Source organism: Corvus moneduloides, chromosome 21 (assembly GCF_009650955.1).
Source record: "Corvus moneduloides isolate bCorMon1 chromosome 21, bCorMon1.pri, whole genome shotgun sequence".
Lineage (NCBI taxonomy): Eukaryota > Metazoa > Chordata > Aves > Passeriformes > Corvidae > Corvus > Corvus moneduloides.
The window spans coordinates 7,290,182-7,361,989 of NC_045496.1; the positions used below are offsets into that span (position 1 = coordinate 7,290,182).

Consider the following 71,808-nt stretch of genomic DNA (forward strand, 5'->3'; position numbering starts at 1 on the left):
AACGGAGCTAGATGGGACAGACAAACCTGTGGGACTCGGGTCACTGCAGAGCTGCTAAAATCCAGAGGTTATTCCCACAGCCTGGAACACAAGTCACGCCCTGCATCAGATGCAACAGCTTCTCCTTGGCATGTTCCAGTCAACAGAGAGCAGCTCCAGGAGTTATGTCCTCATGAATTTGAGCTGTGGCTCTAAAGTGACTCCTCTGGTTTTTTGACAAATTGTGTGGCTTCTGCTGTGCCTCAGTTTCCCTGTTGTGTTCACTTCTACTCTCTTGGTCCACTGCAAAGTAGATGACCACAAATATTGCCCTTCTTCTGGAAAGCATTGCTCCTATTATGTCTGTTTTAAAATTTAACAGTGGAATACTTTAATTAGTTTTTCAAAGGAATATTTGAATGTTCAAAATGCTGTTGTTCCACCTTTAACAAAAAAATAAAGATTTTAAAGTAAAAGTTTTAAAATTAAATTCTTTAACAAAAGTACTGAGTTTCTTGATTTTGTCAAGTGGACATGGACATTTTGCAGTTTCATCTTTGGTAGAAGTGAAAATATTTCTTCTCAGTTCTGGACACAGAAGAGGAAACAAGTCCAAACTCCTTTGCTGAGGGAGGAATGGAAGAATCTTGGGGAGAACATTGTAAAGAAGCTTCAGATATCTTTGGACAGCTGCTTTCCATGTCTCAGGCCTGTCTTAACTCCTGGTTTTCCCTTGTCCTATTCCTTTCCTAAGCCACCTGGACACTGCAAGGCTTGTCACTAGAGCTGCTGTAGAGGACGGACTTTGTACCAGTGTCACACAGGAACTGTGCAAACAGTAAATGGGATGTCCTGGTAAGGAGGGAGGGGGAATGCCAGAACTATCAGCAGCCTAGCTACATCCATTCTGAACTCTGGCTCCTGATCCTTTTCCAGTTATGCCATCGCCAGTGGGGGCTCAGATTCAGCATCCAGAGCTGAGCAGCCAGGCCCAGCTCAGCTTCCAGAGCTGCCCCAAGCAGATATCGGCTCAAAATAGCAAAAAGCTGCAACTCAGCCTCACTGAAAAACTGCCCAGCCTCTGCTCACTCCTTCTCCTCACTTCTTTTTCTGCTGTGTTTCACTTTGGAGGAAGAGAATTGTTTTGACTGTATCTTCCTTGTAGACATCAAATACCTTTCAAAGCAAGGTCATAGTCCCTGGAGCTCTGACAGCACATGAAGATAACAGTTCAGGCTGGGTTTGCTGCCCTTGGTGCAGGCAGGGAGCTGCTACTTCCTGGCACAGGGAGTCTCTCAGCTCAGCATTCTCAGCTTCCACAGCAAGAACAGAGCTTGGAGCCCCCTTTCCCTTCCATGTGCACACCTGTGGTGCTGGATGGGCCAGATCTCACATGAGCTGGACATCTGCATGGCTCTTTGGGTTTCAAATGCACCCACAGGTTATTGTTTCTAAGCAGAAATAAGGCATCCATAGCATGGAGAGGCACAGCCTGGGAACAGGAACAGCCAAGGATCTGTGGCAGACAGGCATGGCACGGACAAACCACTGCAGAGCACCTCACGTAGCAAGAGGGTTCCTGGCAGCTGGTTCATCTTCCCACATCACACTGGATGTTGGAAAAGAGGAAGAATAACGCAGTTCTGTGCTCGAGGCACGAGCTCTGGCGTGCCCTCGGTCAGAGAGAGTCCAGCTGCGTTACTTCTGTGCATCGCAGAAGTGACTTCGGCATCAGGAAAGGTGCTGCTGGCTGGGCTCGCTGGCTTCTTTGCAGAGGGAAACACGGCAGGAGCCGATGGTATCGGCTCACGTTAGCTCAGAGATAAAGGAAGAGAGAGGCTGTTCGGGTCTGGCTCCTAACAGGTTTATTGTCAGAAGTTCAGCAACCAGAACATGGCAATGATCTTAATCTGGGATCCCACCAAGAGGCTTTTCCCTCAGTTTTATGGGGGTTTGAAAACCGCGGGGAAAGGGGGAAACAACCAATGAGTTACAAGCCAGGGGAGGATACAATTCAACAAGAACCACCGGGGAAACCGAGAGGTGGGCATTATAACAGAGAACCAGCGAACAACCGAGTAACCGGGAATTTTCCCGAACAGGGGGAGGAAGCTTGGACCCGGGCACCGCCCAGGGGGTGCAGCTTAGGCTTCTGAGCCGCCCCTCGACCCACCCTCCGATTTTGTCTCTTCGGGAAACTCAATCCAGGGGATTGGCTGGGATTGATTGGCATCGCGCTGCCCCAGCCCTGCAGTGGGCTGGGTCATAGCAACAGAAGAGCGCTTGAGTTTATTTCTAGCGCCTCTCCCTGTTAGACGGGTGACCTTTTCCGAGCTCTGGAACTCCAGGGAGAGGCAGCCTGGGAAGTGTTCAGGTGGTGCCTGACAAATGAAGGTGGTAAATGAGGGGAGGGATTGCAGTTCTGGAGAGCCAGGAATGCTCCAGCCATGGGAAGTCTGTCTCACTAGCAAGGTTTGCTTTGGCTCCCATGCTGAGGAGTGGTAGGGGGGCTAATAGTGGGGCTGGCTGGTGCAGGGGTTCAGATGGAGCACTGGGAATGGTTTATCCCAGCTGGGAAAGGAGGCCAGGCTGGCAGCTCTCCCTGTCACTGCTCATAGCTCTGTTTACAAAGCACTCAGGAGAGCACAGAGGGATTTATGTTGCTTCATGCCTCCCCTCTGCCAAGTGGGGAACAGATTTCCCCCACCAGCACCATCCTGCACACTGCAAATTCCAACCTCTGATCACCCACAGGCGACACCCACTGCAGGAACACGTGAGAGCCAGGTGCCAGAGCTAGCTCACACTGACATCGGGTGTGGAGCTCAAACAGAGACTGTGGTGATCACCAGAGCCTGCTTTGGAGTCTTCTGTCCCTTTCAGTCACTTAGAAAAGGCCACTAGCCCTGGAAGGGTGGAACAGTTCCCCTTCTGTTAATAAACCTCAGTTTTGTGCCAGAGCACACAACTCACATGTGCACCTTAAGCCATCTCCACCTCTCTCTGCACCTCCCTTGCCCAGGGCCAGCAGGAGATCCCAGCTGGCCCTTCCAGACCTTCCCCATTGGCTTCTCCCAGGCCCCAGCCCTGGCAGCCAGCTCCTGCATTGTCCCCAGTGCACCTTGTGTCTGCTGATATGGGAATCTGGGCTAGGAAAGGGCTTCCTGGAGCCATGGATAACTGTGTAACCCCTGACTAACTCCACAGGGGAACCATCTAGCTCCAGAGTCCGTCTCACCTGATCTGTCAGAAAGAGTTTGCAACCTGACTGATGCGGACTCTGCCCCCTCAGCAAGGCCTGAATGTGGTGGATGCAAACATGGCTTTCCGCTGGGTGAGCTGAAAGGGCTGGGAGCGATGCCTGCTTGGATTACACCCCACAACAGCTCTGTGATTTGTACACAATGACAAAATTGGACTGGCTTTGGATTTGCAGCTCTAGGTGGCTCAGCTCCTTCTGCATCACTCGCTTCTGGGAATGGTCAAACAAAATGAGTTTTGGTCGAGCAGCTCATGTTTTCGAAAAGTCCTCACAATGGAAAATGCGATTCATGGGTTGTGGATTTTCTGATGAGATAAAAAGTTTGCAAACAGATCTGTTCGGCTCAAAATCTCTTCCTGGATTGCAGTTGTTCTAAAATAAAATCAGTCTATAAAATGTTCAACTCAAACTTCAAGGCACTTTTTCAGCAGAACCCCCTCTGCCCCCTCCCCTCAAGAGTTCTTGATGACATATCTGGGAATTTTTTTTTCTTTAAACTAGAAAAAGCCACCACCAGTTTTTATGTTGCTTTTCCATTGAAGATGGGAAACCAACGAGTTTTTCTCGCTGGCTCTAAATAAGATTCCCCCCAGTTTCCACAAGTGACCAAGGTGTGTAGGTATCATCCCTTTCCCACATGCCCCATACTGGATCCCAGCTTGAGGGCCCACAGATCCTTTTCTGAGCACTGAGAAGATGCAGCTGATTCCTTCCTCCTTTCCCTTTCATTGTCTCTGCCTTTTGGGGTGTAGCCAGCACCAGAAGGAGAATGAAATAGAGTGAAAAAAGCTATTTTGTCCCTTGCCAGCTCAGTTGGAATCAGGAAGCACTGGAAGTCTCCCAACTAAGCCCAGCTTTGGAAGCCCTCCAGGCCACTTTGTTGGGGCCTGAGGCTCCAGAGGTTCTACAGAGTGGCTGAACTTCTGGGAAATGCCACATACAACTCAAAGACTTCAGCTGTGTGAGCAAAGCAGAGTTGATGGGAACTGGAGGAGTGTACACCTGACTGGAAAAATAAAAAAGTCCAGAAGGTCTGAATTTATATATTCTTGTAGGTTCATGCTCAAGTTCATTTATCTGAATGCTGATAAACTCGATTATAAATGATTTTAGGAAAGTCTGAATTTGCTGGTGAAGCTGTGGAGAACAGAGAGCAGGAGCACTGACAGACTGACCTCCACACCAGCACAGTGTACTGGACATTTATGCACCCTCAATCTGGATACCCACAAATCTTCAGACACAGATTTCCAACTAGATCAAGACATGAGACCGTGAAGGCTCTAATGGACCCCAGGCTCCAAGTGTACTCCTGCCATTCCAAATAGCAAAGTCCTTTGTGTCCCAAAGCTCTCAGGAGCCATGGAGGCTGTGCTGGTGCCAAGTACAGACACAGAGCACACACAGACCCCCGAGAGGGACTGAAGAGCTGCAGAGAGTTTTTACTCTCCCAGCAGCCAGTTTTTATTCCCTGGCACTATTGCTACATTGGGGAGTTAATAGGAGTTTGGGGTTTTGGCATTTTTAACTGCTGACAGCTCCCACTGTCTTTCTAATCATGGTTTGAATCCTTGCCCAGCCCAGCCCAGCCCAGCCAGGAAGGCTCTGGAGCTGCCTCCAGTGAGCAGTCAGACAGGACTTGAGCACACAAGGGCCTGGAGGTGACAAGGAATGGACAACATGGGCACCTGACGGGAGTTTTCCATCCTGTTTTGCCTGGCTTTCCTGCCCCCAGGAAGACAGGTCACACTCCCACCTCCAGCCCCCGCAGCTGAATTGTCCTTTATTGCCAGGATAACTTGCAGGTAGCACTGATTGCACCTGGAATTGCCTCCACATGGCAGAGACAGGCCACGTGTGCAGGTCCCTGCTGCCCTGGGAGCAGTTACTGTGTTGGTGCAACGAGGATAAGCCTGGGCCAAGGTTGCCTCAGCAGAAACGTGTGGATCCAAGTTCCTGCCCTCCACACCCGTTGGAGACTTGCTCCCAGTCCCTTCCTGTGGCCATGGTAACAAACAAAAGTCCTGCTCACCAGGCACTCTCCATCCTATTGATTCCTTGGGAGATTTATGGCAGAGACCTGATCTCAGTGAAGGAGCTAAATCCAATTCACTAAGGAATTACAAGCCTGTCCGATCAATAATCTATTTATCTCCTTCACTTTGCCATCTTTAAACACTCCAGCCCTGTCAAAAGAAATTGAAAGCTTTTTAAAAATAAAATTATTAGACTCTGGAATGGCTCTGCTAAGGCTTCTGGAAAGCATCTTAAATCCAGGATGGATCCAGTTCAGATCCAGCACTTAGGAGAGATTTGTCATAGCTCCAGTGACTCGACAGCAATCCAGCAAAGCAGGCAGAGATGGCAGGGGATCCTGGCACTCAACAGAGGAAGAATCCAGCCCAGGAGACGACAGGTAACACGGACACACAGTGTGCAGGAGACACTGCTGTGACATCAGTTCCAGGAAGGAATGTGGCGGTCACACAGCAAGGTGACTTCCACTTCATTTCCTCTGGCCAGGCTGAAGCACAAGAAAAGATCACACAGACTCTGCTGCACTGGAAGAGCCTAGAAGAGGCTCCTATACAGATGTGAGCAGCTCAGAGTAAAGTATGAAGTATCAGCCCCACCTGGAAATGCCTTACAGAGACCCCTGGAGCTGCAGACTGCATTTGTTAATGACCTGAACGCACCATGAAGTTGAATTTAATCAGCACATGGCTTCAGAAGCAGCCATTGAGTCTCCCAAGGGCAGAGGTGGGCTCCATCCCACAAATAATGTTGGTTTTCAGCTAGCTCCCATGCAGCACTTCTAATTAATAGATCATAAAGCAGTTTGCATGGAAGCAAACCCAGGCAGAGAGGAGATGGGATGAGCTGGGAGCCAGTGTCAGAAGCAGGAGCAGGACCAGAGCCTCTTTGAAGAAGAGGAGTTTCCATGCATTTCTAATCTTCCCAGCTAATTTATCTGACAGATGCAGGCCCTTACAGACACAGGGGGAACTGCAGGATCAGCTCATACACATGAACTGCCTTCACAGCATGGGTCCCTTGCCAAAGCAATATTTGTGCACATAATTAAGCCTTTCTTCAGACCAACTCTTAAACAGAATATGATTTGCAGTCCCAGTGGGACTGATCCATATATTCTGCTGGCCAAAAGATGGGATTTTCTTTTTGGTAGAGTACAACTGGGGAATCACAAGCACAGTTGCTGGAGAGCAAGCCTGATGTTCACACCTGGAGTCAGAAGTGTTTGGGGAAGGCAGAAGTTCTGCTGACATTAATAGTGTTGCATTGGTGCCTGTGGGGGATTTCAGCCCTGTGTGTGCTCTTGCCTGTGGGATATTTGCTCCCCAGATTGCCCCATTTTTAACAGGTTCATGTACCTATATTTCTGAAATGGGACTCCAGTGCTGAAGCTGGGAGGGGCTAAAATTCTCCGGAGTGGGAGACCAGTTCCTCTCACTTCAGAGGTTAATGAATGGAGTCATTAGGATAATTAATGTTTTACTGGTGAATTAGTCCCTCTCTGAAGCAGTTCTGCCTTTCCCTGTGCAGGGAGGCAGGACCCTCTGGAGCTGTGACACATCCCTTGCTAAGGTGGCTGCCTTGTCCTGACAGCGCCTGCTCTTGGAACAGGTTCCTGCGCATCTGCCTCTGCAGCAGGGGACTTGTGTTCCTGCGGGAGGGAGCCTCAAAGCCAAGAGCTGTGCTGGAGTTTGAGACACTCCAGGCTGCCAGCTGCTAGGATTAAGCTTTCCTCCAAACAGAATTAACACTTCCAGTTCTGACTTGGAGCACTTTGGCTGTCCCCGTCCTGAGCCTTTTTCATCACCACCCACCTACCAGCTCTGCCAAAAGGCCTCACTTTTCTTCTGAAGAACCATCTGTCCTTGTCCTTGAATCTCTTCTCCTTGAGATTCTCCTGCCTTCTCCATCCCCCAGTTTTACTCCAGCCCTGACCCTAAGTCTGTTTATTGATCCTAAGCCTGACTTGAATCACACTCCTTTTTTCAGGCCCTCTTTCTAAAGAGTATGACTGCAGCACTTCACTAAAGAGCGAATGCCCTTGTTGTTCTCTTGTTATTGGAAGTGTGAGAAAGTGTGTGGTGACCATGCCAAAAAAATCAGTAACCTTTCAGTGGCAGTTTGTAGAGCACAGTGAAACATTGCAAAAAGCTGCCGTCACACAAGGACTTTCTCCCTTGGCTGCAGGCACATTTGAACTGTGATATCTAGGGGGTGGAAAGCTGAGAGTGATTTCTCAACATTGTTCCTGAAATAATCCTGCTAAAGTCAAGAGGGCTCCTTGAACAGAGCCCCTGGAGTCCTACAGTGCTCAGAGTCACGGCAACATCTCTGTGCCCCACACAGAGGCTGAGGTGAAGAAAAGGCCCCTCTCCCCTTTGAGGTGAATTTGGCACCTCTCAAGATCACAGACTGTCATCCTGGTTTGGCACAAGGTATGAACCTCATCACTGAGAGTTTGTGGCAGAGTATTTTAGAGAAAGAATTTTGTATCAACACCTCAGATAGGATGAAGATATCCTGTAAAAGTATGTAAGCCTTGGGTTTTTCTGGTCAGCTCTTGTCAGAAGGAGAAAGCAGAATCGAAAATTTGACCTTTTTAGTGAAAAATGAATACTACAACATCTTGCTGTTTCACAGGTGGGAAAAACATAGAGGTAATTTAGAAATCTTGAAGTGTGGCAAAACAGGACTTCCATCTCTCAGCCTGTACTTCTGAAAAGCCATGGGACTGGGGGTCAGCTTCTCCCCTGCCTCACCCTGCCAGCATTCACCTCTGCCCTCAGCGCTCAGCCTTCAGTCCTCAAATCCCCTTTCCCCCTCCTGCCCCGGCTGCCTCGTCTCCTGACGTGTTTACGGCTGCCCCTCGGCCAGTCCCCTCCTCGGACACCCATCCATCTCCATGTGGCCTTTCCTCCTGTCTGTTTAAATGCCGCCTGTGATTTATGGCCCAGCAGCTCCCAAACACATCCCGGGTGTGTTATATGGCACTGGCGTAATGCAGACTCCCCTCAGCCATGGAGGAAGCAAATTTATTTATTTGCTAATTTATGCCTGGCTTTTGGTTTTTTTTTTTTTTATTCCTCGGCATAATTCTGATTTTAATGTTCCATCTACACCACATCAATATCCTTTCACCGCCAGCAAGAGAAAAGAAAAAGTAAATATTTCATTTCCCATTCCCTCCCCTCCTAAAAGGTTTAGCCAGAGCCGGCTCACCCGGCATGGCCCGGGGTGAGACAAATGGGAAGCGACTGTGGGCTGCCAGAGGGGTGCTTTATGGGGAGGGCAGTGCCCACAAGTGTCAGGTTTCCAGCATAGTTGCTATCTATTGGTGCATGAGCAGAACAAATGCAAACATCTCCTGTATCAGGTTAAATTACTGGCCTGAGCTAATCTGAGGCTCCAATCCATTGCTAATTTATCAGTCTGCTGATGCCATTTGCTGCATGGAGCTCTATTCAGAGAGCACATCAAGGTGCTCCAGGAAAAGAGAATAAAAAAAAGAGAAAGGAGACAGAGAGAGGAAGAAGGGGAACGAAACGTTATGCAGAAAGTATTAAAAGGCTGAAAGAAATCTTTGGCCAGGGGCATTGACAAAATCTCTTGGCAGCTGGAGGGATTTATGTCCTGCTGGATCCAGGACATCTGCCACGAGTCTTTGCCTGACTGAGGAGCATCGAGATTCTCACAGAGCCTCATCGTGCTCCCCATGCTGAGATACAAACCCTGTAGTCCTGGGTGCTCTTTGCATATCCCTAAAACTGTGGGTCAGGGACAACTCAGTTCACTATCCCTGCATTTTTTGGAGAGAGGATAGAAAAACAGTGATTTTGCTAAAATCCCAGTGGAGTCGAGGTCTCCCAGAGTGCTGGAAACACAGAATAATGTTCCACTGATCCAACTGCCCCAGCACCTTTTCTTAGTCTGGAAAGAGATTTCTGGTCACTGGGCAGACCCTCAGCAGAGGAGACCTCTATGCACACACAGCCTGTGGATTATAAAACTCCAGCGACTCAAAAATGTCACTGCACTGGGATTATACCTTGGCCAGAGGCTTCCTGCACCCCTGTGTGTGCCACTGTGGTGCTGAGCAGTGCTGAAGCGGGGATCACAAACCATAACCCTTGATTCCTCCCTTCCCTGCTGAACACAGAGCAAAAGCCAGAGTCTCCTCTGGAAACCAGGTTCCTGCTCTGGAGCTACTCAAGATCATAGTTTGTTTTCCTCCAAAAAGAACTGTTGCAAGACAAATACCTCTCTGCAGACCATTGAAGTAGGTCACATTAGGCAGGGCTCTGGAGAGTCTGACACTTCCCCATCAGCAGCAAGCACTGCTCTGCTCACTTCTTTCCCTTTTCTCCCTCTCTCCCCCATCCCTCCTCTCCTTCCATTGCTCTAACTCTGCAAAAAGGGGACTCTGTGAAAGGGAAACATCTCAAGGAAAGCCCGTGCTCTGCTTTGGCAGCTGGAAGAATCAATGCTAACACGGCCCCTGACTGCAGACAGCGACTTGCACTGGCACAGCATCATCAGCCGGGCAAAATCCTGATGGGCTTGAGCAGAGCAAGTCAGAGCTGGACAGGGATGGAGCCCTGTGGGCCCCAGGGAGCAGGACTGGGGTATAAGGACTGTAGTATAAGGTCAAACATTATTTAAGAGACAGTCATCGGGCACTGGAGCATCCCAAGGGATTCTATTCACTGTTCTCCAGAGCTGCTGGACAGACACAAAGAGTCCTGCTGCCCGTGCCAAGGGGGGTGACCAGGGACATCCCAGCTGGGCTGCTGCCTTTCCTCAGACTTAAAGGATGATCCCATCTCCTCCATGAGGGCACTCCCAGCTCCAGCATCACCTCCAGCACTGCTGTCTGCCCCTTCTCCCTCCCAGTGCCATCTAATGGGATGTCTGAGCCAGGACTCCCAGTTTGTTTTCCAGTTGGGAGTGATCAGCACAGTGGCACCCTCAGGCAGCTGAAGGCTATAATGCTGCAGGGATGTTACACCCCCCCAGCTGCCCCAGACAGACACAATGAGCATTAGTTAAACACAGGTACTTGTTTCAGTTCATAGATTAGCACCAGCCTCCCCTCAGCCCACAGGACGGGCAGATAAAGCAAAGTTTGTGTGATTAAATGATAAAATCTGAACATCACAGACTAAGCTGGCCCAGGCATGGAGTTATAACTGACCAGAAAAAGGCAACGGGAGATTTTTTTTTTTTTTTTCTTCCTTGGGCACTCTGCAGAGTTCAGGCAATAAACCCACTCTCCTCTCCCTATAAGGGCTGTAACACAGTGGAGCCCCACTGCCTCCCTGCACTCAGCACTCCCATGGCATTCCTGATAAACAGAGAGTAATAGCAGGAATATCTAAGGGCTTTGAGCAATAGGAGAGAGTGATCCCAGAGCCAGCAGCTCTCAGGCTCTCCGGGGGGACAGAGACAAAAACCTCAGGACCTCCTGCCTGCAGGAGGGACCACAGCCCCAGCACTGTGTCCCGCTCCCAGCAATCATCCAAAATCTATTTTGGGGCTGTCTGGTCCTGAGCAGGGCTCTGCAGCTCCAGCCCTCGAGGAAATGCAACCAGGATTATACTAACAAAGAGCAAAATTAATTCACTGGCTTGATGCTGTCTGAATTTTGAAAGAATTTCATTCTGGATGTTTAGGAAGCTTCTGTCTCTTGCAGATGAGCTGCATGGATTGCCAAATGTATGTCCTCTCAGAGGGAAAAATGAGGTTTATTTCTGTTACAAACCTACAGGACTTATTTCAGTTTTACATACTTCCTTTCTAAATGGAAGCGTTTTAGAGGAAAAGAAAATACTTCAAAAATCCTTCCCAAAAAAGTGATTCTGAAAATGTTTTGATCTGATTGATCTATCAAGCAGTGGCTGAGGGAAAGGAAAAGATGACAGCTGCTCCTTTTGTTGCATGCTGTTCTGATTAGCCTCAAATAAGATGCTCCCTGTCACCCCTGGCCCTCCACGCAGGGAATGCACAGAGCTCTGTAGGCTCCACTGAGGACAGCCCATGTGGGAGCAGTTCTCTCTCCTTCTGCTGGAGGGAAGAGATTTCTTTTTGCCCAGGACTGTTTGGAAAACCATGGTTGGATTTAAATTCAGAATAAAAATAATAAAAGTTTAGAGAAGGTTTAAGGGGTGTGGATATAAATATGCTGCTAGCAATAACTTTTCTTGCTTCTTTCCAGTGCTGTGAGATGCTTTTCTCTCTCACGAAGATTGTAGCAGAGTTCTATAAACTATGAACACCTGCAACCTTGTAGAACTATGTTTATGGTACAGTAGGAAAATATTTTGACAATGGATGTTTTAGGATTTTAGCCAATAACCCCAAGGGGTGCCTGATCCTTTGACCAATTAGACTATGAAGAAAAAAAGTTTATGAAAGTTGGAAAATAATTAAATAGATCAATCTTGCTGCACAATTCCTGCCTGCTGGGTCTCTCTTCTCCTCCCTACCACTGCAGGATACAGCAACAAAGGGGTCTTTCCAAGGGCTCAAAGGTAGCTTTAATTGTAATCAGCATTGTCTGTCTGGGAGCAGAATCAGGAGCATTCACACGGGGAAGAACTGTGGAGTTTCACAGAATCCCAGAATGGTTTGGGTTGGAAGGAACCTTAAAGTTCATCCCATTCCATCCCCTGCCACAGGCAGGGACACCTTCCGCTATCCCAGGCTGCTCCAAGCCCCATCCAACCTGGCCTTGGGCACTTCCAGGGATCCAGGGGCAGCCACAGCTGCTCTGGGCACCCTGTGCCAGGGCCTCCCCACCCTCACAGGGAAGGATTTTTTTCCTAATATCCGACCTAATTCTGCCCTCCTTCAGTTTGAAGTCATTCCCTCTTGTCCCATCTCTCCAGGCTCTTGTAAAGAGTCTCTCTCCATCCTTCCCGTCAGCTCCCTTCCCAGCACCCATCTGCCTCTGGCCCTGTGTCTGCTTTGACATCTCTGACTAACCTGCCATTGGTTCCAAGGACATTATTGATATTCCTTTCTCATATGAAAAAGCTGTGCCACAGCAGAGAGCCAAACCACCAAAGCCAGCAGGGTCCTCACCTGACTTAATGATGCAGAGCAGGCTCTCTGTGAGAGGCAAGAAGGATTTCTCCAAGGCTGTGGCTAAGCATAAGCCTGCACACACCTTTGATGGTGCTGCCTGATAGGGACTTCACATTCCCCTGCATCTTTGGGATCCTTACTATGTGTTTGAAAGAATTTTTCTGTCACTGGGAGAACACAAAATCCTCTCTTAGATATTTCCAGGCAGTGAAGACTTCCTTTCCAAGCTCTCTTTTCTAGGCAGATGATCCAAGTGCTGAGAGTTACAGATTATTTTTTGGTGCCAGAGGAGCTGAACAAAGGCCAGAATGGAAGAATTCAGCCACATTCCCCAGTGAGAAACAAGTTTGGCTCCAGCTCAAAACTCTGCTGCTCAGGTCCATCCATGGCGCTGAGGATAATCAGACAAGGAACTTGTTGGAATCTTAATTCAGAAAAAACCTGAGAGCCAGAGCTAATGGCTAAGTAATCCCCACATTAGATCTTTGACAAAGCTGAATGAGAGAACTGAGCTGCCAAACATTTCCAATTAAATGCAACAGTCAGGTCAGCACCTGGAGTGAGGGCAGGGATGGGACAGAGGGCTGGGGGTCTCTGAGGGCAGCTGGGACAAGCAGCACTTCCAAGGCTGTGTTAAACACGGCCACAGCACAGTGAAATACGGTCCTTAGTGCTTCATCTTCACCTCTGTGCATCTCTTTTCCTGAGGACGGGGGTAGCTATTCCATATCAACCCTGGTTGCATGGAAAGGACTTTTCTTTGCTTCTTTTCCTTCTTTGTGCCTCCTCTATCCCCAGCCCCTCTGCTCCCACCCAGGAGCAGAGGGTGATTTGTTTGTTGGCTGGAATGAAACCCACTTAATGATGAAGTCCATGGCTAAAGCCTGTGGACATCAGGGCAGCCTTAATGAAATTTCTGTGCCTGAAACACATTAGTAGGCACGAGCTGAGACTGGAAAAAAGATTAGACTGCTGAAGAGCTGGCAGAGCTGGAGCTTTCAGAGTGAAAATCAGCAGAGAGAGCAAGGCAGAAAAAGGAGCCAGACACACAAGGGGCTGCTCTGGCTGTGCTAATGTCTTGTCTGCCTGAGCCACCAACCTTCCCCCATGCTCATGCCTGTCCTTTTCCCAAATCCCTTCTGATCTCTGGCTCTCCCTGTGGGCCTGCACAGCCCTTACACGCTCCAATGGGTCCCCTCCATCCTCACTGGCCTGCACCAGAGCTGGCAGAGGGGATGAGATCCTGTGATGATAAAGGCAATAACCTGCTGGTTGTTTTGTCAGACAGAGGAGCCAAGGCTCTGGGAGCTCTGTAGAGATGCCCTTGAAGGGAAGGCTTGCGTGCTTTTGCTTGATTTCCATTCCAATTCTGTCCTGGATTTTAGTCCATTTTACACTTGGGCAGCAGAGATGCCCAAGGGCCATGTTTCTGTGCAGAGAGGAGAAGGGAGGTCAGATACAGGGAAGCCCTCAGGCTGTGTTAATGTCTCCCTGAAGACAGGGAGCTGAGCAGATGGCATCTCAGAGCCCAGCAATGTGCTCACACCAGCAGCTTTTATGACCCTTCAGCTGATGACATCATGCAAGTCACCTCCCAAATTTACACCGGGCAGCCTGGGGACAGGGGAAGAGAACATGGCTGGGAAGTCCCTGCAGTGCAAGAACAACTTCACTGCTTCGAGAGGAGCTGGCAGCTCCTCTCAGTCACTCAAAGCTTCAGAGCCAAGGCTGTGCACACTGGAACCAGGAAGCCAGCTGGGATTAGGAATGGGGCACCTTCCCTCCTGGACACCTCTGTCCAAGTGGCTCCAGAAATGCTTGGTGCAGTCAGACGTGGATCTGGGGGGTGATTTGCTGGGAACTGGGTGGGAGAGGACTTCTCTGTCTGGTGCCGCACACGGGGGTGCCCCCTTCAGGGCATCAAGGCCTGCTGGCACAGCTGGCTTTGCCCAAATCACCCAGGGACCCTGAACTCCTGGGATTTGACACAGCCACAGGCTTCACTCTGGTAGCAACATTAACCCTGAGTATGGAGTGACAGGACAAGGGGGAATGGCATCTGACAGAGAACAGGTTTAGATTGGATATTAGGAAGAAATTCTTCCCTGTGAGGGTGGGCAGGCCCTGGCACAGGGGGCCCAGAGAAGCTGTAACTGCTCCTGGGTCTCTGGAAATGTCCAAGGCAAGGTTGGACGGGGCTTGGAGCAGCCTGGGATAGCGGAAGGTGTCCCTCATTATGGCAGGGGATGGAATGGGATGAGTTTTCCAACCCAAACCATTCTGAGATTCTGATTTGCACACTTTCTCTGTGCCTTGAAATGTGGCCATCAATCATAGCATTGAAAAACCCTTTAAGTTCTGTTGCCTTTCTTTAAAAAGCAATGAATAATTATCAAACCATTGCAGCATTGGTCCTTCAGTTGCTCTATTTTTCTTTAATTCCTGGCTCTGACTGTCTCCCAGAAGACAAACGTTTGACTTTTCTGCTGTACCCTTTCAGATGCGTTACAGACCTGTGATCTTGTCTGTGCTCTTAATGGCTTTGTCAAGAGATCATTTCTGCTCAAGCCTGGTTAGTCTTAATAAAGATTAAATAAAGGCATAAATACATTTGTGGTTTCCTTTTTGCTGGGCTGTAATTTGACTAACAAGTTAAATTAATTTGCAAGCTAATAATTATTTGGTTAGAAGTCGATGGAAGGAAGTTTAAGTTGAAAATGGACTTTTCATGGAAATAAAAGAGGAACCAGTTTTTAGAAATATAAACTGAATGTGGGAAACAGGATGAGTGACATTTCAAAAATCCTTTCTCATTAACTGGCTTTAGCTTTCAGTATATGTCATTTTTATCCCCATTTGTAAAGCTAATATTTCTTTCTGTCACAACTGTTGGGCAGACAAATCCACAAAGCCAGAAAATGTTGGTGATGGAGTTACAAAAGCAGGGAGATCATCAGGAAGATAACAGTCCATTTTCAAAGCTTGAATCCCAGAATGAGTTACTTTCCCCTGTGATCTCCAAATTCACATCCAGGAAAACAATGTTCATGCTGTGCTGCTACAGAGCATTTTGTGGTCTAAATGGAGAGAGTGTTTTGGCACTCTGTTTTCATTTGTTAATTGACTCCTCTCTTACTTAAGATAGGAATTGGAATGGTTGGTGATAAATGGATTACACAGCGCTCTTTGTTTCAGCGCAAAGCCTGTGAAATAAATGCAAATTCCTCCCCACACCACCAGCAGCACTGCAGCAGGTAAATGTGTGCAGGGATCTGGGTGTTCCAGGGACCTGAGAGTCCTTTCATCTCTATCACTGGTGTTTAACTCAATAATTACCAAAAAATGTGAATAAATAACTCATGGAGCACAGTCCAGAATCCACCACTGATTTTCCTGCATGATTTACGTTAATTCAGTCTCTGTGAGGGCTCACTGAAGTCCCTCACTCTCACATATTTTGCTCATCAGGTCTGGCTTCAGCAGGAAGGATGGAGAGTCTCCAGTTTCTGCCCAGTGCCCAGGATCCTGCCTGCAAGGGAGATTTAACTGGTGGGACATGTATCCATACCCAGTCTGGTGAGTGGGATTGAAGGTCTTCCTTTTCCCAGGGGAGCATTTCCACCAGGGGAGGCCTCAATAGCTTTTTCAAACAAAAAGAGGGAGCCTTGCACAACACGCTGGCCTGCACTCCCAAAGATTGCCAAAGAGGCCTTTGCACTCTCTAAACTTGACCAGAAATTCCCATTCTTTGGTCCTGCTCACAGGTTTCCTGTTTTAGCACTGGTATTTTAGATCCAAGTTCCAAAACACATAGTTCAGTTCACTTCAGGTGCTTAAAAAAACACAGATCTGTGCCTAACTCTGTCCTTTATACTGGTTCTGACCCTCAGAAGCCAGAAGGTGCTGGCAAGCTCTGCTGCAGCTCCATATGATTGCTTTGTGGCTCCCTCTGCTCTTTAGAGGGGAAGGAAGACATGTTCTTGCTCCCATCCAGGCTCCATTGCCAGGCTCTGATCTTCCAAATTATCACCCTACAGAGAGACCTTTAACAAGGGCTGGCTTGTCCCCTCTGCTGGGTCTCCAGCAAGCATTTCTTCAGTGTCAGAGCTGCAACTCTGCATTTTTCTGCCTCCTCACATAGGATCTTTCTGCTTCTTACTCACTCCTTCCCCTCACTCCCCATCCCTCTCCTCTCTTTCAACTCATTCCATCATTTTCACTGAGGAGGATCTCTCCCGTGGTTTTTATTGCCAGCCCATGTTGTCCTGACATGAAAAGCTAATTCAAAAGGAGACAACTTCTTCAGAGGGAATTGAAGACTGCAGCCATATTCTCAGCTTTATGTGGGATCAGAAATTGACAGAAAAACATAAATCATAAGAACTAGAGCTGATTTGCAACAGGCAGAGCTTACAGTTCCTGGCACAACAGCAACAAATTGGAATTTGGCTTGTACTGAGTGAGAGCCCTTCTCACTGATCCCTCTAGACACTGATCACACTGGGTAGCGAGAACCAGGCTTGGAGATGGACTGACAGATGTGAGTGGCAAGAAAAGGGCTGAGGTTGTGCCCCACTTCACCTTACAGCCTCTGCTCAGAGAAACTGTATGCTAAAGATTCAAACACATTCTGCTTTTCCATCTTACTACTCATTGTTTTAACTCCACCAAAGGCTGAGTTCATGGGAAATGAAGTTCCCCCCTTGCAGTGCGTATTTCCAACTCCAATTTACTTTCCTCAATAAGTCTTTATAAAAACCAACAACAACAAATCCATCTCCAAATAAACTTTGCAGAACAAATAAACAAGGAAAGTCCTTGTTGCTTCCACCAGCGACTGCACAGGACTGATGGAGAGATGAGACAATGCTGTAACTCCGTGAGGGATGGCTGATGTGACAGCAGAAGCCAGGCAGAAGGAAGCAGAAGTGGTGTTGAGAAAAAAGAGAGAGGTTTCTGCAGACAGGAGGGGGCCTCATGTCGATGCTCAGACTTGCCCTTGCCAACACAAAAGGAGATGCAAGAGCCCTGGAGCTCTCAGCTCACACCAGAGCAAAACTGCAGGCAGGGCTGTGAAATCCCTGAGGACAGGAGGAAGAGACACTCGCCTGCAAAGAGCTTCACTGCACCCCTTGGAGCCTGGGTGAAGGTGGAAGAGCTTCTGAAGGTGCCATCTGGCTGACAACTGCTCTGGCACTTGAGTTGGCATTTAAATTCAGGGGAAACTTAGGCAAAGTCTCAGGCACCACGTTCTCCCTCCTCCCACATTTCATGACACCCCACAGCTGAGCCTGGGGAACGAGCCCTGCTGACCCCATCCCCTCCCTGTAGCTGATCCCAGACGCACCCAGGAAGAGGTTTGGCCCCTAAATGAATTCTGCCTGTGGTAGGCAAAGTCCTGAGAAGCTGTAATTTGTCATTCACCACAGCTGCTGCTGCAGACACAAAGCCTGGCCCACAGGCTCAGCTGAACCTTCTCCCCTTCTCCTGGGATCTCACCATCCCTTTCCTTTCTCTAGCACCTGAAGTTAAATAAAAATGGTAGGAACAAACACTGGGAAAAAATACCTCTAGTCAGATCAATGGATTTCATTTTTACAGCAGTCTTAAAAGTTTCCTTTCTCTTTAACAGCATTTGTTTTGATTTTCTTTTGGTTTTCATCATAATAAAGTTACAACCTGAAAGAAGGGGATAAAAAACCAACTTTCAAGCAGGGTTTTTCTTGGTTTCTTTTCTCACTTAAAGCTGCCGCAATATTTAGAGTTGCTAAAATGAGGAAAAATTGCCCTTTTATTCTCACAGAAAGCCTGTTTCAAAGAATCAGCATTTTTCAATGAAAAATGGTTTGTTGAAATTTCCCAACAAGTGCTTTTCCTGAGAGCACTGAGCATAGTCCTGCTAATGCTTGCTTTCTGTGTGGAGGGTGTGGATCCCCCTCAGCCCTCACAGGAGGTGTTTGTGGGTATCAGGTCAGATAAAGGCTACTTGAGATTTGGAGCAGGATTTCTGTCTTGGACATCCCATTTTCCAGACACTTCTGCAGATGTAACCTATTATTATAATCTTTTTCACTTTTTCCCCTTTCCCAAACATTGTTTTTTACCTGCAGCAGGGGAGGTAGCCCTGTGTCCCAAATCCCAGCAGGGAAGCTGTGCTCCTGCAGTGCATTTCTCCTGGAGATGCGAGCTATCCTCCTGGGTGTAGAATGGAACAGACACCCCCCCTCTTTCTTCCAGCTCTGGCAAGAGCCTCTGCATGGTCAGACTTTTCCAAAACAAAGTGCAGACCTGTCCTTGAGGCTGTGAGGGTCACTCGACCTGGTAGCTGCTGTGGGAGCTCCTAACTCAAGCTAAAATCCTCCTTTTTGGGGTTTGGATAACCATGCAAGGTTGGAGTGGCCAGGGCACATCTTCCCTGCAGGATGATCCATACCACTGTCCATTTTAAAGTGCTGGAGTGTTGAAAAGAACGGGATTGAATCCTTGGAACAGCCTGGCTCCCTGGCCCCGGCCCTGCCTCCTGCCTCCACGAGCGGGTGCTGGCAGAAGATGGAGCCGGTCTGCAAAATGAGCATCTCCATGGAGATAAGCTGGGAGCACAAGAAGGTCAGAGCCAAAGCATCAGGAGCAGCAGAGGAGTTCTTCAAACTTCATTTCCTTCCAGAGAAATCACTTGATGGAGATTTGTTGAACGTGACACCTGGCTGCCTCGCGTTGCCGGCTCGAACAAGGAGACAAAAGAGGGAGCTAATTGTTTCCAATGCATTCAAGTTTAATATGGTGCATTTTTAATCAGGGCTGGAAAGGGGAAGGGAATCAATTACCTCTCTCAGGGGCAGACACCACTGGAAGGTGATGCCGTGTGGAGAAAAGGAATTGTGGCATGATGCTGAGGCTCCCTGATGGAGAGAGACCAGGGTGCTCCTTGTGTGCCAGGTGCTCTTGGTGGCTCCAGGGAGGCTTGCCACGAAGTGGCACTGTGACACCATCCATGAGGACAAGAGCAAGGGGAAGTGCTGCTGAACCACCCTGCCTTGGGGTGCCCTTGTGCCTGGGGGAACTTTACAACCCTATGGGATCATCTGCTCTGGAGGAGGAAATAAAGACACTTCAGAGCTCTGTGAACATCCTTTCCCACATCTCTGGTGGGATCTAGTCCCCTTCAAGACATCCTATTCCTTAACTGAGCAGGATTGTGGTAGCCCATTAACTGGTAGGTGCTTGGTGCCCTGTCATGGGGGAGAGGAAAACAAAGGCACTTTCATGGATGGGATGCAGATCTCTGGAGAATTCTGTGCCTGTAGATCCATGCCAGGGAGCTGGAATTGAAGGGCTGCCAGTGAACAAACACAGGAATCCCAAGGACTCTCAGAGAAGCAAATCCCCATGGCACAGTGTTGAGACAAGTACACAGAGCGAGGAGCTGCTATTGCTGAAAACTTATGTTCAGATTGCTCAGCAGAGCGAAGCTGAAGTCTCCAAGGAGCTCAATTTCATGCCTTTAATGAGAATTTTATTTCCTACAGGAAGGAGCCAAAGTCCTTCAATTCAGTGTAATATTTTGCAAGAGCAGATGGGTCTCAGGATCCTTCATTCTCAGAACCCTCAGACTCAGTCTTTGCCAGGCAGAAATCACAGCCCCTCCATGTCCTTCAGCAGGACACTTTGGGAGGGGTTGAATTTATTCTCCTTGGTTCTGAGTGACTTCGGTGCCTATTGACATCCACACCACAGAGATTTCTCTGCAAGGCCTAAGGGGACCGATTCATCTGGCTGAAAATAAGATCAGTATCACCATCTGAGGGGCCCTACAACCTCCTAATACCTGCATGGTATCCCTACAGCTATCTGGAGTACCTGATGTTTCGCAAAACATACTGGACACCTCTTCTTAACCAGCTGAAAACAACCAGTGCTTGGCCAGTTTGATGCAAAAAACTTGTTCAGTTGTTATATGGGACAAGGGCTCTACAGTGCTGCAGTTTGAGGATGGAAATGATCTCCTAGAATTAATTTGGGACATTTTGCTTTTGAAGTTGGAGCTACACTAATATATGGCACTGTAAAACCAGAAAGAATAAAACATAAACAGCATCCATTAAAATAAAATGGTGAGTACAAAGTGAGTGCTAAAGAAATAGATGCAATGGTGAAATTCACCTTACACATGTAAGATTGACCTCAGGCCTTCACTGCCAGGCAGAATTGAATTCTTTTTCACTTTGTGTCTTTCTGTTTCTCTGTGTTTTCTCAATGAATCTCTGCAAGATGCTGTTTATGGATGAAATGCAGCATGCTTCTTGAAAGATTTATTAATCAGAACTGCCAAATTCATAATTACTTTCTGGGCACTGAAATTGTTTGGCCTTATCAAATAAATGAGAATAACCACTGATTATTGTTTTTGGAGAAAGGAGTAGCTGGTAACAAGGAAAAAAACATGCACATATGAGAAAGAGAAAGATAATACAAATGGTCAGAGATGTGTTCATGGAGAAGTTTGAGTGGTCAAATGACTCATCTGTCTGAAAAAAGAAACCTAATTTTCATAATATGAGGCACTCAAGCAGTCAGTAGTGCTTTCACTCCAGCACGATGGATGGACTTCATTTGTTTCCCTGATCCTCTTCTGCCACTGCCTTTTTATGGTGCAGAGGTAGCTGGATTTTCCCTCTGTTGCTTTGAGTTCAAAAATAGGAACTTCTGTTCAACAGAAATTACTGACATTTAATGCCAGTGAGAAACTTGTAAAGACCTCGAGATTTTAAATTTTTCCACTTCTGGGGCAGAACAGCCACACCTGATACACAGATGCAGCCCTACAAGTTTTTTAGGAGTGCTTAGGGGCTTTTTCCACTGGCCCTGAGATTTTTGAAAGGTATAAAAACATGTGAACTTGTGATTAGAAACTCTCACCACACCCAGAAAATCCAGCCAGCTGTTCCAGGAAACCTCATCCACAGGTATGGGACACCCAGCCTGGAGTGGAAGAAGTTTCACAGCCTTCAAAAAAGGAAGATGTTTGTGCCCACCTGCTTTTTGGACATGGGAATGGACATCTGTCTTTACTGCCATGACTTCAGTTGCTCTTCAGGAAGAGGGGTAAGAGCCAGGTGCTGTTCTGGGGGCTGCAGCCCCCAGCGCTTGGCTCTCTGTGCTCCTGCAGGACCCTGCAGTGCTCCAGGGGGAGCAGGGTTAAACTCTCTTTCAGGCTGCTGGCTTGGGGATTCCTCTCTTTCCCACTTCCCAGCTTTTGCAGATTTTTCCCCTCCTCTCTTCCTGTGATGATTCGTGGGGGGAAAGTACAATTCTAAAATGAATAATTGATATTCTTTCAAAGCTATCTCCTTTACTCTACTTGTTCTCTTAATTTACTTGGTTTATAGCAACTGATGACAGAAGCCTATTGTTTTGCTGAAACATTAACTTCACAAAGTCATTCCGCTCCCATCTGCAGCACTAAAATTAATGATTCCCTCTGCAACATCTGTTTAATTAACTATCGGCACCATAGAAGAGGCATCCAAATACCCCAGCGACTAAATCAGCCTCAAATTAGGGAAATACGATGTTAAATTGTATCAGAGAGAAGCAGAGATTATCCTTTGGAGTACTGACACTCATTAGCCACCAGCCACCCCATGTATCTTTTCCATGAAGAAGTGTCAGCAGCTCTTTGCCATAAAGTTTGCATTTAAGGACTCCTTTTCAGTAGTCACGGGGAAGGGGAGGGGTTGGAGGGATGGGGGCGAGCTGAAGCCAGTGCTCCATCCTCTGTATTGACGGATCTGCTGCTGGGATGAAAGATAAAGGTAAAACTGTGCTGCCACTGGGCGTTGCCATCGTGCTCTTGGAGTCTCATGCCAGTTCCCAAATGCCTGACCATTCCCTGCAAAGACAGCAGGACTCGCTGAAAAAGCTGCCACTGAGAGCAGGAACGTCCAGGGCTACTGCTGGAGGCTCCAGACTCTTGGATACCCAGGAAGAGAGAGATGGGAGAAGGCAGCTCTAAGGGAGGAAGAGGGGAGGATAAGAGATTTGGATTTCCAGTCTCTGAAGTCCCTGGGGGTAAACAGGTTCCTGGCAGACCCCACTGCTGATGTAGCTGCATGGCCAAATTTGTATGGGCAAGGCACAAAATAAGGGGCTGATCAAAGAGTTTTTGGGGGTTTTTTTTGACTCATTTTCCCTACTTTGAACTCCCCCTTACGTTGCTGTGGCAACAAATGCAGCGTGAAATTGCAAGTTTGCAAAACATACTCAGTCAGCAGCAGCAGCAAAGCAGCTCCAACAAAGGCAAGGGAGCAGCAGCAAGGTGGGAGATGGGCAGGGAGGGGACCTGGATCCCACCACAGAGAGAGAGGAGAGGAGAGGAGAGGAGAGGAGAGGAGAGGAGAGGAGAGGAGAGGAGAGGAGAGGAGAGGAGAGGAGAGGAGAGGAGAGGAGAGGAGAGGAGAGGAGAGGAGAGGAGAGGAGAGGAGAGGAGAGGAGAGGAGAGGAGAGGAGAGGAGAGGAGAGGAGAGGAGAGGAGAGGAGAGGAGAGGAGAGGAGAGGAGAGGAGAGGAGAGGAGAGGAGAGGAGAGGAGAGGAGAGGAGAGGAGAGGAGAGGAGAGGAGAGGAGAGGAGAGGAGAGGAGAGGGTTGGGTGGCTGTGGAGGGACAAGGTGGGCAGGGGAGGGCGGGTGGCAGTCAAAGGGAGGTGGTGTAGCTCAGATTCCTGCTCTGTAGTTATTAAAATACACATCTCCACCCACACAGTCTGCTGCCTATCCAGAGGTGTTACCTCGGATGAACTCTCTCCAAAAAGGGAACCCTCTGGGGATTTTCACCACTTCCCAGCGAACTTGGGAAGCATTAGGTTGTTCACTTTAAAGAATGAGCCTGAACTCCTGGAAGCACTGAAATAACTCTGAGGTTATTCTCTAATGCATGAGCTCAGGTCAGGAAAGTGCATCCACCGAGGCCTCTGGGGTGAGATTTTTCAAAAGCACACCAAGCCCGAGGCTCAGTGCCCACAAGGGCCAGATTTTCATCAGAGCTCAGTTCCCATTTAGGCAGCTAATTAATCTTTGCAAACACCTCAAAGTATCTAAACTACATCTGCAGCTGTGATGTTGCCCTGAAGAATGGCTGTGGCTAAACTAAAACTTCTCAGTTTGAAAATCCATTCACTCCCTCTTTGGAAGGGTGTCTGCTGCCTTTTTTGACAAAACTGAAATTTCTGATTGTTGTTTTTTGGCTTAAAGAATCAATGCACATCAGAAAGTCTGGTCTGAAATCTCACCTTTACCTTGTCCTCAAATCAAACATAAACTTAAGCACCAGGGAGGAGTTGAATTTGGCTCCTTTAAACCCATATGACCAATTTAAATGTAGCGTGTTGGCACACTGGGCACATCTATAAATGATGAATAAATTTCAAGGGGAGCAAGGAAAAACAGGATAAATGAGGCTGCTGTGAGACAACAAGCAGAAATACCACCCTTGATTCAAGAGGAACTGAAGTCAATAGACATTATTTCTCCTATACAAGATCTGTGTCACCCTCAATGTTCACTGAGATAAGCAGATTCTAGCCCTTTCCTTCTCATCTTTTCCCAAACATCCTGGTTGTCTCTGTGTCTTGACATTGTCTCTCAGTGGACAGCTCAAACCCCACCAGTAACTCAAGGTTTTTGAAGGTTCCTTTCCACAGTCCTGCATTCTCTTGTCTCCCAGCAAAGATGCAGTTGTTGATTTGGCTTAGTTTAAGGACAGACAGGGGGTTTGTGTCTCCATGGAAGACAGTCCTGAACATTTCTTTTAATGAACTTTCAAAGTGGATTTGTCAAACCTTGTTCAAGTTTAAGATAAGTCTATATAATTCATGGTGAGAATGTTTAAGACCGTTGCAAGAAGTTTTGACTTGTTTGCTTTAAAAATTAATTCAAACTAACACACTCAGGCCCCCCTTTGTAGCCACGTCCTGTGGATGCTTCTTGCTCAGGACAGAATTGCAGATGAGTGACCCAGTTAATAAAACCCTGCCTTGTTGAAAGAGGCTCCTGTGTGGCTCCAGCAGGAGGAAGAGTTTCTTCCCACGTGACAAATATCTCCATTTGTGACATCCCCACACTTCAGCACGCAGGGAAGCAGAGCCAGGAGCTGCTTTCCCAGCGCTCATGGGCTGAGGTTATTGGCAGAACTCTACTGACAGAGCATGTAGAGAATGTACCAAACCACATTTAAAAGTGTGACATGAAATTCAAAAGCAGCCAGGGGAATTACAATGCTCTGGAGCAGGATAAGATGCTAAAGGAGCATGAAACACATGTTATGCTTAATGTGATTTCTTTTTTTTTTCTAAGACTGTTTCCTTTCCAAGCTTGCCAAGGAGTACATGGAGCTGTCAGAGTACAACCTCAGACATGAGCAGTCATGGCAGGAGTGGTGAGGTGGATCCAGAGGCAGAGCCAGGCCAGTTTATGCCTCCCCTAGATAAGGGAGTCAGGTGAGCACTGGCTGTGACACAGCACACAGAAACCACTCCACATAGAGAGAATAAGGAACAGAAGTGTTATTCCATGTGCAGAGGATCTCCAGCCCTGGATATTACTGGTAATGCAGTGAGAAGGAAGAGAGGGAGGTTGAAGGCTTCAGGTGAGAGAGTGTCCCTGGAATAACCAGTGCTGGGAAATGAGGGATCAATATTTATTTGGTAAAATGGCACATGGCTCTGAAACGCAGTAGATGGGGAAAGAGACATTGTTTGGATGATGGCCCAGAGAAGCCAGCAGGGACTGGATTGTCATTGTGATTGGATCTGCACACACACCCAGGAGAGCAAAGGCACTGCCATGTTATATTTATAATTTTAAACAGATTGGATGAAATAATAGTGGGAGAAGATATAAGGGAAAAAGGTGTCCTAGGACTACATAATAGATCAGTGCCAGAGCTGGGAATTGATTTCTGAGACTCACAGTCCTCAGCCCATTATAATAAAACCCACTGAACACGAGGAGTCTCTCTCTTTGCTATTATCCTCAAGGTTTGGATTTATGTATTTATTTATTTACCAAACACAGAGGAATGACAAACAGAATGAGAAACACAGAGCGCTCAAGAAAGCTCATAAAGTCCTTTTCATATCTTTAATCAATCATGACTAGTGTGTCTCCCATCCATTTTTTTCAGTTTAAAATAGAATAAAGATGTCCCCTCACATCATAATCTGTCTCCAGGCAGCTGTGCTCCTTACATCAGCACAATGACCCAAACTACAGGGCTGTATTAACAGATACCATCTAGGCTTTAATGGAGTTCAGCCACTGGGATTAGCTCCCTGGAATGGAGTTTGGGCTGCCAGGCACTGCACACAACTGCGAGCACATTACAAGTTATAGGCATCAATTCTTTCTAAGTGAGAAACCATTCCAAATTCAAAACACTTCAGACCTAATAACAGGAAATTATCTTGATGGATTCCCTTCAACAGGTAAAAAAAAGGAGATGAGGAGAGAGGGTCAGGCGTCCGATCAAAACAAAATCATATCTGTGCTTTTTTCTCTAGTTCAGAGCAAAGCAGGAGTTTGGATTTAGATGTCAGGGAGGGAACAAATTGTGGAAATGTAGGGTGGAATGAGAAAGAAAGTTTGTAAACTACACTTGCAAGGAGAAAATGAAATTTTGCCTGCCTATTTGGGTCACCGTGTACCAGAAGTGTCAGTCTGACCCAGAAGGGACTTCTCTAAGAATCCTGAAAAGTCCCTTGCAGCTCCTTAGGGTATTTTTCCAAATGGAGTCAGGAGTTAATTTTCGTGGAATTATAGGATAATAAACTGATTTGTGTTGGAAGGAACCTTAAAGCTCATCCTATCCCACCCCCTGCCATGGGCAGGGACACCTTCCACTATCCCAGGTTGCTCCAAGCCCTGTCCAACCTGGCCTTGGACACTTCCAGGGATGAGGCAACCACAGCTTCTCTGGGCACTCTGAGCCAGACCTCACCACCTTTTTTTTCCCTTAGCTTTCATATTTCAAGGATGTCCAATGTGGGCATCCTTAATGAGACCTGACTTTTCAGATCAGAAGACACTCTGCTTCATGAAAAGCAGGTCCTTTTTAAAAGTGTCTTTGCTCAAGTACACACTGGGAGTGCACTCTCCAAAAGTGTTCACAGTGTCTGAAAATATTGTCCATTTGCCCCTTTAATCGCTGCCAATGATCCAGGGCTAGAAAACCCTGGAGGAGAAGAGGAAGGGTCAGAGTTCCAGTGATGAACGCTGGCAAGCTGAGTCACTGATGAGTTGCGTCCTATAATCCATCATTTTTAAACCTTGCTTGTCCAAGAGCTTTCTGTGATGTCAAGCTGAGTCATTTCTGCCCATGAAACACGGAGGAAGGGAGAACCTTATTTCATCTCCTGGCACTGTGGCCATGCACAAATCCTGCTGCTGCCCCATTTTCTCCACGTCTGTCCCACTCATCCCCAGCATGTGCATTGGCCAAGCCACCATCTGACATCCTTGAGAGAACAAAGCTTCCCCAAGCCAGCAAAAGAGTCCCCTAAGGAAAAAGAACTGAAAACAAATTGAAAGCAAGACAGACAAACCAAAAGGCAGATTTTCCTTTCAGCATATTTTTGGAAGAGGAGGGGAAGGAAGTCCCTTGTGGGCAGAAACCTGCACTGCCATTGGATTTCCAGCTCAAGTCAGAAGCCCAGGGAAAAGACAGCTCTTCACCAGTGGTCAGGAGGGACTGCAAACACAACAAAGCTTCTTGTAGACAAACAGCACAGGGGAGTCACCAGGGACTAGCTCATTAGTCACACAGCGTTTGCACATGCTGATGGCTGAAGGCAAAATACGACCTTAGGTTCCATTATCACACCAAACAATGTCTGTTGTTGCAAGAGGAGAACAAGGCAGAGCAAATGTACTGCATGAGATGTGAAGGACAGGGCTTTGATGGTGACAAGATGTTACAGCAGCTGCAAAGGGGGATGTCCTTGCTTATCATCTCTGGCAGGGTGGTGGCTCAGACCTGGGACGGTGCCAGGTACTGGAGAAGGGCACTCTGGAATAAACCTGGTCTTCTCCAAAGAGCTTTAACCCTAAATATCTAAAATCTCCCAGTGGGTGAATATCAACAGACAAGACAGACCAAGGAGGAGTGTGATGATACTAATGTTGTTGGATATCAAATTCTTCATGAAAAAATCAAAGCAGAAACTATCACAGACTATGGGGAGAGAGGAGTGTTTCGCAAAGAGCAAAGCACCCAGTCCACTGAGAACTGAGAGTGTTCTCAAAGTCCCTGAAAATGCTCTCTCCCCACCCACGCAAGGTGACATTTGTCTTCACACGGCAGGTGAGCCCTGAGTACTGTTGTATTCAGAAAAGAGAGTGACTGAAGCAGTGGGAAAGGCTGGGTGCTGGAAACCTTCATAAAGATCAACTTCATGGGCAGCCCTGTTGTCTTTTTCTGGTTTCACATATCACCTGGATAAGTCTTCCATCACTCAAAAAGAAGTTAAAGTGCTAAACATCCTATGGCTTTCCATGAGATGACCCAAACCTTCTTTTTGTCTGAGGAAAGCAAGGGCACTTTTTATACTTGAAATCAGATCTAGAGTAAGATTTCTTGAAGGGACCAAGGTTGCTATATCAGATGAGTTTGGGTCTGCTGACCAGATCAGCAGGGCTCTGTTTAGGTCTCTGAGGGCTGCAGATGTGAAGTCCTCCAACACACATTCAGCCCCTCCATTTTCTTTCTTAAGAATAAATACGTCAATATAATAAAGAGAGAAGTTATAAGTACAGGTTTAACCTCATGGAATGAATCCCAAAGCACCAAGGATGGATTTGTGAAGACTTCTTGAAAGTTTTCTCATCAGTAACATTTGCATGTCTCTTCTTCTGAGTCTTGACATATTTTACATCTCTTTTGAGGGCTTGAAACATAGGAAGAACAGATTTAATGGGAAGCAGTGGCCTCCTGCTTCCAGGAAGATATTGTTAGGGTTGGCTGAAATGAAGAAGGTTCATCAGCATGTTCTCAGAGCTTCTTGCTGTGGCACTGAGGAAGATTTAGCATGTTCTGATATCCATTTCCTTCCCAGCTCTAATCTTAACACCCACCTCCTGCATGCTAAATGAACATTGCAGCACTTCATAATGGAGACAGGAAATTAATTCCTCATAAAGGGCGTTTTTTTTTCTTCCTACCCCTCTTATTAAGACTCCTCAGCCCTGTCAACAGCCAACTGAGCTTCCACAAGTCATAAAGGTGCATTTCTGCAGTCTCATTTCCTCAAGTCTCCTGCTTGATGAATTATGCCCATTAATAACCTTCCCATTGGAAGAGCAGCTGCTGGGATTCACAGGACCTTGTTGGATGGTGTAACCCCGACCTTTAGCAAGGGCACTCTGGAAAATGCAGGCACGAAGCAGAGGGGCTGATGATCTGAATCTGCTCTGCTCAGTCCCTATTAGAGGCAGCAGTTAGAGAAAAAAGACCCTCCCTGGTCTTGACCAAGGATTCCCATGGGAACTTTCAGAGCTGGACCACCCTCCTGAACAACATCTGAAACAAAGTCTTTGATCCTGGAGTCTGGTGTAACTTTTATCATTTCCACATCTTTTGCACCCACTAAGGGCATGCATCCATGTCTCCAGGGTACAGGATGTCCAGAACAAGGTTTTAAGAGGAAAAAGTTCATGGAGTTGTCTAAAAATAGCCTTTCCTTGACAAATAAATTAACCAAGAAGTGTAAAATCCCTATGTTTTTTATTACAAGTTTTCTCTCCAACCCATAATCTGTTGGGAAATATTTTTTTTTTGGTGGATGTGACTAATCTTTAATTATAAAGAATATAATTTTAATGTGATCATTAGAATGGACCGAGCTGCATCGAAGTGACAGATCTGGTTTAGAATTGTGCTGTTTCACCCAGGTTTGAGCTCAGCAGTGTCAGACAAGTGGAGATGATGTTTAGTGAGATGGATGCTAAAACAGCAGGCAAAATTCTGTGAAATGAAAATGGATCATCTCCATGTGATATGGATTTGGAAGAAACCAGGGTGAGAATTTGGAGCTGGTATCAGAAGCTGGAGGGCAGTGGAAAAGAAACACACAGATTGCATCCTCAATTTTGGTAGAAACCTTAAAAAAACGTAATTCATGTAGCTCTCAAAAATAAAAGCACAAGACCAATTCGATGATCTCAAAACTAGAGAAAATATCCCAGGTACACGATGTTTGGAACTTCCCTCGGTTCCCTTTGCAAAATGGTATGTAACATTTAATTTTGATTTTTCACATACCTACACCATGTAAGCTACAGAACAGCAGCATAACGTGGCTCTTCACAGGATTTTAAAGCTTTTCTAGCAGGCCTAGATGAAATGTTCTGTAGAAAAGTACAGTTACGCTGTGGTTGCCTAGCAAATGTCTCTGAGAAAGTGTATCTGTTTAAAGAGAAAAACAAATTAAGTATAAACCATCTGCAAGGCCATGCTCCCTGGGGACAGTAGATTTCTGTAAGACTCAGAGGGCAAAATTGTCAAAATCTCTTGTTAAAATAGAGGCAGCACATCACAGCCACGGACACCAGAGATATTAAAGTGAAAAACCCTGCTAGTTCTGGCTCAAAGTCAGAAATAACTGAGTGCTTCGAGATCTCTTGACCCCAGGGAGTTATTAGTAACATTTTTAAAGTCATCTTTAATGTTATGTGTCTTTTGTTTTCAGTATCTTAAGAAATTACACCCCAAAGGGGAATGGACTCCTCAGTTCTGTGCCAGTCCCTGAAATACGAGGTTGGTGTCTCTAACTCCAGAACCAAATCTGTGTGTCCATGAAGGGAAATACACTCTGTGTCTGCCTCCTAATGGCTATTAAACTGTCTTTGGCAAGGGATTAATGGACTGGTTTGGCTTTTCAAGCTCTTGCTTCTATTGCTGAAATATTTCTTTAAAATCTTTCAAATTCCCTCCTTCCTTCCAAAATCTTCTCCCACCTATTAATAAAAGAGACAAGCTGGCAACTTGGAGTCTCTGATGTCGTGGCCTCTGCTTTTCACTCAGGGGGATCAGGTGAGGGCCACAAAACTCCACTGGGGCCTGTTTTTGAAGAGAGAAACACAAAATTATTTGTAGAAGGATGTCCAAAACCGTGATCCTCAGTGCCATGGAGTGGGAGCTGGAGAAAAACACAGGACTCCTGTTAGTGTGGCTTCATTCTGCTCTGGCCCCTTCCCCTCCAGCTGTTCTGTGCTTCCATAATGATTAGGTGCAGAGTCCCTAATTAATCAGGGTTAAACCTGATTGCCCACCCAACAGCATTATGTTCCTTAAATAATGTCACCAGAAGTACAAAAAGAAAGATTTCTGGAGTTCTCAGGGAGAGCCTTTGACCTGTTAATTGCCCACAAACCCCTTCCAGTACAGATTAAATCCAAGGACTCTATCCTTTAGCAGAGGACTCATTTATCCACCTGGGGCCTAAGCTCTGAGCTCAAATCATGAAGGTTTTGTCTGTCAAGGGCTGTTGCCCACTTTTCTTCATTCCTTCAGAAGCAGGGGATAATCTCTTGACCTGGGTTTTTGAGATGTTGGGACAAGAGTGAGAATAAATATTCTCCTTCCTGATCATTCCAGGAGAGTTTTAATTTGCACATTTTACGTCTGGGAGTCTTTCCAATCCGTATTAAGTTTGCTGAAAGGAAAGAGTATCATTTAAGCCAAGGGATTCAGGATGAAACAGCTCTAAAAAAAGACTCTCTGTGTTCCTTCCCGTATGAGCTGTGAACTGCATTATTAACAAAAGTTCTAGAGTATCTCTTGGGAGAAAAATCTTGAATATGTGGACGTGAGGAAATGGCATGGACATCCCACAGGGATGCGTAGGATCTGACTGGTTTCCTCTTGCTGCAGAACAGATACAAACACAAAGTAGAGGATCACTTAGAGCAGGAGACTCTACCCTTCCACTGCAGAACCCTACTGAATAAAGACAGGACTGTGTTGTCTCTGCAGCCCCATGATTGAGGTAGTTGGCACTCACGGGCCTTTCCTAAACCCAGAGGAGGCAATTCCCAAATGGATCATTACTGGAGAATGGCCTCACTGGCTGGGTGAACATGCTGGATGCTCCTTGAATAAACAATACCTTGGCAAACAAATGAATTATCTCATTGTAAATACGTGTTCATCAGTCTTGTCTGAAGCTTCTGATCCCAATTCTTCAGCTCTCCTGGCTTCCAGTGGTGACAAGATGGGGTACGCAGCACACAGGAAAAGCTGCTCCATGTTTGTGTCCTTCTCAGCTATTCACAGAAATGTTTAGATGTAGGGGGAGTTCGATTTATGTGCCTTATCTTCCTCAAACCAGAGAGAACTCTTCCCTTCCATTACAAACACTGCTTAATGGATCTCTAACAGCCCTGCTTTCACAACATCAAATACATCAGAAAATAAGGGGGAGCAGGAGGGACCAAACAAACAACTCTTTATTGTTTCCAGGTGTCCCTGATAATGGGTGGAGGAAGAAGTGGAGAAGAAAGAGGGGAGAGAGTTAAGAAAATCGTAATTGGGTCCTTGGCACAAGCTCATCATGCATAAACACGGCAGACAAAAAATCCTGAGTGTTAAAAGAAGTTCTTACCTCCTGAAGATCCCAAGTGTTCAAAGGATGTCTGAAAGCAGACCTGCAGTTCTTTGTTAGGCCCGTTTGCCTTCTCAGGGCTCTGCAGACAAGAAGCAAATGGCCAAGGTGGTGTTTCCCCCACATGGGAGGCTGTTCTCCATCACCCAGCAAACCAGCCTGGAAATAGCACACACTGGAGGATGAGCCAGCTGGGCAAACTCCCTCCCCTTCAGCCTCAGTAGGATTAAAATCACCCAGTTTGTCTCTTTGTGGTGTAACACAGTTGTTCTCCGGTGAGAGAGGCTGCTCATTACACACATTTGCATTGATCTTTGTGCATTCCTGCACAAAGTTATGCTGAAAACGGCTACAAAGAGTTTCATTTCCTTCACTCTGGCACTGTATTTCCTATCTCCTCTGAACCAGACTGGCGCACAAACCAAAGCAATCCCAACCTCCACACACCCACCCACATATGAAATGGGTTGGCCAAAGTGAGTTGGAAACATTCATTATATTATAACAAAATCTTCTGCTGTATTTTTCCCTGCCTCCTATGCAGTCCTGTGCTTGGCTTCTGCCTTTTAAACTTTAAAATAGCCTTCATTCTTATTTTTCTTTATGATTTTTTCTTCACTGACTGTAAAAACCACTCAATTTGACAGCATTCCACTTGGAAAATCAAGAAGTCCATAAATAAGGCTCAATATAGATCCAAATATAGTTGCTAACAGAAATGGTAACTTTTATGAGGCTGGACGGCAACTTTTCAATAAGACGTTTTGATAGGCAAATGCCACTGAATGGGATGGGAGCACAGAGAAGGGTATTTTTAAAAATGAAAAGTTCAGGTGGTTTTGGTCAAAAGCATTGCATTTCTCCTGAAATGTAGGAGGGAAGTGGAGAGAGAAAATAGAACAAAATATGAAAAGGTGAAAATAGAGGATTTCATCTGCTTTGATCCAGATTCTTGGGTCCATTTCTCTCACACACCAATTTAATTTTGATTTTACCTGTTACCCTGATCTGGCATAGGAAAAGCTATTGACAAGTCTTATGTTGTAGAGGTGACAGTAGGGAAGATGAGAAGGCTCCAAAGCAGCTGGAGCAGTCCAGGGCCCAGTTCCCTTAGAATATAAATGAGAATTAAATGCTTAATTGCTGCTGCTGGTGCTTGAAGTCCATCGTGGTTCTTGCTGTAACGCAGAGGAGGGAGGACAGGGATGGGCCTGTGCTCACTGGTGTCTCTGGAGCCCAGAACTGGAGATTATTGGGGTGTTTCTTTAATGGGCATCCTTAGCTCTGAGCACTTCAGGGAAACCTATGGCACACAAGTACTCCCTTGTAAAGAGGTTTTTTCCTCTCTTTCCTATGGCTTCCCAGGATCTGGGCTCAGTCTCAGCCTCTCCTTCAGCAGATTGCCTCATTTATTTAGATCTCTCTCTTCTTCTCACTTGTTTCTTTTTAGAAAATGCATAAAGAAATCAATAGCTTTTAGGATTCCATCTTCCTGCCCTTTTTTGTTTTAAATGGGACTCTTTCAAACAATAATCAGGAGAAGCACATGGCCAGATGATGCTTTCAAATAAGTTTAATTTTCTTTGAGAAACAAGCTTTTAAAAGTCATATTTTATTAATTTTTTTTTCTGCAAGATAGGAATTAAAATCAGTAGATTTTGCTCATCCTGGCCACAAGCTGTTTTCAGTGAGGAGCTTAGATTACTCTGTTAGCAAAACCCAAGGTGTGGCTGCTTTGAACTCTCCCTGCCATGTCCACCTGCAGGATTCTCAATTCACACACACACAGGAGAGATCCACACACGCATTCATTTGTCCTTGATGGTTTAATTAGTACTTGAACCATTTAACACTCACCTCTTCATTTGTCCTTTTCATTCAAATGTCACCTCCCAAACCAGTCTCTCCTAAGGAGTGAGAGGAAGGGGGAGAATTTTCAAATTACGGAATCCTGCTTTTTCTTCTGGATTAACCGCCCATTTTAAATGCCATTTGCCCATCAGAGGCTGAAAGGGGAAGGAGCACTCCTACTTTGAGATATAAAAATGGTAAGAAAGAGAGGGGACACAGCTGAGGAAGAAAGTGCTTGGATGATGCACAGAGGGAAGCCAGTGCAATGTGAGACCTTGGCATCCAGGGAGATTTTTACTAATGGTCTCTGCAAGTCTTATTATTTCATACATATTCTCATCCCTCTGACAGAGATACTGCATAAATCACTTCCCCTTGTCCCAGGCTGACCCCGTAACCTCTGAGAGATAATGAGGCACTGTACCTAGCATCTCCTAATGCTGCCAAGATCTAGATCAAAGAACATTAATTCTCCATGATAACATCTCTATTTATTAATGCAAATGCCTTTAATCCTTCCCCAGCCTCTGCTCTGCTCGCCACCTTTACTTTTATTACCAAAATTTCTTCAGAATTAGGTAAATTGGCTTAGTGTCCCCAGAAGGTGGATGTCACTAAGAGCTGAAGTCTGATGTGTCCCCCCTGGCAGTGACACTCACCTCCTGGACAGATGAGCTCCTGGACTCGTTACAGTTGGCAGGGGCTACATGCTGGGGCTTCCCAGAGGTGCCAGAGTGTTTGTATTCATTCCATAGAGGTCAAGAAATAATTTGTAATTATTTTTAAAATTAATTTTCCCCCCCTTTTGCCATATTTCAGTGAGCAGACTGTGATTTCCCTCTTCCCCCTCCAATCTTCAATGTCTTGTGCTCCTCAAAGTTATTTTCCAGGGTGTTTCTGGGGAAAACACTGCAGGTCAGCTCTTCCTGCCAGCTACCACGTGTGCTGGGATGTTTACTTTTCTTAGAAATATATCAGGGAGCTCTGTGGGTTTATGCTAAATAATAATCTGTTCCAAGAATAAGTTTCCAAGGAAGTAGGAAAAAAGCCTTGACTCTCACAAACAGGCCAACAGAGAAAGAAATGAAACTCCATCTACTTAAGCAGGGCTCAGTGCAGCAGACACAAGGTGGGATTCCAGAGTGGGAGTTCTCTGCCACAGCCTCACTCACACACTTTGGTAGATGGGGTCTGGAACAAAGAACTATGGGGCTCTCACATAGACTGGTTTGGGTTGGAACAGACCTTAAAGCCCATCTCATTCCAGCCCCTGCCATGGCCAGGGACATCGCCCACTAGACCAGGCCCTGTCCAGCCTGACCTTGGACACTTCCAGGGATCCAGGGGCAGCCACAGCTTCTCTGGGCACCCTGTGCCAGGGCCTGCCCACCCTCCCAGGGAAGATATTTTTCCTAATATCCAGTCTAAACCTACTCTCTTTCAGTTTGAAGCCATTCCCCCTTGTCCTATCGCACCAGGCCCTTGTAAATAATCTCTCTCCATCTTTCCTGTGGGCTCCTTTCAGGTGCCATCCTTTCCCATTTGAGTGGAGAACCGCTCTGAGGGTAGTGCCTTGTGGTGGGAGGGTGAGAATAACCTCCTACACTATGGGAGCTGGGAAAGGGAACACGCACCCAGCAGAGCAGCAGTCTGGGGGGATGCTCAGGAGCTTCACAGGAGGCCAAAGAGACAGGCAAGAGATCAGGAAAGCCCACAGTGTGAAGAGTTTGCACACTGCTGCTTCAAAGCATGACTCTGCACAAAGAAGTGGTGAAAGAAATGACCCTGAGGAAGAAGGTGACAGGAAACTGCTGGGTCAATTATACCCCTCTTTCTCCAGTCAGTGCTGGCTGTACCCTCAGGCACAGGGGGACAGGGATTTAGGCTCCATTACTGCCACATGAAAAGCATGAAAAAGTACTTTTCCTTCCTTGCTCAGCTCCCTGCCTGTGAGGGAAGTTTATAAAACTTTCCTTCCCTTCCTTTTCCTTTTCCTTTGGCTGTTGTGTTTGTCAGGGCCCACACCTGCTATTAAGTTTCTGTGCAGAGAGCAGCCCTGCCCTGAGTTGTTCAGGACTCAAATTTAGTCTGTGAATGTGACATCAATATTACTACCTAATAAGCATTAGACATCAGCCTGTAAGCAGAGAAGAACAAATGCTTCCTTCATACAAACTAGGATTGTTGTCCCATAAGGCACTGACAGACAAAAGTGGAAAATCGATGTAAGAAACTGAATATCTGGACTGAACTCCAATTTGTCCTAAGGTCCAACCTGGCACCTATTCTCCTCTTCCTATTCAGGCCAAAGTCCTGTCGACATCAATGGAAGCTTTTTGCAATTATGGAAGGAGGGAAAAAACGTAACACGCTCTGTAAGGCTGCAGCTCCATCACCTTTTCCTTTCTTGGCCATCAAATGCTGAAAGAGTGACCTTGTTTTCATTAAGAGGAACACCTTGTGAATGAATACAGGATGTCAGGTGGGAACAGAGGCACACAAGGCAAAGAATTCATTAGAGAAAGTTTCAGTACTGCAGAGTGAGACATTCATTATTTTACAGCAAGTCCCTGTGAGTTTTAATTAAAGAGACCAGGCAGTTTGTATATAAACTGCCTAATATTGTGCCTTAATATCTTACTGAATATGAATCCAAAGTTTTCCTAGTTTAAACGTTTTTTTCTATCACTGCACAGTACATGGCCAATTCCACCCTGAAAGCTGGGAGAAAAAACAGTCTGGAGGGTGCAAGCCCTCAAGAAAAACTGTTCTTGGGAGACTCCTGGCCCAGTTTTGCAGCCTCTGGAGATTTACATAATTCAGGACAGCACTGGAGATTTCAGTGTGTGGATGTGTAGAATTAAATCTGCAAACACTTCAGGCTCCCTGGCATTGCAAGTTGAGAAAATCACTTTAAAAAGGCAGCTCTCTGGAGCACTGAACTGGATTGTGACCTGCACACTCATCACACAGCTGAATTGAAAAGCTTGGAGTGATGCTGGGGCCCCACATTCAGGCAGTATCCCTCTCCCCAGAGGCCTTGGCATATCACAGAATGGGATGGGTTGGAAGAACCTTAAAACTCATCTCGTTCCACCCCTGCCATGGGCACGGACAATTTCTACTATCCCAGGCTTGCTCCAAGCCCTGTCCAGCCTGGCCTTGGGCACTGCCAGGGATCCAGGGGCAGCCACAGCTGCTCTGGGCACCCTGTGCCAGGGCCTGCCCACCCTCACAGGGAAGAATTTCTTCCCAATATCCCATCTAGTCCCGTCCTCTGGCAGTGTGTAGCCATTTCCCCTTGTCCTGGAACTCCAGGCTCTTGTAAGCAGCCTCTCTCCATCTTTCCTCTTGGCTCCCTTTGGTTACTGGAAGGCTGCAATTATGTCACCCCCTAAGCCTTCTCTTCTCCAAGCTGAAAAATCCCAGAGCTGCTCCATCCCTCTGATCCCCCTGGAGCCTCCTCTGGCCTCTCTCCAGCAGCTCCAGGTCCTTCCTGTGCTGGGCCCCGGGGCTGGGGCAGCTCTGCAGGTGGGGTCTCACCTGAGCACAGGGGCACAGGGGCACAATCCCCCTGCCCTGCTGCCCACGCTGGGGCTCAGCGCAGGGCAGGGGGGGTTTCTGGGCTGCTAACACACTTCCATTTGCAGAGACTTTTGGGTTTACACTGCAGGGGACAGGGATCCTCTCTGTTAAAACTGTCTCAGGCTCACACCCATCTAACCCCACACAATTAACCTCAGCAGTCACAAATCCCTGCTGCCCATGCCAGGCAGGGGAAGCTCCCCACATGCAGTGGGACAGCTGGATAAATCCTTCGCTAAAACCAGCCTCAGGACTTCTGGATTGAATAATAAGAATTCCTGCAACCTGTATTAACTGAAGAAGCATTCCATTAATCTTACACATAGGCGTCCTAACCACCAGTCACAGCTGCCTGCTTGTGATTCGTCAGGATATTTTTTGTGCTGGTAACTGAAATTCAGAGTCCCTGCAGCCCAGCCCCTCTGGGCAGTGATAACTCCTCGTGGGTGGCTGCTCAGCAAGGAATCAACACACAGGCAGGGGATTCAGGAACATTTTGTCAAAGAGATGCAAAAAGGAAAGATCATTTTAGGCTGATTCACCTCTCTGTGTGTGTGTGTGGGTGTCTCTAAATCTGTGTGTGCATATGTGTGTCTGTGTGTTTGCCTTGACTGAGTGAATCACCCTACCTGTTACAGTGTAAAACAGCAAACATTAGTAAAACCCATAATAAGCCTAGTGGTGGTGATTCAACCAAAGCTAGCACATCTGTCACTGAGCAGCAGACTGCCAGGCTTTTCATCAAGGGAAATACAATTGAATAATAATGTAGGAAAGGTAAAGCAGCTTCAACAGAGCTTTCTGCCAAATTGAATACAAGGTGTGCTAAAGAAAAGGGGGGAAAAAAAGCTACACAAATGCATAACCCTGCTTGAATACAAATCCCTCAGTAATGGGGACTCCATGGCTAAAGACACATCACATCTGTAGTGTGAGCAGCTTGTTCAGGGCTGGGGGGTGGATGTGGGTGGATGGGTGAGCAGTGAGGATGCTGACAAGCGTCCAACTCTGGGAACACGACATCTTCCCTGTGCCAACAGCCAAAAAAGGAATTGAAGGGGAGGAGGAGATGGGCTTTTTAACTAATATTTGGAGGCCTGATTCTCCAGTGCCATCTGGTCACTTGGCAGTGCACTTGGCAATGCAGAGGAGACTTAACCCCATTCAAAGTGGTCTCAGAGGGATTTCCCTGTGTTAAAAAGTCCATTGATAGCAAGGGAGTTCTGCAGTGCTTGTAGGAGACACTAAACTGGAGAGAAAAGACAACACTGCTGGAGGCTCTCTCCCCAGACCCTGGCTCTCCCCAGCCTTGGCTCATCAGATAAAGCCAAAGGAAGGGAAGGATGGGGGGAGACACTGGCCAAATCACTGCCTTTGAGCCTGCTTGGTGAGCCAGAAAAAACCAAACAGAGCCATAGGGGGAATGAGGTCAGGATCTGTGGAGCCAGGAGAGGATGGCATTTCTCCCTCTCCTGGGCATGGGGACCTGAAGCTTGTTCAAATCCATAAATCTCAAGGACTGCAATGGCAGCAGCACTGGCTCGCAGGAAGGAGCCACCAAAGAGGCCTTCCAGACACTTTAGGGGTGTTTTATGGTGGCAGTGCCACTTCTCAAACCAGCCTTCTGTACCCCCACATCCTTTTGGTACTGCTGTGGCTGTACAAAAGCCTTTGATGGGGGTAACATTGTGAGTGACCCTGATTTGTTTCTGCCAGAGTGTAAATAAAGATAATGGACCATCAATCTGCCAGAGTGTAAATAAAGATAATGGACCATCAATCCATCAGCTACAAATGAAACACCTCTGTAATGACAAAAAGAAAGGAAGAAAAGAGGCTTGTGGTGTAGACACTTTTCTGTCTGCAGAGGCATTCTTTTGGGGCATTTCATTTTAAACACCCATTTTCTTTACATTTTCTCTTTCCCTTGTACACAGAGCATTTTCTTCTATTCTGTTTTATTTTTTCCATTTACTTCTTTCTTTTTTAACCAGAGGGGCATTAAAAATCCCAACACCTATTAAGCACTTGTGTTTACCTTTTGCTCAGCTTTTAAAACCGCTGCAGGGCTGGAGATAAAACCACACACATGCACACACAAATATCCAGACCCCTTCTGGCTGGAGCGGGAAGCGAAATAAACCCTTTGGACTATTTCAAGATGAGACAGATTTGCAAAAGCTCCGACACAAAACCCACGACAATCAGCACAGCCACAGGTCTCCCAGGCTGAAAGGAAGCCCTCCTGCAAATTTCATTGGAAAATGTGCCTTGCAATCGCCTCTCCCGAGCTCGTGAACAGCCCTGCCAAGCAGTTCCAGCTGAGTCACTACTGCAGGCCAGTCCATGCCTCTCCCTCTCCTGCTTCTCCCCCTTTTCCACTGCCTGGCAGCAGAAAGATCAATGCACTCTGCCCAGGCTACCAAACACGCTGCAAAAATTCAGGCTAATGAGCAGCGTTAGATGAGGTAGGAGACAACAAAGCCCCCGGCGTTCGAGCAGGGCTGGCTTGGTTTTCCTCATTCCCTTCAGAAGCTGCATGAGGACGAGCAAGCAGCCACAGAGAGGCACTGAAAGGTGCCATGGCAATTTCCTCAGGATGGGCAGGACGGCGAAGGACCCCTGGAACAGACCAAGGAATGGAGCAAACTCACGGGAAAGCGAGAGAAAGGACAATAAAAAGAGCACCAATATTTTTGAGTGAGGAGCTCGCCAGTCGTATTTACTTATTATTGCATCCGTATGCACATGAATTGCACTTCACTGCAGTGCTGAATTCCCCCACAGACAACACCTCTGTGAAGGGGCTGTGTCACCCCCTGCAGACCCCTGCCTGTCCTCCTTCCCCAGCTGCTGCCACAGATTTATGGCTCCACAGCACCCGGTCCTAACACACCTCCCTGCTGTCCATCTAAAAGCAATAATAATAAAGGAGAGGGTTTGGAGCAATTCAATTCCACTCCTGAGCCAGGGAACAGCCACGGGATCTCACTGCTGGGCAGCTCGGGGTGGGTTTGTGCTGTGGGCAGCACCTGACACTTACAGGGGAAAGGAAAATAAAGCTGGAGTGCACTTCAGTCAGCTGGGCTTGAACTGGGAGATTTGTCTGGTTTTGTCCCTGTGAGAGCTGCAGCTGGAGGAAAGTAAACCTCAGTAAAGGCAGTCAGTGCCATCTTTCTGGGTCTGCACATCAAAATGCATTGTCCACCTGCACGAGTCACTGAGGAGCCCATCAGCAGAATTTGGCAGTTTGACCTTTTTTTCCCTCTACCACCAAAAATTATTTAAGCAATTGTTTTTGTTTTGTTTTAGTCTTTAAATTTAAAACAAAAATAGAGGAAAATGTAATTGCTAATGATTTTTATCCTTCCAGTTCTTTAGAGGTTGATAATTTTCAAAAGGGATTATCTCAAAATCAAATGGATTATTGAAGAGAAATAAAAAAAACCTATAGATGTTTTCAGAAGCTGCTGAAACAATTATTTTGTATTTCATATTTGAAAAAAAGGAGAAAGAAGGAAAGAAAGGAGAACAGTTATGATATTTGTGGTTTCCCTGCCCATCCCAAATGTCACTGTTCTTGGGATCTTCTTAGCTGGAAAATATTGGACTGTCTTCATCCCATGCCATCCAATTGCTTGGCTCTTCTCACAGCAGCCTGATGTCCTGTGCATCAGAGAGCTCAGTTCTGCCTTCAAACATCAGCTCTTGAGGCTGAATCTACCACCAAGAGGATGTTTGAGATCCAAACCCCCACATTTTTGCTCTCCTCTACCAGAAATGAATTTTCATCAAGCAAGGGAACTGCAGCCACCCAACTCACACTACCAAGACTAAAATCACTTTCCAAAATGAGCTCAGTACAGCCTCTAAGCCCTGGGCTGGATTTGAACCAAGTTTCTGGAAGAGAAGGGTAAAAAAAAAAAGGAGAAAACAGATGCAGCTTGGAGAAAAACAGAAGCATCTTGTCTCTCTTTTAGAGCAAGATGATTTGCCATGAAATATTACTGCTTTAAGACACACCATTGCATCATTCAATGGGGCTTTCAGACTATTGGCCTCACCCATTTATTTTCACACAGAGACCAGACTGTAAACCTCTTGGGGTAATGAAAAAAGGAAAAAGAGAAATCATCTGTTTTCCTCTCAATTCTTGCAGATAGATGATACCTCCTTATATCTCAAAAAAAAATCTACTTGGGCCAACCCTTTACTTGTACAGACTTGGGGACGTCGAGGTGCAAATGTGAGCAGAAAGTTCTTCTTGTGTCACTTGTTGGGTAATAACCTGGTATTTTTAAACCAAAGCATTAAAGGATTTTCTGACTGTTTCTTTTGCAAAAATAAGAGCACAATTCTAACCCTCCTCACTTCAGTAAGAGGAAGGGGAAAGGTTTAAAAATGCAGCTCCTACATTTAACAAGGCGAGCCGTGCCAAATAAAAGCAATCTTCCATATGCTGTTATATTTTTTTTTGGTACATTTCATGAATTTGATGTTTTACACCACGATTTTTGTATGCTCAGGGTTGGCAGTGTTGCAGCAGGGATGTGTCACTGTCAGCCCAGACAAGCAGTTTTGTTTTGGACCGAATTCCATTCCTTGCCTGGCTCTTGTGGGATCCAAAAGTTCACCATCATTCCCACCCAGACATCCCCAAGGTGACCACTGGGCAGGTACAAGAACTTGGGGAATCTGAGCTCTCCTGCTGCTGTTTCTCCACAGAGTCCTGGCACAGGATTGGAGCAGCACGAGGGTTCTGCGGCTGCATCTTACATACCCTTAGTGCATTTTAAATATTAAGTAATAAAAATATGTATAAGTAAAGAGTACATCCATAAATAAAGCAAATATATAACTCACTGAATTATTTCATTACTAGCAGCCACATTCTCTAGCAGAATAACTAAGAGCAGAATTTCTCCTGATTTAGCTTCTCATTATTAAAATACTACCAGCGATTACTTGCAGGACATGCATTCCAGAGCTAATCATTTGGGGATTAATTTTATGTGTGCATAAATAACTCCTGTTTTGACTCAGGGCCTTCAAGCAATGTACTTGACAAAATACACTGTGCTTGAATTCAATGTTTGAATACCACTGGCTCAGCCAGCACACACACAGAGAACTTGTGCTTTTACACAGCCATGGGAAGATTAATGTTCTTGCTCTTTCCTCTCTCACCTAAAGGAGCTGTGGAAGTGTTCCTGGAAGTGTTCAAGGCCAGGTTGGACAGGGCTTAGAGCAACCTGGAAGGTGTCTCTGCCCATGGCAGTGGGGTCAGAACAAGCTGATCTTTACGATCCCTTCCAATCCAAAGCACTCCATAATTCTTAGAAACCTCTGTATTCCACAGTGTGCTGAGGTTATTCTTTGAAAAGGGCTTAAAACTTTGTCACCATCCTGCCATAAAAATTCAGAATATTTAAAAGCAGCTTTTGAAGTCAACTCACAAACCCTGCTCCATTTAACAGAGCAGCCTCTAACCACATGTGCAGGAGAGATGTCATGGCCAGGATACACCACGAGAACTTGGATGATGTGAGGACAGCTTCTGATCTGCTGCAAAGCTGATGAGACATCAGGCCACCAGTGCTCCACACACTGCTGTCACCTAGAAGGGTCGAGCAAACTCATCCCTAGCACCTGCAATAAATTTATTTTTCAATGGCAGTGTGTTGGCTGAGCCAAAGCTTTCCTGTCTTTGCTGTTGCTACCTGTGAGAGGGAGCCTGCGTGAGCAAACGTGTCCTAAAGCCTGTCACAAACACATCTGCACCTGGCTGGGCAGCTCCAGCTTTCCCTTGCCTCGTCTCCTGAGATTTTAAACAGTGGAAACAAGGAGCATTTAGCACAGAAGAGGTTGAGCACGATGTCAGTTACTGTAAGTGGTAATATATATATCCACTCCCATATTCACACCTACATTTGTGGCCTTACCCTACCACTTAACTTTACAGACACACAAGTTCCATCAGTTTCTAATCTGCTGAATAAATTATTTCAGAATTGTCAAGTAGGTTATTTCTCACCTCTTTCTCCGAATTGAAATTACTTGGGTGGGAGAATGAATTATACAGAAAATTGTCTGTCTTTTTATATCTGACTCAGGGAAAGAAGTTGAAATTTTTATATTTCTCATTCAATTAAAATTTTAGAGATGATTTGTTGCTTAAAATATTTTATTTCAATTGTGTTGCAACATTAAATTTTAATAGGGAAATGGTCCATTTTGGTTACATTGAAGTAGCATAATATATTATAGAACACTGGCCGTAGACATTTATATTTATTACAGTTGAACTGTCATAATAAATGCAGTTGACACTTTTTATTTTATCAAAACAGTGGAGTGGTATCAAAACAAAATATAAATGATTTGTTTCAACTATTCCCAGCTGGAACTATCATTGAAACAGACTCCTTCCAGCAAAGTATTTTGGTTTTGACAAAACAACAATTTTTGGACCACATACTATTTTCTCAAGATACAGAGTGGAAGACACCAAATATATCTCTGATATTGGCCATGATCTGAGCTCTGATTAAAAGAAAATGGAGTCAAATCCACAGCTTTAGTTAGCTTTAGTTACAGTGAGACTGCCCTAATGCAGGCTGGGAACATCCACACCTCACCTCTGTGAGATTCTGTGCCCTGGGATGGGCATTCCTGAGGAAACCCCCCATGACTTAATTCTTGCAGACCTTATTGATTTTCCCATTGGAAAATTCTGGTCCATTGAATTAAGGATGGGATTTCTACAATCCTAAGCCTGGTAGACTGATCAGTCATCTGTAACCTGTGAGATGCCACTGGGAATGCAAAGATGTTCAAAGCCCTGGCAATGAAAGGGCAAAGCTCAGCCACAAACCAATTCTCCATCTTCCCACTGTATTAGAATGAAAACAAAGGTTCAAACCTCGATATTTTGGGTGTGGAGAGAGGCAACAGAAAGCTCTTTTTTCTCCCAGAGGGAAAAACCAGAGGGATTATTCACTTCCCATCCCCTCCCATCCTCAGTCTCCGTTAAGCACAAGGACACTGACAGAATCCAAAAGCAGAAGAATAAGGAGCATCCACACACCCTAAAGGCTACAGACTGCTGCTGCTTGACTTCCCAGCAGTGTCTCCATGCCCCCAGCACTCAAAGGCTCACCTGCAACCCCAAAGCAAGAGGTAACAGCAGTGAGTTCACATATCTGTTTTGCCCGGCCCCACTGCAGAGTCAGTGGTGAGAAGGCCCCTAAAGGCACTTTTCAGCTGCTATGGACCCTCTGCTCCTGGGCGCTGCAGGGAGCGAGCCCTGCCTGGGTGCAGCTCACACTGCTGGGACAACCAACGGCCCTGGGCCTTTAGCTCCAGCCACCACCACAGCCATCACCGAACTTCCCTCAGAGCCACTTCTGCACCTCGCCTCCCGCTTCCCTCTGGAATGCTTTGGTCCCCTTTTCCTCCCTCCTGGTCCCTGTTTGGCCCTGCGCAAGGCAGGGAACCGGCCATGAGCGGTGTGGCAGCTATTGCTCTGCAGGGCTCCCACATCTCGCACTGCTCTGAGAGCCAGCACTGTCCTCCACACCAAAGAGAGGGGCCATGGGGTATTTTATGGCTCTCCTGCAACCTTCGTCTCAGAGACGTGGCCTTTTACCTCGGGCTCTGGCAGCTCTTGGATTTAGACTGAGGGGTCTGCGAGTTCAGTCCCCGGCACTGGTGACTCACACGGCGCTGTCACATTATAAATCCTGCTGAACTTTGGAATACAGAGCTGTTTGTAAACTGCAAAGCAGCTCAGCCGGCCTGGGGCTCTCAGCAGCAAGCCCAGGCAGCTCACCAGGAGCAGGGCAGCGCTGGAGAAGGACTGGAAAAACCCTCAGGAACTGGGGATGCACTGCCAGGATGTCTCTGCTGCAGTAATGCCAGCTGATGCTTTCCTTTCTCTTACCATGAAATTCCTTCTGCTTGCTTGCTCCTTCCTGCACCTTTTCCTTTGCTTCCAATGGGCTTCCAAAGCCAATTCCTTGTCTTGCTTATTCCTTACCTGCACCATTGCCCCAGAGGTGCTGCCTACAACCAATAAACAGCAAATAAGAGGGGTGACACATGAACTAGGACAGCCAGGACACCCTGGAAGAATGTGTCACATCAAAGGCTGAGGCAAAGGAGTGAAAAAAAGGAGGAGGAAGAGAGAAGACTGGAAATGAATGTTTCTCTTGTCTCAGTGCCCCCATGGTGATGTGAAAAGTCATTAAACACCTCAACGGACTGGCACAGTGGAGTAAACAGGAGCAGCTAATAGGACAAAGGCACTGGCACTTTATCTCTTGCTTCTCCTTGGGTTCAGAGCAATGAAGGTTTCACATTCTCACAGCATCCTCCTGTGTTTTTAATATTCTCCTATCAGCAAGATAAAATGCTCCTCACTCCTTTCCTTGAAAATTTCTTATTGGAAGAAAACTGAAAAAAAAAAACCAAAAACAAAACCAAAAACCTACCAAAAAACCACTTTGCTCTCACTGCATGGGGAATTTCAAAGCCAGTTGTTTATTTTCTCCCTGTCCCCCCGCTTGAGAAGCCTGGCTGGAAAACAAACGGTTTCACTACATGTCCTTGGCCTGGACTCCCTGCAAAAAGCCAACAGAAGAGCAGCAAGGCTCAACAGGAGAAAAACATCTCTAAAAATCTGCAAAGTGATTCCCTCTGGGGCCTTCTGTGAAGAGCAGCAGGGGGACAGAGCAGAGGAGCTGGGAGTGGGATTAGACAGAGAAAGGTTTCATCATAGGATGTTACTGCTGTAAATAATTACAATAATTATATTTTCTTTATTAGAAGTCAGTAAGAGCAATGACATGTGAATCTCCACTCTGGTACATCCCGTACAGAACTTACTCAGCATCTGAACAGAAAAAGACCCTCTTAGAAAAATAAACAAGTAAATACCCACTGAGAAGGAAGAGCCTGCCCTTGGGAACCTGGCAGAGAGGACTGGAAGATGTGACTGCACCAGCAGAGACTTCCAGCATCAGGGTGTGCACACTCTGTGAGACAAAATGGATGGAAACCTTCCCCCAAAACCTTGAGAAAGAGAATCAAATGTCATTTTCCCTGCAGTACTCCACAGAAGCCATACACTCAGGCAAGCTCCAGTCCACTGTGTCCTTACTTTTTGCTTACAAATATTGCATTTTAGCTACTATTCTTTTTTAATATGGATTTTTAGACAGTTCCTTCTTATATTGTCCCTTTTTACCAGTAGAAAGCCACCTCTAGCATTCTTCCTGGTGAGTGAGCCTCTGAATTACAGGGAATATCTTTGCTATACTTGGATCAAGCTGTAAAAGTCTTGAACGCAGATGATTGAGAAATCGGGCATCGCTTCTTTGCCTTGAAAGGAGGGTCCATCAAAAGTATAAAGCCATGAATATTTTACCCCAAAGTGCAGGTGTTAAACACTTCAGCATTCACCTCCCTGCCTGTCCTTGAACGTGGCAGTGATTGTCCAGCAGGGATGGCTGGCCAGAGAGCAGGGCCTGGGGACAACCCAGCTGGAGAGCAGCCACCTGCTCCTGCGCCTGCCCTGCAACACCCCCAGCTCTGCTGCCTTCAGGGGAGAGCACAGGCCCATGAAGTGGATCTTTCAGAGCCCATTCTCTCTCGCTACTAGTTTTAATGCTGCTTTTAAAGCCATTTTTTTCCAGCAGGGAAATCATTTTCTCTCCAAGAGTGTATATCAGCTCTGCCTTCAGCTGTCCCTCAGCTGCCCGGAGAGCTGACTCCAGGCGAGTTCTGCTTCCATTCCCTACCAAGGACAACGGAGGTTTTGAAGATGCTGATGGTCCTTGACCAGCAGTATTAAGACACTAAATTACGCTGACATGGCCCATAAATCGCTAAATGAGGGACTCCCAGACAGGGATGTGGCGTGAGCCGAATGACTACGAGGGCTGCCCGTTTCCTGGGACTTGAGCTGAAGAGCTGGCACCTGAGGGATGCTCCAAGTGCCCTGCATGTCCCCAGGACACCCTTCTGCCAGGAGGGGAGAACATTTCACCACAGGGCTTGGTCACTGCTGTGGAAGTGCCCCAGTTGTGCAGGACTTAAGAGGTTTGGTTCTATTTTCCTGTTAATGCTGGCTGTTATTTGCGTACGTTGGGTAAAGGACAACTCTCCGGGTAGAGGCACACAGAGACAGTCTCCACCTCTAAAAATAGAAGGAAATTACTATTTCTAAAGAGGAGGGAAAGCCTTTAATCGCTTTAAGATTGTGCCACCTGCCCACTAGCAGGCAGGAAAATATTATTTGGATATTTCTATTTTATTTGGATTTATACATAAGTTGATAAAAGACCCAAGGCAGCACGGGGAACTTTTCCCAGAATGAAGGGAAAAGGAATGGGAATATGGTCTAATTTCCAGGAGTGTGTCATGTAGGTCTTGCATGTGAAGATGAGACAGAACCTACCCTTGGCTAAAATAAGAGCAATACACTTCAAAGCCCCAACAATTACAATGAGCTAAGACACAAGTTGTCCTAGCTGGAAGTTACTCATAATTTCATAATTTTGGGGCCATGTGAATAATAAGCCACTACCTGTCCTATTGACCAGATTGTAAGGGGCTCTGAGCAACCTGGTATAGTGGAAGGTGCCCCTGCCCATAGCAGGGGGTTGGGATAAGGGGATCTTCAAGGTCTTTTCCAACCCAAACCAGCCTGGGATTCTGTGAACTGACCTTTATGAATTTCCTCCTTAATTGATATCAGCCAAGTAAGAGGTAAATGTAAAGGACAAACAGGCTGTGCCTGCTATAAAAGCATACTGTGCTCTGACAGGGATGTGCTCAAGAACATTTTCTCTTCAAGGAAAGAAACTTTGTCTAAAGTTTCCATTAAATAAAGGACAGTATCTTTCCTCCTTTTAGGAAAATATCGGGGTCTTACATTTTGATTTCGAATGAGGCAACACAGGAGATTTCTGCTATCCCAGTGGTTCAAGGATCCAGAGCTGACCAAGTTCAGGAGTTTCAGTGGTGCCATGGTACTGGGGGAGCATAAATCACTATGTACACCAAAACACTCCGGAATATTTCACGTGGTGCACAGCACTTCACCTTCTACTTCTGTCTGCTGAGAAATCAACTTAACTTCATTTTTAGGATCTCCTAGTTGCTGTTTGTCACAGACGGAGAAAACCTGGAGAGAAAAGACAAATTTTGCTATCTATGACTTGTCTGACCAGTACCTTATTACAACCTATAATAGCCCCACCTCCCAGGTCCTGCTCAGGATTGAGACTTTTTTAAATACTAAAACAGTCCCTGTAAACAGCCCCATTGTTGGGACCTCACAGTCAAAGCTAAGATATAAGGAAAGGGATGGGGAAGACACTGAGACACAAGTGATGATGCTCATTTCCTCCCTGCCAGGCTTTCAGATGATGTTTCTCTGCTTTACCTGCATTTTAGGCTGGTAAATGATCCTTTGATAAAAAACCTAAGTATGAAGGGAGAATAGGCAATCTCACTGACAGTGAAGTTATTTTTTCCCCACCTAAGCTATGTAAATTCAGATGATCTCTGCTGCTTTCTTGGAGACAATTGTTTTGTTTCATAGTGTTTAAACTGAAGCAGATAACTACCCATCCCTCTCCTCCCAGCCAAGATTGAAAATGCTTTGGGAAAGATGTCCAGAGAGCTGATAGAGTCTGGCATCATTTACTTTGGGTACAGAGTGTGAGGAGGAATAAAAATGCAGACTCAACAGTTTCAGAGAAGTACCAGCACAGCAAGAAAGGCAGGCAGACAGATTGCTGGGATAGACTCCTTCTTAGCAACAAGATCTATGGCAGCACAGGTTTTCTGTTTGTTGTATGGTTTTAAGAAGGATGTATTTTTGCTAGGATTAAATAAAAAGGAATATTCTACTTCCCCTAATTCTCCATTCCCCTCCATCTGCAGAGGTTTGTGTTCAGCTTGAGTAGAAGGAGAAAGATTATTTTTATGCTCCAATTTCATAAAGCCGCTTTCAGTTTGGAAACAGCTCTTAATAACTCCAAGACTGGGGTGGGAAGAAGATTTTTGCTGTGAGAGGAAGGAGCTGATCTGGGTCTCAGAAGCTGCTGGCTCCATTCCACCCTGCCATGCCTTCACAGGGCAACCTGGAGTCAGTCTCAGTTTGGGCACTGTTTCCCCACCTCTGAAGCCCAGAGAATGATCAGATTTGCTGGTTTTTCACTGCCCTTTGCTCGTCAGGACACAAACTGCCACTGGATTGCAGACACTCCGACCTGGATTCACACTTTTTGGCAGCGATAACCCCCAAACTTCTGAAATGCCAAGAATCTCATCCAGAGCAAACGTATGCTCAAGGTGGATGTGTCCTGCTGGCTCTCAGGCCAGGTTGTATCACACTCAGAAATGTAACACCTAATTCTTCAGCTGGTGAAATGCACTGTTGAACCTTCCCTTTATTCATAGGAATATCCAGCCTTGCTCCAAGTCCAAACATCCTATAGCTTGACCCAAACACCATCTTCCTCCTTTCCTACCCTTGTATTGAAGCATTCCAGGGTTTCACATGGAAACATGGATGCTAGAACCGTCGCAGAAATCCTCAGCTTTAAAGATCACACACAGCAGTACACACCCCCAGTCCCACTATTTAATGCCCAAAATCCTTATTTATTCTCCCATTTCAGTTGCACCCCACACTGCAGCATGGTGAGCAGTTTAGCATTGCCTGCTGATGGGGTGGAAAGAAAGAAAAGGGAATGAACAACATGACAGCATCATCAGTTCTATGTTGGTGCGTGACTGGGTGTGAAGAGGATGGAAAGTCATTTTCCTGACTTGCCAGCAAGAACGTCTGCAGTCACTGCATTCAGCTGCCCTTCAGCAGAGCAGAATATTTCATCTTTCAGTACCATGGACAACACGCCTGATCTCAAATAGAAACTGTCCTTCCTTTTACACATCCCTCATAATAATCTGATTTATCCCAGACAGCTTTTTCCATAGGATGTATCTCATGCTGACTCTCACATTCTCTTTTGAAGGCAGAAAAGCATATTGCACCTGTTATGAAATATTCCTTTGATCTAAGGGAAATCATGAGCAATTTGTGTGTGACATTTACTAACTAATGTGCTGAGGGAATATTACTCCTAGAAAAACACTATTTTCTGGTAGTTTCAATATCCTGAATAATGCTATGCCAGTGGTGATTCATCTGGAACAGGTAACTATTTCAGCATGATGAGCAATATTAATAACAACACATAATACACAGTGCTTCTCAAGCAGACAGATGCTAAAGCCCACTGCAAACCTTTTCTATAAAGACCATTCAGTCATTCATTGAATTGCAGGCACCTGTGAGTAAAGCAGGAACCCCATTTCTGTACATTCTATACAGCAATAGGGAAAAGGAAAGTGGCATTTGGGTTGAAATACTAATAGAAGAAGGAGAAATTAATAAAACAAATGCCCTGAGACAAAATCTGACATGCAGTAAATGCTCCCAGAACCTTAAAAAAGGTGTATTGGGTCATTAATTGTCCAAAGTGGTCAGTGAGGTCTGCAGAAATCATAAACTTTAATTATCACTTCCTTATAAGTTGTATATATTGCACAGTGACATTATGACTGCCATCCAAGACTTTTCAGGACCCCTAGAAGCTATGCTTAATACCAAAACACCCAATAAAAAATCTGCTGCAATTTGAAAAACACATGAATGTATTAATGCATTGTGCAAGAGATAAAAATACAGACACAATCCTTGCCTACAGGAATGATCTAAGGCTTTGATTCAGCAAAGTGCTTAATCAAGCACTTAACATTCAGACAAGCACCAATGCACTTCCTTTGGGGCTTGGCTACGCATCGGAGAAATCCTTCCGCCCTTGCCTTCCCCGCAGATTTTGCAAAGCCAACCCTCCTGTGCTCCCATGCTTGTAATCCTCCTGAATCCAGCAGAGGAGTTTTAACTAATTGGCTGATCCACCCAGAGGTGGATTCAGCTCCTTTTGGAATAAGGTGGTGAGGATGGCGGCACTTCCACAGGTATCCCACGTTTACACAACACCCAGAGTCCTCCCTCCTTTCCAGAGGTCGATATTACCCCCATGCTTTATAGTCATGGCCAACACCACCTGTTGCCAGGTTTTCTGAGGGATACACACCAAACCAGAGGTTTCTTGCTTTTTTTAGGTTGCAGGAGAACACAATGTCCCTGCTTTGTGCACCATGGTAAGGCACAGGCTTAGATGAGTGCCAGCTTCTAGTTCAGGCCTGGGGAGAGGTGAGATGGGCTTGTTCAGCCTTGGGAAGAGATGGCTGAGAGGGGACTTCATCCATGTCTGCAGGGAGGGGTCAGAGTGGGGACCAGGCTCAGCTCTGGAGGGCCCAGCAATTGGTCAAGAGGAATGAGCAGGAGCTGATGCCCAGGAAGTTCCACCTTAACAGGAGGCAGAACATCCCTGTGCAGTGACTGAGACCTGAGCAGACAGGGCGTGGAGTCTCCCTCAGTGGAGATATTCCAGTGGAGATATTCCAGACCCATCTGGACACCATCTCGTGCCAGGTGCTCTGGGATGGCCCTGCTGGAGCAGGAAGGTTGGATCAGAGGACCCCACTGTGGTCCCTTCCAGCCTGACCCATTCTGTGATTCTGAGGTGAAGTCTGTGCTCTGGCAGTGGGGCAATACTGATGTCTGTCTCTGTCCTGTTGGCTTTTAAAAAATATATAAAAATTCCAGTCCCTGAGTCGCTCAGTGCAATAATGATGCCTTTGAAGATGTACAGCACCAGCAGCCTGGGATCTACACTCAGCTGTGACCTCAGCTGCCAACATGAGACTGATCCCCAGTAGCAGCCCCAGACATTCCATACAACATTCTGTCCAGCACAAAGCCAGGCTTTTTTTTTTAGGCACAGACTATTTTCCAAAGACTATTAGCCTGGTTTTGCATCTCATCTTCAAAGTTCACTCTAAAATCTTGTTTGGTTTTGGCTGTCTAAGAGGAACCCTGAGTTTATTTTCTCATTCCTTTCCCCTGCTCACTTTGCATGCTCAGTGTTGTTTCCCTTCCATGGGTTGCTGTACCCTCTGAGGAGCTGTTAAAGCTGAATGTGTTGTAGTTCTACTTTTGTATGCTAATTGATGCACTTTTTAATTTTATTTTTGCATATTATTTGAGTTTGTTTCATTGTAAATTAGATTCTAAGGAGCCCCTCTAAACAATTGCTGCTTGCCAGCAGATCTCAGACAAGCACAAGCTCCTTCAGCGGAAATGTTGATGAAATTCAGTCTTGCTTTTGAATCACTGATGCAAAAATTCCACCTTTAAGAACAAGGAAGGGAGGGGAGAGCCTCCATTAATATAAATACCTAATTTCCACTGACATTTACAGGGGTTATGATAGCTTCATGAAAGCAAAATATAACCCAAAGGATTATCCTTAAAATATCTCTACAAGCCCACCTGATGTTTTCTAGTGCTCAAACACTTATAAAAGGCAGTTTTATTAATAGTAAAAATTAACTCAGGGAAATAGGGAAATGATTCAAAAAGATTTGTTTTCAAAGTTGTTTCCTCAGACTGGTTCAAAAAAGAAAGGCTTAAATCCACAGGTTTAATTGTCCTGTTCACTCTGGTGTCTAACAACGTCCCTGCTGGAATTCATTTCTCCAAATATACATGGAAGAAATTCTTCCCTGTGAGGGTGGGAGGCCCTGGCACAGGGTGCCCAGAGAAGTTGTGGCTGCCCCTGGATCCCTGGAAGCGTCCAAGGCGAGGTTGGACGGGGCTTGGAGCAACCTGGGATAGTGGAAATTGTCCCTGCCCATGGAAGGGGCTTGGAACAAAACTATCTTTAAGGTCCCTTCCATACCAAACCATTCCAGGATTCTGTGATTCTAAATATTTCAAATTGTAAAACAAACTCAATACAGGATTGGTTGCAACGAAAATTTTATGTTTTGTTAATCGTAACCTCAAAAAAAAAAAATTAAAATGAACTGTTTCATCATTCCTATGGAACAATCTTGGATTGAAGCACATCCTGCCAGATTAATGGCTCAGAGGAGGCTGTGTGCCAGGCTGGAATGCAAAGCCGATCTTAGGAAGACTAAAGCTGGTGCCTAGGCACAGCTCACCTCTGCTAAAACTCCTCAAAAACCCAATGCACACACACCTGACATGTGATGAAGTCCCAGCTGGCAGTGGGCCCCTTCTGGATGACGGGTTAATTTAATCTAAATTAAGGAATAAGGGAGATAATTGCTCAGAAAGCTACACAAAGCAGCAAGATTCCTAACTTAGCTTTCCTCTAAGACTCACAACAATATTAAACATGTTAAAGGATGAAGCTTCCCTCAAAACATGTCCTTCAGCTCCTTAATGGATCCTGAGCACTCTGCAGGGAGCAGGGGAAGGCTCCAGCCAAGGGGGCTGCCTTCCAGCAGACCTAGCAAAGGCACTGATTTACTCTGACAAGCACTAACATAAAACCAGGGGAAGAGCAAACTTTGTGATTCACGGCAATTCCCTTCCCTTCTCCCCTGTATCTTCCTCTTGCCTTGCTGTATTCAAGCGCTCACACGATGGAGATGGGGAAGTTCTCAGTGCTAGTCCTTACCCTTAGTTTTCCACTTAATTTTAAAGTTCAGTAGAAATCAAAGTCAGTGGAGCTTGAAAGAGATGAGATTAAACTAGAAAATATTTTGCCATCCAAGAAACAAGAGCTTGTCTGGATACCAAAGTGTTTTATCAGCTTCCCAGGCCAAGCTCTCCATGAAAGCAGCTGAACTGTATCACTTGCTTTATTCCAGCTTAAGATCTACCATAGAGGCCGAAGTTTTGACTCCCAATAAGACAGATGTTTAGAGAGACACTCTTAAAATACTCTCTATATGTACTGGGCACAGTAAGTTAAAGAAAAGAACAACTGGCGGAGCAATTATTGAACTACTTGTGTCTGAGAGCTGGTTTTCCAATATGCCAGAGGGCCTGGCTTGCTTCTCTGCAGTGATCCAGAAAATCTGAGCCTGCGAGCAGCTCTGGGGGCAGGACAGGGTGGGCTTTGATGTGGGTGGGAAGAACGCAGCTCCTGGTGCTGCTGTTTTCCAGGGTAATTAGGCTTTGCTGGTGAGAGCCTGTTGGCAGCCAGCTCAGTCCTGTCAATGTGACTCGAGTCTTTAGCTCCCTGTACTATTTTCAGATCTTGTTCCCTCTCAGAGGGAAGAGGAACTTGAAACATTTCCAGCCCCTCTATCATTAAGAGGTAACTGGCTTTTCCTCAGCTGTTTTTCCTCGATCTCCTTTTGCCTTTACTCCATTTGTAAAACGGTTGTGGCTGGACAGATTCGGGTTTGCAGCATCTCAAAACTGGCTGCAAAGGACAAAATAGTGAGTGAAGATCTTATACACTGCAAGACCATGTTTTCCTCTGTATAAATATTGGATTATCAGAGTAAAAAGACTCCCTGGGATTCAGCAGTCATACTGACTAGAGCTGAGGACAGAAAAAGGGATGACAAAGCAAACAAGAGTGGAAACTCTTCCAGAGCTGTGCTTACTAACCAAATTTCCTTCCCCTCAGAGGCAAAAGATCCAGTAGATGATTTTCTCTGCTCTCCACCTCTAAGATCAATAGGCAAGCTTTAACTAGGTCACAGATGAGATACCCAAAAAAGAAAACTGCTTTCTAAGGAATATTTTTTCCTCAGCAAATAATTGGCAATTTCTTTGCCAAATAACCTATAGAGACAAGAAGCAGTGCTGCAGGTGGATCAGTCATTTTGACCGCAGAAGAAATGGAACACCAGCTCAGGTTCTCACCTTTTAATTACACTTTGCCCTAAATCCATTAGAGGAAAATCCCAAATAATTCTTTTCATCCAGCTGAACTTCAAATCGGACACGTTTCTTCAAGGGAATTAGGTGGCAGGAACAAAAAAGCTCCTCTGAGGCCCCCAGGAGGGTGTTTCTGTAGCATTGTTGGGGCATTTAGAGCACATGGTCTCTGTTGGTTTTGCACAGCCTGGTTTTTGGTAGTAGGGGGGCACAGAGGTGGCTGCTGTAAGAAGCTGCTGGAAGCTTCCACCATGTCTTGCAGAGCCAATCCCTGATGGCTCTGAAGATGGACATGCTGCTGGCCAAGGCTGGGCCAATTAGAGATGATGGTAACACTTCTGTGATAACAGATTTAAGAAGAAAATCAAAACAAAGTGGGGCACACACAGTTTTAATTCCAGCTAGAGAAGAGGAGGTGAGAACATGTGAGGGAAACAACATGGAGACACCAAGGGCAGTGGAGAAGGAGGGGCAGGAGGTGCTCCAGGAGCCAGAGCCGAGATTCCTCTGCAGGCCGTGGTGAGACCATGGTGAAGCAGCTGTGCCCCTGCAGCCCCTGGGGATCCACGGGGGATACAGAGATCCCCCCGCAGCCCCTGGGGATCCCTGGGGGATGCAGAGATCCACCCGCAGCCCCTGGGGATCCACGGGGGATGCAGAGATCCACCCGCAGCCCCTGGGGATCCGCGGGGGATGCAGGATCCACCCGCAGCCCCTGGGGATCCCTGGGGGATGCAGAGATCCATCCACAGCCCCTGGGGATCCACGGGGGATGCAGAGATCCACCCGCAGCCCCTGGGGATCCCTGGGGGATGCAGAGATCCATCCACAGCCCCTGGGGATCCACGGGGGATGCAGGATCCACCCGCAGCCCCTGGGGATCCATGGAGGATTCAGAGATCCACCCGCAGCCCCTGGGGATCCATAGGGGATGCAGAGATCCACCCGCAGCCCCTGGGGATCCACGGGGGATGCAGAGATCCACCCGCAGCCCCTGGGGATCCATGGAGGATTCAGAGATCCACCCGCAGCCCCTGGGGATCCACGGGGGATGCAGAGATCCACCCACAGCCCCTGGGGATCCATGGAGGATTCAGAGATCCACCTGCAGCCCATGGAGGAGCCCCACATCAGAGCGGGTGGATGCCTGCAGGAGGCTGTGATCCAGTGGGAGTCCCGGTGCAGAGAGGGCCCTGCTCCCAGGCTGGAGCAGCCTGGCCTTGGAGCGCTGCACCCCGTGGCAGAGTGACCCCCGGCGCAGCAGTTTTGGGGGGCTGTGTGCCCGTGGGAGGGGCTCACGCTGCAGCAGGGGCGGTGTGGCTGCTGCTCCTGAGAGGGGACCCACGCCAGGGAAGTTCACAGAGAGCTGTCTCCCGTGGGAGGGACCCCACAGCCTCACAGGGGAGCGATTCCTCTCCCTGAGCAGCGGAAGGAAATCTCGGTGATGAACTGACCACATCCCCATGCCCTGTCTGCCTGCGCTGTCAGAGGGAGGGGTTGGGGGAAGAAAAGGTGTTTTAAGGGCTTATTTGACTCCTCATTATCCTCCTCTGGTTTTGTTAGTAATAAATTCACTTTGTACCTCTAAGCTGAGCCTGTTTTGCCCTTGGAGTGTTTTCTCCCAGTCCTTATCTCAACTCATGAACCCTGCGTTAATTTTTTTTTCCTCTCCTCTGCCCAGATATGGCAGGGGAGGGTGAGTGAGCAGCTCTCGTGGGTGCCTGGCGTTTGGCCAGTGTCAAACCACTGTGTGGTCATTTTTGCACTACTTTGCTGCTTTTCTTATCATTAATAGATGAAGACAGATTCCTGACTCTCTCCAGGTGTTCCTATATAAATAGAACCAGAACCTTCTATCAGGGACAGAGGGAGCTGCAAGTGTGGAGAGACACAAGTTTCTCCCTCCCAGTGTAATATTTTCAGTGCTGGTTTTTCCTCCACTTGCTCATGTCCAAACCTGCTATTTCATAAACACTTCCTCTAACACCACATTCCAGGTCCATGGGGTTTTTTAATATGTTCAATGTATCATGGGTCCAGTTTTCTCTATGGATGCTACAAGTACCCAATTTAAGCCATTATTGTCCTGCCCTGTGTTAATTCTCAAATGTCTCCAGACCAAACTACTAAAACAGCAGACCCAGGTCCCACTGCAAGCTTCTCACTAATATGAAATGGATAGGAAGAAGTAACCTAAAAAATCCCTTTTTGCTTTTGCTCTCCCACATGTGATAGGACCAAACATGGTGACCCAGGTTCCAAACACCAGAGATGAACCCTGAATCTTGAATCCCACCTCTATCCTCCAGCCATGCTGGGGTGCAGGATACTCCCATCAGGATGGGCCAGTAAGGAGTACACCTTCCATTAATTTTGAATGATGCATTTCTATCTCCAGCTATGAATAAACCAGATCAATGACACCAGCATGTTTTATTTGGCCTCCTGTGCAATGAATTGAGAGTGAGACAGGCAGGGAGATGGAGCCGACATGCAGATGAGATTTGTAAGTGAGGACATATTGATTATTTCCATCTCAGTTCAGGCAGTAATTCCACACAACGCCTCTTCCCCTGTTTCAGCTCATTATTTATGCCATAAAAACACTATCTCAATGATAATAACAGGCTTCATTTACAAGGCAGAGCATAAAGCATCGATGCTTAAGATTTCAGGAAGTGAGTTAAAGGAAGTGAGAGAGATTTAACAAGTCCAGGAGATGCACAAAACTGCTGAGGCTGATCTTGTGGCTTTTTATGCCCTCCGAAAGGAAGATTGAGAGCAGGTGTTAGATTACCAGGTTTTTTATTAATAACTCCAGGCTTGTATGAGGGCTGATTGATGGCCGAGTCAGCACTTTCCCAGTAAATAAAACTCTCCTTACTTTGTGCCATCAGTAGAATGTCCCTTCCCAAAGAGAAAACATCAGGGCTGCTCCTGATCTCTCAGAGGAGATTCCCCAGGAGACTCTTCCCTGGAGAAGATCCCATGTGATCCCTGCAGCACAAACAGGATTTATGGCTGTGATTGATCCACAGAGAGGTTTTTTCCATCATTACAACCACCACCATCATAACCAGAAAGACTCATCCAGCAACAGCCTCACTCTCCAGACCACCCAAGGAAATTCCTCCACCAGAGTGGGCCCATGGTAACACCTGGGCTTCAACCTACATAAGGGAACATCACTGCAGACATCCACAAATGAAGGAAAAACCCCCCACGTTTAGGAGATAGAAGTATCTACTCTAATTGTTTTGCCACACCCGTCCTTTGCAGATGTGTTAAAGTAACAACCTCAGCCTGCTTCCCAAACAGCCAAAGGGCAGCTGGGGTTAATGTCCTGTAGGAAAAGCCTCGTGCCTTCAGTTGTCTGCCTTAATTGCTAGGAAATGGCCCTTGAGCCTTCAAACACGGCTGGTATTTCTGTGTTTCAATCTATCGAGTTACCGCGTGGGGCCACAGAGCTGGGTACCCAGCCAGGCAGCCCAAAAGCCCTGGTTTAAATTGTAGTTAAGGTTGTGCATATTTGAGGTGAGTCAAGAGAAAAGGAACAGCAGAAATTCCTCTTAAGGCAGCAAGAAATTGTTCACGAAAGCAAGATCTATTAAAGCACAGAAGTGGAGTTAAGGCGTCCTAAACTCTGCTCAAGCACTGCCATCTCCACAGCCAGGCAGAGCGTTTGATAAACGCTGCGGTGCAGCACAGAAGTTCTGGTGCTCTGCAGAGCTTGATTGGGGTCTGCTTCCCTCACTGCTGCCTCACTTATGAGCCTTTAAGTGCTTAATGAACCCAGGTAAGAGGAACAGGGCTGAAATATTTATAGCTACAGGACTAAGCTGAGTGCACATGAGCGATTAGAACAATACTAGACAACGTTATTTGCACAGTTGCTGCCCAAGTCCTCTCACACTTCAAGACAAAGCAGCATCAGCATATTACAGGACAGTAGGTGTATGGATTCAAATTCTTAATGGATTTGTGTTCCTGACAGGACTTTAGGAATTCTTCTTCTAAACTACATCAAGGCATGGCCTTTTAACCTGGCTGTTGATAATAAGGAGAGCTGAGGGTCCCCAGTTGCTCTAGGAGCTCTAACTTGTCCTTGTACATGACTTCAGGACTAAGATTTTCTTCAGATGTTCTTGAAACTTTACTTGAAACTAGTAAAGTTTCAACCCAGTAGTCCCAGTACATCCAGGAAAGTGCAGCAGGGAAGGAAGAATTTTCTTAAAAATATTTAGAGCGACACAGGGAAAAAAGTATCCCCTCACAAAAGCTGCTGATTTGCTCAGGGCAAACTCTGACAGCAGAGGCCAGGCATTGCTGAAGGGAAGGGGATGGCTTTGTCACTTCTCAGGCATGAATGACAACCCTTGTAATGAAGTAAAGATAAAAGCTGTCCCAGAACTTGTCTAGGAACCAGAGATGAGTCCAATCACAAGTATTCAAGAGGCAAATCTCACATTTCCCCAAAGTCAGGAGAACAGGTAAGAAATGCATTATTGATGAAGCCAGGCAGGAACCACAGCAGGTTATAAATGCAGGTGGTCTGGTTTAAAACCTTCCTGAAGATAAGGGATATGAGCAAGGAAATTGAGAAATTCTAGATTTTATTGTGCCCCTGCTAGTCACCTGGGGGCACAACCTGGCCTCTTCTGAGTCCACAAAGTTAATAGGAAACAAAAGCTCACAGGATCTTTGCCCTTCCCTGGTCTCTAAAACATCTCAGGTCAGCAAGGACGTGTCACCAACCACACTGCTGGGCAGGACACTGTAATTATTCATCCTCTGTGAATTTTTAAATATGAAACCTGTGTGCATGTTATTACAGCACATCAGCTGGAAACCTGCCGTCCCCAAAGGCCAAGCACAGCTCTGAGCTGAATTATGAGACTAAGAGCAACAAAAGGAACACTTCCCTGTCAGCTCCTTCCCTTACTGCAGGCTTATGCAAATGGACCAAATACAGCCAGAACTGACCCCAGACTCAGAATAAATCCATCTAATAATAGCAAGGAAGGAGTGGGAGGTGAGGGAAGGATCTGGACTAGGGAGGTGTGCAGTTGTAGAGAAACATCTGTGGTACAGCATGCCCTGAGAATCCTCTCTGACCCCACCAAGCTTTTCAGATTCATTAAATCTCCTAACCTGCAACAGGTTTAACTATTGTGAACTTCACTGCAATCAGTGACAAGAGGGAAAACGTTTCTGGAGACAGAGAGCAGAAATGATAAAGGTTTTACAGCTGTACCCAAAGATATTCCCTTCCCCAGGAGAGAAGATGAGACTCCTGAAAGGGAAACGAGAAGAAAGAAGGGGGAAATGGGGCCATAACAAAATGAATCTTTACCCTCCTGAGCCATCACTCTCCTCTAGACCATCCTGCTTCTGCCCTGCTGCCCAGCTCTCTGCTCATCCACAAATGAAGGAGCACAACCTGCTCTGAGATCTTTCCTGCCTCCTGCCCCTGCATGGAATAGGAAAATAAAAGACTTCGTTCAGAAAGGGTTGAACCCAGGGACTGAAATGGCCATGGTGATTTCGATGTGGTTTGTGACATCTTTGCTACCTTTCAGCAGCTGCCAAGGTGCAGCCTCTCCAGTGATTACCAGATTCTGTTTGATTAGGCTATATTTAACAGCTTCCCAAGGACACCAAGGGCTCGGGATGGGTGTGTTTGTGTGCTGCAGTTTACAGTTGATTATGATTAATACACACCTACTAAATACAGGAGTATTTAGTAGGACAAGGACAAGCCAGGGGTCTTTTTGGCTTCCTCTGTCCCATAAATATGAGTTGCATCCTGCTTTACAAAACAAAGTTGTATTGTTCTTTTCACCTTTTTAAAAACTTGTGTAGCAGCAACTTCTCCTTTCTCCTACTTCTCTCTTCCCTTTTGAAAACAAAGCTGTGAGCTATTCTTATACAAGAGCTACAGAAATTAAACTGTTGGGTTTTGTTCTGGGCTCTGATCTCAGCTAAATCACTGAATTAAAGCTAAACACCCCTTTTGCAAAGCAGGTAACCAAACCACGGTGCTCTTCAATTCTTACAGGGACTCCACGGAGCAACAGTTACCACAATATTTGTCATCTGCTTTGTTGTTACCCACTGGCACATCCAGTCTTAATTAGACAAGTACAAGTCAGCACATTAACTGCAACAGTGCTGCTTCTATTTTGGTTCTCTCCTGCCTGCAATCACAGCCCAACACTGCAAACTTCTGGGTGCAGATTTCTCCTGCAGCATTCCCACTGGAGCCAGGCAATTTGGGTCTGCTTTAATTAACCTGTTTGGAGTCATTGTCATCTCCACACCATCTAGAGCAAGGGACAGAGGTCACTCAGTACTGGGCTTTCTTTTTCAAGCAGCAGATGACAAAACCTTTCATTTCTGCGCAACATTTGGTTTGCACAATACTTTAGAAGTGCATCAGAAGTATTTCTGCCAGCAATCTCCCTCACAACCCTCTGAGTGGATGCACCAATAAAAATAAAGGTCCTGTGCAGGCAGGCTGCTTCTCCACAGAAACATATGGGGTTTTCAAAGACCTTAAAAAGTCCCAGTCCTACTTGCACAAGCCTCCGAGGTGTCTTTGGGGTTAACAACCCTCCAGGAAGTTCAGGCTCATATTCAACAACTCAGAATATTTTGGTAAGCTGACAGTAAAATTTTACTCCCTTGATGCTTGCCAGTTTCTCTTTTTCACATTAAATACTCATATCTGTAAACGCTGCTCAGCTCTTATCACCCCAGAAAAGAAAGGCTCCTATCTGCTGCCTGCTGGGCTCTGCTCACCTCCACTCTGAGAGCCCAGCAAACTTCTCTCCACCTCATTTCTATGCAGTGGTGTCAAAGGGGCTTCTGCTCAGAATGACAAACCCGTCCACAAATCACTTGGGAATCTTCTCCACTCAATTTGCTCCAGCTCTGCCTGGCAAACAAGAGACAGGAGGCACATATACATTACTGCTGATTAGTCTGTGTCACTGGTATCAGCAGCCAGGCACACGGGCTGACCGGAACTTTAAATATTGATAACCAAACTCATCTATCATAGGCCTGGGAGAGTGACAGTTTCAGTGCATAACAGCAGAGGCTTTCTACAATAATCAAATACTCAATAATTCATGAAAATCTATCCCTCCCAAATCAAATTGGAAGCTATTTTGTGTAATATATTATTTAAAATTCAATATCATAATGCACACAACTCCTGCTCCTACCACAGAGGACCATTTCAAAATGTGATTATGTGCGGACTCTATTTAAAAGTGACAATTTTGCTTTTCATTTGTTTAACAGCTTAAATGGAAGAGCTCAACTGGAACTAAGTCGTCTGACAATGAAACCAAAGCCGACATAAGCAACTTTGCAAACTTCATGACAGCTAAAAAGGATGAATCTTCCTCATTGGTAACACAGATGAGTTCCCCACTCTGATGCTCACCTTTACAATTTTTTCAATGTTTAGTGAAAGGAAATATTCTGAAAAACTGTCTGACAAATATTTTCGGTTCTGCTGGTCTGTCACCTTGGACTGAGCAAAAAGCAAGAAAAATAAAAAATCTTCTTGCATGCCAGGTAACAGAAAACAGCTTTCACTTTGCATCTGTCTGTCCCTGTTGGAAAACGCATTTCTGTAAGGGAAGGCTGCCTGGTGTAAAGTGCCAAGAGAAGAGGGGTTTTGCCCTTGTAAACTGAATGCACTGGAGCATAAAATACAATCAAGATTTGTGACAAAATCCACTGCACACAGACATCAGTCCCCGGTGGTGGTAGGGCAGGGGGTGAGGTGACACCGTGTGATGGAGGGGACCAATTTTGTGACTTGGGCACAGAAGGAAGGTTGGCAGCCAGGAGCCTGGGCTGCTGCCTCCAGTGCACAGAGCAGCTCTGAAGGATAAAACTACTTTGGGAAGAGGAAAACCTCAGCCTGTTTATGGAGCACTCACAAGGAGAGTCCACAAGGGTTTGGAGTCAGGTGCCAATTCTTTGGTCAGGTCAAATGCCAGTCTCTCCTTTTACGTCTGCTGCAGGTTAAATCTCTGTCTTGTTCTCTCAAACAGTGGGGTTTAATGAAAGCAATTTTGAGGGAACAAACACTCAACTATCTCATTTATTCCTTAAATGCAAAAGATGAATGAATTTTCTCTTCCCATCTGCTGCTCTGTAATGACCACTCCCCACTCCTTTGCACACCTTGGCTATTTGATGCCCTTCTGCCTATTTTATTCCTTTAGCTCTGCTCTCCCAAATCAGAGCAAGGTCGAGTGCGAGCCCAAACACTGCTCCTTTCCACTGCAATGGGGGAGCTGAGCAGGGCTGTGCCTCCCCCAGATGACAAAACGAAAGCAAACTTGGCAATGTCCTCTCACTGCTGCCTGGGAAAGGGGGATTGAAGTTCTGGGACAAAGAGAACACAAGCAACTGTTCCAGCTGGAAAGTTTTGGTTCAGGCTCTGCTCCCACCCTCTATTTTTCAGAAATTTCTAAGTTAATACATTAACTAAGTTAATGTATTAAGTTAAGCAGAGCTGAGGGCACTGCTCTCATGCACAGAGCAGCATCAACCAAACTGTGTCCTAGGACCAGTCCTGCCAGTTATTGCAAATACTTTAAGGAAACAAGAATTCTTTTTTCTGCTTCCCTCCCATTATCAGTTTCCTACATACTCCCTGTGATGTTAGAAATCGAGAATTTAAAATGCTTTATCTTAGCCTTTTTTTTCTGTTCATCTCACTGGAGGGTCTCAGCCTCATATCACAGGTGCCTGGTGCTTTGCCACTGAGATTCTGCATCATGTTAGAGCCCAGCACAAATGAGGGCACAGAGAGGTCAAAGTAGTCACTTAAAGGACTGTTTTCAGAGCAGGTAAAGACACTTAATGTGTTAAAGCAAAAGACTGAGAGGTGGTGCCATGACAGTGAATGAAGATTCTTCATAGGAACATGCCAGGTATGAAAGAAATCCCCCGACAGAGAAAGGCAAAACAGAAATAGTGAGTTCAAGTTTTAAAGAACATGTGAATCACCACCTGTTTCAGCAGAGATGAGTGATTCAGTGCCCCCATCTCCCTGTGGATGTTTCACAGCAGCAGTGACTTAACTGGGGAAAGACAGAGGAAATGGCAAGAAAACCCAATTCTGTGGAATGGCATTACCAGTTTAGGTCATATTTTGGAGGCCAGAGTGGTTCCTAAGCATTCAGAAGCTGTAAGATTTTTATCAATGAACCTCCAGACTGCCCATGCTCTGACCAACAGCTGCCTCTGGGTTTTCCCTGTGAGTTACCAGCTGAATTCCTGCCACCACACTTGGAAAGGACCTGAAATACAGCAACAATCCCACACTGCCAATGCCATGGCCACGAGTGTTTCATGAAATTTCCATTGCAACAGGACTTTGCAGAGGTGTGCACACGGGTAGAACCAGAAGAAACACCCATTCTTCTGCAGAGTTCCCAAGACTTAGAAAAGCTCCTAGGAAATGGCAATAGATAAATATGAAAAGAAATTCAGAATTTTGGTCTTTATAGCAAAGTTCCCAAACCACAAGGCTGCAGACATGGCAACAACATGTCTGCAAACCTCCTGTGCCCAAACAAGCTGAAGTAACTGGGAAGAGGTGGTAGATTTGGGTACCAATATCCCCCTGGATGGTGCAGTCAGTGTGGGTGAGTGCAGAGCCTTGTCTCTGAAGGGCTGACCACAAAGATCTCTCCAACCTAAAACAAGCATCTTTTGGGGAAAAAACTCCCTGGAATCTGCAGCAAAGTCAGCATGTGAGCTGCTGAAATTCTTGGTGTGATATGGCTCTATATATGCAGGCATTCACACATGGCTGCATCTCACTTTTAAATGTCTCTCAAGAGTTGTATATTAAACAGAAGAAGGATTTTTCCAGGAACTAACACAGTTGCCAGCCTTTTGTCTCTATTTTTTAGAGTAATTTATGAAAGAAGAAAAGTAGTAGAGTCAATTTAAAAAAGGCTGCAGCCTGGACTTTGATAGATGAGCAGATCTACCAACAAAACCTCTCAGTTTTCACTGAGCACTCCATCTTCTTATCTGTAATCCTGGTGAGGAGAGAATAAGGAAGGCAGGCAGCTGAATAGAGGAAAGACCTGGGTAACGTTTAAACCGGGGAATAATCAACTGAGGGATCAACCTCCCTGCTTTTTTTCCAGATCCAACCAAATAACCAGCTGAGCATTTCCTGCTCCCCTTTCAGGAGGGGTCGAGTGAGATGACAGCGATTCACACTCCAACCTCTTGGAAGGGTCTGAGTTAATTCCTGGCGGAACAGCCTTAGCGCTCCAGGGGAGTGGTCCCTCTGACAATCTGGGACATTGTGCCAGGGAGTAATAACAGTTCCAGCTGTAATTTCTGGGAGGTGACAGCAAATAACAGCACTTTTCCCAGCTGGTTGTGCAGACCTGCTCTCAGACAGCACTGGGTTTGCTTCTAAGGGTGTTGCTTGAATAGAGTTACATCTGTGCTGATTCCTGGTGAAATTGTCTCAGCCATGAGCAACTAGAACTTAAAAACATTGGAATTAATTAGGGGAAGTACCATTTCCTATCCAGAAACAGTGAGGGAGGCTAGGCACTTCCAGGCAAAATTTAGTGACGCATTTCAGGGGCAAGATAACATTTCTGGGATGGGTTCACATCTATTGGGGCATGTAGAAGAGGTAACAGTCCTTGCAGTGTTTAGGTGCCACTCTGGAATTGGTGCCCACAGTCCCAGCTCCATCAGCAGTTCTTGTCTTTCTGCATCCTCAGCAGAGCTCTGGCCCACCACACAACCAGATATCCTCACACAGATCTCATGTGATATTTTAAAACATATTTCACATTTCTCTTCTAAGTTTAAAATCTGAGTAACTTCCAAGGCTCAGCATTTTTTGTTCAGTGAATGTCTTGATTTGTGACAAGTGCTATAGGAGGAAGCAACACACTTGTGCTTCAAAAATCTGTTCCTGTCCCTCAAGTAGAGCCTTCCTCCTAAACTGGAATTTGTAACCCCTTCGTCTTTAGTGCAGAAAAGCCCCTGTAGACATTTGAAAGGAAACAGAAATCAAGTAAAAAAGAATAATCATATTCTCCTGACCTCATGTAGGTTGACTCCAAGTTCTGCTGAAATTTCACCCAAGCATTAACATACACCAAGCAAAATAAATTCATCTGGAATTGGAAAAGAATCTGCTTGATTAGGACCTCCTGTATTTATGTAGCAACACTGAACATTTCCTTGTCCAGTAAATCTGTTATAGCGCTACACTAAGATGGGAGAATCTTATGCAAGACTGGGTGAAAGCAGTTTTAAGCCAAAAAAAAAGTAGTTTCTTGAGAAAAACACATAATCAAAGTGAAAACTGAAATTAAAGGAAGCAGTCACTCAAGTATCAAAGGAGCGCAGTTCTGCTCCTGCTGTCACTGTGACTCTGCTTCCTAAGCTCACATCTGCAGATACCATCATTCACCTTTTTTCTAAAGCCCCAGATCCTGGAGTCATTTGACGACACAAGAGTCACATGTCAAATCAAATTTCACCCTCACGGGGAAGGGAAAAAAAGCTTGAAAAAACCCCAATAGACTAGTTTATGAAATAAATTATTTTTGAGCCTCCCTAAAAAATATTGTCTCCTTCCTGCTGTGCTTGGTAGAGGCAAGTGAATGCCCAGAGCTGTTGTGCTCCAGCCTTTCAGCATCCAGACAGTCCTTGCTCTTTCCCCAAATCCCACCTGAGCTCTAGGATCTGCAGCACAGCTTTCCCTCTTCCTTGCTCTGCACTGCATCATTCCACGAGGCTCCCTCCCCGCATTCCCTCCCCCGGCTCCTCACAGCTCCTCTGCACTGCAGCACTGCCAGAAACCAGCGCTCCCAGCCCTTTTCCCTGCTCTGTCCTAGCCTGGAGCCTTCCAGCCTGCACTGCTCCACTGCCCATCCCCTCAAGCTCCCTTATCTCTGCTCCAAGGTTCAGCTTTTCCACCGCAGCACCGCCAAATCCCCCGGCCTCTGCCACCTCCCTTCCGTGCTCTGTGGCACAGCCCAGCCCTGGAGCATCACAGCTCCCATTTTCTTCTCTGCTCTTCCCGTTCAACTCCAGGCTGCAACGCTGCTGGAGCATCCCGCAGCATTTTGTGGCCATCTTTGATGATCTTTAACCCACACCTATGGTGCTGCAAGGATTCCCCTCCTGCCTCAACACACCCCTCATCCTTTAGCCAGATCCTGCCCTCCAGTCCCATAAGCTTTACCCCTCTCTCCACCCCTTAAACACAGCATTAAAATCTCTGTATTTGTGCAGAAGTCCACGTTCCCTGCTCAGGGACATCAGAGCACACTTGGCAAGCACAGACTGTTTAGAGAGTTGTCCTGGATTTACTAATGGGAGGTCATGCCTAACAAACTTGATTAGTTTCTTTGAGGAGGTGACAATGACGAGGGACTGGGCAAGGAAGTAAAGCATAATTCAATCAGACTTCAAGAACCTTTTGATACAGTACCACATAAAAGGCTAATTTATAAGGTTAACATGGATGGTATTGATAGCAAAACACTCATCCATGTAAACATCTTTCTTTTAATTACTCTGCAAAGAAAGTAGGAGGCAAAGCAAGCAGTGGCTGACCCCAAGAAAGGGAAAAGGAAATTATCACAGGAACTTCAGGTGTTTGTGCTCTCATACCCATGGCTGGTAGGATTTTTCTTCGAGCACCTTCTAAGATGATTCCCTATAGAAGCCTCTCATTTTGGTGACAAAACAGGCTGCACATGGTGAAGGGGCAAAGTCACCTCCTTATTGTGCCTCTCTAGGACATCTGGCATCGTGTCACTTATAGCTGCATTAATAATGGCTTAATAAAAGGCACCATGTGAGCGGAGCTTGTGGTGTTCCAAGCACAGAAGGCTGGGCAGATACACACAGGGTGTCAAACACAGCCAAGAATGAAGACAAAAATCAAGACTCAAAAATCAGAACACAGCCTTAGGTTTATCAAAGCAATCCTACCTGTCTGTAGCTCCCCAGAGACAGGGTGTGCCACTGTCAGCTGCCTTGCTCCATGGTTATCAGAGCGTGAGGGTCACCACAGCAGAGCAGTTTTCTTGCCTTCAACTGCAGCCTGCGTTCTTCTTGCTCATTAAAGGATCATTCAGCAGAATGAAATCACCCTTCATTCTCAGTAACTATAGAAGAGGAAGATATCTTCCCTTTCCTGGTCCAGCAGGAGGTACAGGCAGCTACAAAGGTGCTCCATGGAGCCCTGTACCACCACCCAGCTCCTCCACAAGCCTTCAGCCTGGCCACTGCTCCCCTCTGCCAGCACAGCCACTGTTTCCCTCTGTTTTCCCAGAAAAAGCACATCTGTTTTCAGTAAATGCTGTAAATTAGTTAATGTTTGCAAAGTGCTCTGATCGTGTGAAGTGCTACATAATTACTACATATTATCAATATAATTTGGCTGGATTGTGCCACAGCCGCCTCCTCTCTACATTTGCAGCTTGGAGAGAGTTTTCTTAGACACCAGCTCTTTGTGCCACCCATCTCAGAGCAGTCCTGACCTCCCTTGAAGAGCCCCAGAAAGGAAATAAACCCCAGCCCTGAGGCACAGCCCTGGGATGCTTCACCTCCCCTCACTTCAGGAAGCAGAATAAGAGATGCCTCCCAAGGAGGAGGAGCTGCTCTTTGGAAAGGGCTTGGAGTCCACAATTCAGTGGCCCTCAGAACTTGTGACAGCTACTAAAAGTATCCTAAATACCAGGGCAAGCAGCAGCCTGTGCTAGTGATGGGCTCAGAATGTGGACCAGAAGTCCCTGGTCTGGCAGTCATTAGAAGGAGTGATCTGTTCAGGCACTAACAAACCTCTCTGCTCATCTTAATACACCCCCTAAAATGAACCAAATATGAGCAACCAAGACCTGCGTTTCCCAACTCCCTGCTCCCTAGCACCCTCTTCCAGCAAATCCTGGGTTTTTCAGGTCTCAACAAAACAAAGCCTATAAAAGGCTTTCTAGTTCCAGGCTAAAACCTGATAGAAAAAATAAATTTTAATATAACAGAAATAAGCTGAATAATAGGCAGTCTAACTCTCCTCAAAAGATACAGAAAGAGCTTCAGGAAAGTCTTAAATTTCATTGCTTATAGAAAATAGAACCCTGAAGAGAATAAATGCTAAAAAAACATTAAAACAAAAAGACCAGGTGAGGAAACCAGCTACTCTCTGCCTCTCTAGAGGGGCTGCTGCCCATCCCACCTGGATTTAAAGGGATGATGAGCAGAAGTAGTGCCAGCTGGGAAAACAATTATGCAGAATAAACCAACAATTTGCAGGTATTTTCTAGTTTTCTTCCAACCTCCTAGGACAAATAATCTATCTTAAGGGCAACATTCCCCACAGACCTGTCAAATTATTAAAGTGGAATGGTGGGAAAAATATTTGACCTGTGACAATAGATATTTAAAATTGCTGAAGTGAGAAAAAGAAAAAATGTTAGCAGAATATCTGTTCTTTAGAAAAACAAAAACTATCAGACTATGAAAAACGTGTGATTGGAAAGCCAGAAGTTTTCTGGTGTACATAAAATACTTCACAAAGTGCTAAATGTGCTGGCTGACCCTCCCTTACATCAGTGCTTTTTTACAAGTGTTACCTAAGAAGGAAATTTCCTCCCAAGTTCTGTATTCCTGTGTGGTAGGAAACTGTCCCAAATGTGGAGTCTCATGAACAGAGGGAGATAATCCTGTCCAGGTAAGCATGGACACTGATCCAATCCATCCCATGCTGCCTGGGAAAGCCATGTTCAGGAGGAAATGTCTGACCTAAGCTGTTCAAAATCATGGAGAAGTGGATTTCCAATTCATGGTTTACGTGTTATGGATTTGTCTCAAAAGAGTTTTCTATTTCAGAGGTTTTAACTTTTGAACTTTCACTTTCTGAGAGCCTTCCCTCTGGGCTCCGATGGGATGGATGGGAAGACTGGACTCAAAATGCCAAAATGCACTAGATCAGACTGATAGCTGATTCTTCTGGTTAAACCTGTGGCTAATAGCAGAGCAGCATTTGAAGGTCCGGCAAATGTAAATATTTAAAATGTTTCAGATAAATTTGAGAATATTCCAGTGTTTATGAAGCACATGCCATGCTACGGCCTGGGAGGTCTGTGCTGCTCTCTGGCTTTGGCAAATTCACCTGGGTAACCTGGAGCTTTCCAGTTTTTCTCCCTGTTTTTAGTGTCACATGAATGGAGGGGTCTCGGTGCTCTCAAATCTTTCAGAGAGAGACAAGGAGTCTAAAATACTTCTGGCATGGGTGTGATTATAAAGCAGTAGAGGGGAAAATGGGTCTATAAAACAGTGGTCCAGATCATCTGCAAGTGCAAATGGGTTTGGCTCTGTTGAGATCAGTGGAGCAACATCAATTTACAGCTTCTGAGGCTCCTGCTTAGTCTGCAGACCTGGGCCAGAAATTGGGGCACAGGAGCTGCAACACCTGGGTTGCAAGTCCTGAAGGAATAGGTTTCAGGGGAAACTCTTGCTTGTTATGGTGGAAGCAGAAGGAAAGATATTTTCTTGAGTTTTATGTGGTTGGAGGGAGAAAGAGTAGGATGAAGTGTCTATTTAAGAGGCAGGAGGACTGGGCAGAGACAGCTCCTTTGGAGGGGATCTGCATCAGCCCCCTCTCCTGGTCCCCTCCTTGTTGTCCAGCGTTGCCTGTAACTGCTGGTTGAGGCTTTTTCTCTCTCAAATACATTCCTTGCTTCTCATTGATTTAAGGAAAAAAAAAAAAAAAAGGAAAAGAAAACAAGAAGTCCCAGATTATAAATGCATCCTGTTAGGGTTTCTTTTTCTTTCCTTCCAGACAAAAGAATTTCTGCTCTCAAGCTTGATAGACCTCCTGACCCTGCTGATGTGGGTGGATGGCTTTGCATGTTCTGAATCATTTGCTTCCTTTACAAGTGTTACTTTCCCCTTATTTCAATTACCCTTCCTTTATAATTACATGGGCTGCTCCAGCGAGCAGGAGTGCTGGGGAGCTGACAGCCCGTCTAACAACAGGCTGTGGAATCTACATCCTTATCTTGCTCGGGCAGTGGGGAAGTGAACGTTTAATAGCACAGGAGAAATTGTTGGAGGATATTCAGACTCCTTCACAGAGGTTCACTGCCCAGCCTTTCACCAGGCCGAACTGTGTGTAATTGCTCTGCCTGTCCCTGGCAGAGTTATAAACCAGATGTACAAGGATCACCTCCCTTCATTCCCGCTGAGTGATTGCCTCTGTGACAGCAGGAGGCAATGGAGCTTGATCCCACACCTATTTGAGCTCCATGGGAGTCTTTTAAGGCAACTTCAAAGGGATCAATTTAGGCCCCAAAAGGTGCAACCAGCTCTGATGTGAGTAGGGCAGGAAGGGAAGGTGAGGGACACAAGTGATGGTCTGGTTGGGCTGCAGTGGATGACACGTAGGGGGAAGAACTGCTGTGGGGCCAGGGATGAATCTGCTTCAAAT

General features: G+C 46.1%; 2 long non-coding RNA genes across 2 annotated transcripts; one reads left to right on the forward strand and one right to left on the reverse strand.

Annotated features, from left to right (window-relative positions):
* Window positions 1–7,449: 7,449 nt before the first annotated feature.
* Window positions 7,450–30,392, forward strand: LOC116454481. Its single transcript, XR_004244117.1, has 3 exons — window positions 7,450–7,710; window positions 15,827–15,934; window positions 30,092–30,392. It is a non-coding gene; the product is annotated as an uncharacterized LOC116454481 (long non-coding RNA).
* An 83-nt stretch (window positions 30,393–30,475) lies between these two features.
* On the reverse strand, window positions 30,476–34,730 carry LOC116454482. The gene is made up of 3 exons (XR_004244118.1): window positions 34,516–34,730; window positions 33,863–33,912; window positions 30,476–32,087 (listed from the first exon to the last, which is right to left on the reverse strand). It is a non-coding gene; the product is annotated as an uncharacterized LOC116454482 (long non-coding RNA).
* Between the last annotated feature and the right edge of the window lie 37,078 nt (window positions 34,731–71,808).